The 56,839-nt window shown below is 34.3% G+C and overlaps 5 protein-coding genes and 1 long non-coding RNA gene across 20 annotated transcripts; 4 read left to right on the top strand and 2 right to left on the bottom strand.

Annotated features, from left to right (window-relative positions):
- The first annotated feature begins 5,390 nt into the window (after positions 1 to 5,390).
- On the top strand, positions 5,391 to 6,760 carry LOC148771444 (uncharacterized). Its single transcript, XR_016030461.1, has 2 exons — positions 5,391 to 5,854; positions 6,187 to 6,760. It is a non-coding gene; the product is annotated as an uncharacterized LOC148771444 (long non-coding RNA).
- A 5,222-nt stretch (positions 6,761 to 11,982) lies between these two features.
- Positions 11,983 to 15,182, top strand: LOC105953680 (uncharacterized). Of its 2 annotated transcripts, none has more exons than XM_012977363.2 (10): positions 11,983 to 12,566; positions 12,666 to 12,747; positions 12,910 to 13,002; positions 13,200 to 13,517; positions 13,603 to 13,976; positions 14,065 to 14,164; positions 14,239 to 14,292; positions 14,357 to 14,443; positions 14,529 to 14,660; positions 14,739 to 15,182. In XM_012977363.2, the coding sequence occupies exons 1-10, from the start codon at positions 12,514 to 12,516 to the stop codon at positions 15,057 to 15,059; spliced, it is 1,614 nt and encodes a 537-aa protein (XP_012832817.2). In that variant the 5' UTR covers positions 11,983 to 12,513; the 3' UTR covers positions 15,060 to 15,182. The 2 variants fall into 2 exon arrangements, with proteins under 2 accessions (XP_012832817.2, XP_012832816.2); XM_012977362.2 differs by having other exon boundaries at positions 12,419 to 12,566; positions 13,197 to 13,517.
- On the bottom strand, positions 15,131 to 17,555 carry LYK5 (Protein kinase superfamily protein). Its single transcript, XM_012977361.2, has one exon. It carries the CDS (start codon positions 17,334 to 17,336, stop codon positions 15,291 to 15,293), a length of 2,046 nt encoding a protein of 681 aa, XP_012832815.2. The 5' UTR covers positions 17,337 to 17,555; the 3' UTR covers positions 15,131 to 15,290.
- Positions 17,556 to 19,877: 2,322 nt separating this feature from the next.
- On the top strand, positions 19,878 to 25,517 carry HD1 (histone deacetylase 1). Of its 2 annotated transcripts, XM_012977365.2 has the most exons (8): positions 19,878 to 20,084; positions 20,338 to 20,935; positions 21,357 to 21,797; positions 22,476 to 22,706; positions 23,134 to 23,204; positions 23,298 to 23,355; positions 24,788 to 24,866; positions 25,147 to 25,517. In XM_012977365.2, exons 2-7 carry the CDS (start codon positions 20,408 to 20,410, stop codon positions 24,851 to 24,853), a joined length of 1,395 nt encoding a protein of 464 aa, XP_012832819.1. In that variant the 5' UTR covers positions 19,878 to 20,084; positions 20,338 to 20,407; the 3' UTR covers positions 24,854 to 24,866; positions 25,147 to 25,517. The 2 variants fall into 2 exon arrangements, with proteins under 2 accessions (XP_012832819.1, XP_088671456.1); XM_088815330.1 differs by lacking the exon at positions 23,298 to 23,355 and having other exon boundaries at positions 19,963 to 20,084.
- A 1,518-nt stretch (positions 25,518 to 27,035) lies between these two features.
- On the top strand, positions 27,036 to 38,689 carry LOC105953683 (tetratricopeptide repeat (TPR)-containing protein). Of its 2 annotated transcripts, none has more exons than XM_012977374.2 (19): positions 27,036 to 27,182; positions 27,463 to 27,855; positions 28,017 to 28,122; positions 28,537 to 28,644; positions 29,272 to 29,453; positions 31,089 to 31,284; positions 32,162 to 32,419; positions 33,758 to 33,904; positions 34,033 to 34,111; positions 34,305 to 34,418; positions 34,498 to 34,667; positions 35,481 to 35,599; positions 36,357 to 36,480; positions 36,575 to 36,643; positions 37,044 to 37,170; positions 37,317 to 37,431; positions 37,555 to 37,742; positions 37,938 to 38,050; positions 38,248 to 38,689. In XM_012977374.2, exons 2-19 carry the CDS (start codon positions 27,494 to 27,496, stop codon positions 38,512 to 38,514), a joined length of 2,844 nt encoding a protein of 947 aa, XP_012832828.2. In that variant the 5' UTR covers positions 27,036 to 27,182; positions 27,463 to 27,493; the 3' UTR covers positions 38,515 to 38,689. The 2 variants fall into 2 exon arrangements, with proteins under 2 accessions (XP_012832828.2, XP_088671455.1); XM_088815329.1 differs by having other exon boundaries at positions 27,046 to 27,182; positions 27,489 to 27,855.
- Positions 38,690 to 39,270: 581 nt separating this feature from the next.
- Positions 39,271 to 49,701, bottom strand: SDG25 (SET domain protein 25). 12 transcript variants are annotated; one of them, XM_088815320.1, is made up of 17 exons: positions 49,117 to 49,645; positions 48,917 to 49,033; positions 46,859 to 47,182; positions 46,428 to 46,775; positions 46,043 to 46,330; positions 45,293 to 45,895; positions 44,850 to 45,204; positions 44,062 to 44,480; positions 43,864 to 43,986; positions 43,350 to 43,430; positions 42,892 to 42,945; positions 42,657 to 42,808; positions 41,716 to 41,759; positions 41,557 to 41,623; positions 40,158 to 41,003; positions 39,583 to 39,703; positions 39,271 to 39,500 (listed from the first exon to the last, which is right to left on the bottom strand). In XM_088815320.1, exons 1-13 carry the CDS (start codon positions 49,450 to 49,452, stop codon positions 41,738 to 41,740), a joined length of 3,222 nt encoding a protein of 1,073 aa, XP_088671446.1. In that variant the 5' UTR covers positions 49,453 to 49,645; the 3' UTR covers positions 39,271 to 39,500; positions 39,583 to 39,703; positions 40,158 to 41,003; positions 41,557 to 41,623; positions 41,716 to 41,737. The 12 variants fall into 12 exon arrangements, with proteins under 12 accessions (XP_088671446.1, XP_012832825.2, XP_088671445.1 ...); XM_012977371.2 differs by lacking the exon at positions 39,583 to 39,703 and having other exon boundaries at positions 49,117 to 49,701; XM_088815319.1 differs by having other exon boundaries at positions 39,271 to 39,749.
- Between the last annotated feature and the right edge of the window lie 7,138 nt (positions 49,702 to 56,839).

Raw genomic sequence — 56,839 nt, 5'->3', positions numbered from 1 at the left:
GGCTTGAAAGGCTCAAACGGATCAAAGAAGGCCCAAATCATATCCCAAATCACTCACTACTCAATACTTCGTATCATAAATTTCCTAAGGTGAGGTCTAAAACCGAACATAGCATGATCTAACACAAATTAACTCCAAATTTAAAATACAAAACATTCAACCAAAACAATGCACAAAGTGTGATTCCTAGCAATAATTCGTTTATAAGTTTCGTTGAATCGAAAGCTAAACAAACATCTAATAATTATCACACAAAACAAGCTATCTCATCATCAAACATTGATCATCTCTCAAATTTATAACTCATCGATGCATTCGACTCAAGCAATTTTTTTTTTTAAGAAAACAATAAATAAACGAAAAAAAAAATCCTAAGGCATGCAAACTAAAAAATTAAAGCACATAAAAACAAGTAATTTTCCACCCCCAAACTTAAAATTTACATTGTCCTCAATGCAATTAGAACAAAGTTCAAGGATAGAATACACCTGATTAGTCGGAAGGTCCTTCTCCGGGATGCACTCTTTGATGTTCGTTTAATCCACATTTAACGTCCGATCCCTTAGTGTTTGATTTTCGACCTAAAAATTAAAACAATATTAAATTATTAGTTTGCGCATGCTAAAATCCTAAGAAAAATAAAAATAAATGAAAATACGAAAATCGATAAATGCTTGGGTTGCCTCCCGAGAAGCGCTAAGTTTTAAGTCTTCAGCCAGACTTTGCTTCTTAAAATTGTTATGTCCAATCCAAAGCCTTGTAGATTGTGCATCCATCCATGAGCTCTATCACTTCAATTGCAACCAAGGCATGGATAGCATTGCAATATATCAGGGTCCACCTTAGCTTGTAGTCTTTCTTGGTTGTAATCAATCGGTACGAAGCTAAGATGGGATCTTCATCACCCGCTCCCTCAAATCGGTACACAAATACCTCACGTCCGCGTACAACCTCCACTTCAAACACATTCGTCTTCTCATCAACCTCTATTGATGCCTTCAAATCTACATTTAGATCAACGACAGGGTCCGCAACTAGAAAATCTTCAATCATTACATCCATCTCCTTCTTCTCTTGTTCTGAGGCATCTTCGTGGTTTAGCTCGATTGCCTTCTCAGATTCATCATGCTCAAGTGTCTTCGTAATTTCTATTTCTCTCATATCGACACTATTTTCTGGACATGGAAGATTTTTCTCACCGCAGGCTTCACCTGAATTTTCTTTGATATAACCATTGCCGATTTCGTCTGGAATATTTTCAAGAGACTCAGATTTTAATTTGAGCGTCATATCTTCCAGTTGTATCTCCATGATTCGAAATGATGCTTGAGTGGACTTCATGAATTCGGCAATGAGGGATACCAAATCAACTTGTTCATCAGTGGTCTGCTGCTGCTGCATTGGATAATAATTTTGAAAATCATCAAATTGTGGCTCTCTATGTTGAAACTCGTTCAAATCTTGGTCTTGAAAGCTTTGCCCGTATGTGTTGTTGGTGTGAGTGTTCCAATAACCTCCGTCGGTAATTTCGTCGAAATTCGTCGCTGTTGGTGATCCCCAACATTGATCGGAATAATGATTTCCACCACATGCTGAACAAAACGGAGGCATATCATAGGTGTTTTGGAGGTATTCGTCAGATGGAAGCCATTCATATTCCGTTTGAGGTGCCCGAACCTTGTAACCAGACATGAAACAAAAACAACAAAAAATAAAAATTAAAAATAAAAATAAAAATAAAAATAAAAATAAAAATTAAATGGCTGAAGTAAGAAAAATTGCTCAAATTTGATATTAGAATAAATAGATAATTTAGCCGTATTCCCCGGCAACGGCGCCAAAAACTTGTTGGGTGCTAAATACCTAACACGCAAGTGCACGTATCGCAAACAAGTAGTAAAAGTGGACTCGTGAGAGTCAGATGTCGATCCCACAGGGAATACTCAAATTATCTAATCCTAAGTACCAAATTCTAACAATTATGATTTTTATCCAGCCTACGCAAAGTTGTCAAATTAAATCAACTAAATAATTAAAATAATTATGAAAGCAAATAAACACGAGAAAATATCAATAAAAACGGACCTAGGATTTTATCTTCCCCCTATGCAAGAATTGCTCACCCGAAACCCCTCAATTATGCAATATATGATTCATTATTATTAACCCGAGACACTAATTTACTCATAACCCGCTGTCGCGTGTATTATGAGTCTATTATTCATAAACGGTTCACTATATGTCTATGCAAACAAGTTATGAATAAAGCATTAACTAACAAGTTTCGTAAATGGCTACCTAAGGTGATATCTGTATGTCTACGACACCACATGCAATTGACACACTCATCCGGTGAAAACTACTCGAAGGTTCTTATACTTACCGTCTAATTATCAAAATAGCTCTGTCGAGTCAATCCCAATAATCACAGATAAAGCACATAAATTGATCAAGTTCATGCACTAACAATCATAACAAGTATAAGAAATAATCATAAAATCATAATTGCATAATCTCAAGAAAACGGGTTCACCATCCCCACATAGGGTTCCAACAAAATCCTAGATTAAAAACTTAGCTACTCGTAATTCTTATGATAAGCAAAATAGAATAAATAAAATAAATAAGAAAAACTATGCTCGAGTCTTCGTTGATCTTCGTTCTTCGCGTTTTGTGGTGTAAAATTTCGTCCTTATGGTGTAGAGACTTTTTGCTTTTATAGGCTTTCTTGATAAGGAAGTAGTGGAAACCTAATAGGAATCAATTTCCACCACTTTCCCCCATCAAGATTTGTTCGTCGATTTGTGCCATGTTGGAGTCCGAATTTTGGAATGTTGTGTAAATAAGAATTGTAGCCCTTGAAATTAGCTTTCCAATGCAGTCAAAATCACCTAATTCGGATTTTGTATGAGAGAGATATGCTCGAAATGGTGGACACTGTCAAAGCTGTGGCGAGATTCCTTCTTCCAATTTGATTTGTTTCCTTATTTGCAACTTTTTCCTTTCTTTTTGATATTTTTTTCTTCATGGACACCTAATTCTCGTTTTCACCTATAAAACACAAAATAAATCAATTAAAGCACAAATATAATTAAATCTAAACAAAAGATCCACGTAAAGTAATCGTATTGGGTGTAATATCTACACTCAACAATGGTAAGTGAGAATAGCTTTTTTTCTACTGTAGAACGCCTTGCAGTTTTTTCCTCTCTCTCTCTCTCTCTCTCTCTCTCTCTCTGTTACAATGCAAAAAAAAACAAAACAAAACAAAACAAAATCTACGTCAACAAAAACTTATCAAGAATTGGATTTTACGATATAAAATCGCTTCTTTTTATTCACAATGCATGCTTAAGGTTTGGGAAAGCTAGCATTTCTTGGAAAAAATAACCAATTTTTAGTTGGGAAAAAGTAGTACAGTATCCCCTATTGGAAAAAGTAGTATAATACCCTCATGCTTAGTTGGAAAATAACAATTTTTTGAAAGAAAAAAAAACCTTCGGGTTTGTCCAGACTTCATTTGAAATTTAGTTGCCCCTTTTGTATTGTTTTTTGTTTGAATGCAAAGTTTGGAATAGGTGCAGCTTTTTTGGAATACATATGAAATTTTTATTTCAGAAAAGTAGTAGATCATACATTTGTTGAATCCAAGGTTAATAAAAGCTGAAGTTTTTGGAGTAAAGATCAAATTTTATGCTTGAGGAAAAATTGTAAGATTTACAATTGTTGAATTCGAACAGGAAATGACTGAAAATAGATCCAATCGATTGATAATTTTGCAGGTTTATTGGTCATTATTCTATTATATATTGTTTTTTACAGTGAATATTGTTATATATTGTTATATACTGTTATATGTAAGAAGGTTTTGAGCACGATGTGGCCCACCGTATCGGTTTTGAGCATGATGCGTCCACTACAAGTCAGAAGGTGTTGGATGCCCTATCGCCGTTATTCTTAGGTGTCGAGGATAAGATCACCGTCGCTAAAGTCGTTTGCAATAGCCCAACCGACCTCGACATATTTTTCGGATTAAATGAGTCCAAAAAGGGGGTTATGGTTCGAATGATCCTCGAAGGTCGCTACTTCGGATAGGTATACTACCATCCACTCACAAGGCGACGAAGAAATTTTCCATATTTGGACCCCATCTTGCGGCGTTATTTGCATTTAAGACATTTTATTTTTTCTTTAATTTAATTTTGTAGTGGACATTATAGTAGTCCAGTGTGTGTCACAAATATAAATTTTCTGTAATATGGCAGATTATATTTCGTAAATTTTCTACAAGTATTTCGTGAAGTTTTTGTTAGTTTTGAGCTAAAATGTCTAATATGGCTTTTAAAAAATTCTGTTATTTTGGAGCTACTGCTCAATTTTATCTTCATATTTTCTAGAAAATAGAGATATAGATAATGACATCTAACTGTTATATTAATGTTCATTTTTTCACTAATAAACACAAATTATAAATTAGAATACAGTAGAAAAAAGCAAGAATGAAGTCACCCCATAACACAAATAAAGCAAATTCATCATAGCTTGGGTGTATTATATAATAATAAAAAATGCTTTCAAGGGGTGGAAATGTAATTATCCGAAAATTTTAGGGTTGATTTTATAATTACAGGAAAATTGAAGGAAAAAATGGGTGGTGCAACCAATATTTTACAAAGTGTCAGGTGTATTATATTATATATAATAATAAATGAGCTTGCAAGGGGTGTAAATGTAATTATCCGAAAATGTTAGGGCTGATTTTATAATTACAGGAAAATAGGAGGAAAGAATGGGCGGTGCAAGCAATATTTTAAATATTGTCATGTGTATATATAACAATTAATAGGGCTTGCATTGGGCGGTAATGTAATTATCCAAAAATGTTATGGCTGCTTTTAAATTAAAGGAAAATTGGAGAAAATAATGGGTGGTGCAACCAATATTTTAAAAATTGACAGGCGTGTAATATGATAATAAAAGGGCTTCCAAGGGGTGATAATGTAGTTATCCAAAAATGATAGGGCTGATTTTATAATTACATGAAAATGGGAGGAAAAAAAGGGTGCAACAAGCAATATTTAAAAAATTGACAGGTGAATAATATAATAATAAAAATGCTTGCAAGAGTGGTAATGTAATTAGCCAAATTATCCCACCCAATCCTGCCAACCATTCTTGAGTTTGGGTCATTCGGATTTAATCCCACATATCCGTATCCAACCAACCAAACCCGAGATACCATCCATATTTCACTAATCCATACATGTAATTTCAATATAAAACCCCAATCCCATCCCAACCCCTTCCCTCCAACCAAAAGGGGTCTTACTAATACCATAAGGGCATCTTTGGTTGGCCGTATTACGCGGGATGGGATGAGTGTTACCGATTTGTACAACGTTTGGTTTGGTTGATTTTACCATCCTTGACAGTGGGCCCCATCGATTTAATCCCTGAAACGAATATTTATTAGTCAAGCCGAAATTGGCTTGACTAATTGTCACATATGCAATCCCATATTGTGCCCATGTGAAATATCGAAAATATCCTTCAATAATACTACAATTACGAAATTAATAGATATAAATACTGAATAAACTTCATTTTCCCCATTTAAAGATCGTGCCCTAATTTTTAGCACGTAAAAATCATACCATTCATGGTCTTTCTAATATTCCATTCTTTACTTCCTTGTGGTGCTTAATTCCTTCAATTTCACCATTAAACCCTGAATAATTCTTTTATTTTCCCATATTCTAGAATATCGGAGAAGTCGTCGGCGTCGGAGCGTCGGAATTTCAATGGAAGGTTGACCAAACTGGTTCTGATAAGTGATAACTATTAATGGTAGAAGGTACAACTATATTTTTAATAATTTTCGGTGTTTATATGGTTTAATCCGTCTAATTTGATTGATGACCCAATGTTGATTATCATCTGAATTCCAATCTGTGTTTCTTCTATTATTGTTATTGATTTTGATCTATTGTATTTGGACAGTCAATTTCTACCCATTCTGTGTGTTGGGTTGGGGGTGGAATGGATTTTTTTGCATCGCAATGTGATTTTGTTAGCTGGTCTTGAATATTCATTTTGTTTGCTCTGCTTAATTGGTGAAGTCGTGTTTCAAACAATCGATTCGCTTTTTTTATGCATTCATACATATTAATTTGCTTGTTTATACAGATGGCTCATTTGAATTGAATCCCCAAGTGGCTTTGTTACTCGAATTCTTTCGCGAATTAGTGCTACTATAGCTCATTACGAGAAATGAACACCAACCGACACACAAGTTTCAAGAAAAAAAAATATATAAGAGAATTTAGAGTTTCAGTTGTATGCACGTATTGAAGAAGAGGGAGGACTTGGTCAATAAGAAGAGAGACCCGATGAATTAAAAAATGTATTTTAAGGGCAAATCAGTAATTTACCTAGAAAACCCACATAAAACAGTGTTGTCACTCAAACAAAATATGATATTATTAGTGCATGTATTAATAGTTTCTTCCCCATAACTCCAACCAAATGAGGGATTACTTATTGTGAATCAACAATGTAGTCCCAGTATAACATATCTTATCCATAGCTATCTATCCAAACTACCCAACCAAAAAGGCCCTAATTCCGTAAAGGTTTTGGCTTCATTTCATTTTCGGTCAATAAACCCAAAATGAAATTATATGTTGTGGGTAAATCGATTTGAAACTTTAATTCATATGATATAAATATGCTTCCTCTGTTTTTTGTACCCAAAATCCGTGCGCCACAAGTTTGTGTCACAAAACTCGAAACCCCATTTTTTAAATTTGTTATTATTATTATTATTATTATTATTATTATTATTATTATTATTATTATTATTATTATTATTATTATTATTATATGTGTTGTAGCCGTAATCCCATGAATACAATTAAAAGCACAAAAAAAAGATTGGAAGAAGAATTGAATAGAATTGAATTGAATTGGATGATCCTGTAAGAAATGGGGAATGAGAGAGTGTAGAATTGTAGTGGGCTGGAGCTGGACAAGTACAAATCAATGGGTTTATTTATTTAAAGAGCTGCTCAAATTTCAAATACAACTTTAAATGTATTCTTCCGCCCATTCCAAAACCAACCAAGATTTTATTTTATTTATCAATTCACCCAATAATTCATCAAATACATCTACAATCTCACTTTAATGTTCTATATATAATATCAATAAAGCTACATGGCCAGATTCTGGCCAGCCAGAAAATGGCAATTTTGTAATATGGAAAAAAAGTTATCACGTGTAATTACTATTTTGCCCCTATACAATTAATATTTTAATTTGAATACTTTGGTAAGGGTGGTGATATACGCAGGCCAAATTAAACATTCAGGCACTTTTTTACCATGGTTTTTTACCTTTTTACCATAACTATTTACCTTTTGTACTATTCCTACCAAATTAAAAATTAAAAAAAAAAAAAAAAAATAAATTAAATTTTGGTGCTCGTGCAAAAACACACGAGCATTTCAACAGTGCTCATCTGATTTCACACGAGCACTGTTGAAATGCTCGCATGTTTTTGCACGAGCATCTTATAATTCTATAAAAAAAATTATATAAAAAAAAAAAAAAATTTAATCTGCTCGTGTAAAAACACACGAGTGGTTGCAAAGTGCTCGTGTGATTTCACACGAGCACTTTGCAACCACTCGTGTGTTTTTACACGAGCAATTAAAAAAAAAAAAAAAAATTAACAAGGCCTGCTCGCGTGAATTTACGCGAGCACTTGGCAAGTGCTCGCGTAAATTCACACGAGCAGGCCAAAGTCCGATTTTTTTCGGTTTTTTTTTCGGATTCGTAATCTACATAACAAGAGGATCGTAAAAACGTAAAAATTACATCCGATCTGTTGACGATTTGCACGGGCTTTGCGAAAGAAAATCGACAGGGTAGAGAGAGTTTTTGAGTTTTTTACCTTTTGTTTTTTGAGAAATGGTAAAAAATGTGCCTGAATGTTTAATTTGTACCTGCACAAATCATTTCAGCTTTGGTAACCAGGGACTCGGATATTAAATGAGATTTTGTTACCAAAAACCGTTACATTCCTGATTCGAACTCGGGGTGTCCCAAATCTACCCAGCAGTACAAACCACCGGGACAGATCAAAGGCTTAGGACATTACTTCGAATATATATATTTTTTTAAACTGATTTATAATTGTTATTTAAATAATGTTTAATAAATTACTAATTTTCCAATTTATTACTATTCAGTAATATATTAATAAATGTCATATATAAATTTAAAAAATATAAGCAGTCGCTGTTCGACCTCCCCAAACATCTATTATTAATTATTATATTTAATATTATTATTATTAATAATCTTCACTATTGAAAAATACAAATAATTGAATTAACTAAATATATGCAAGTTCACTTATTATATTAAAATCGATAGTGTGATAATTTTTAATAAAAAATAATATCAGATGTTTATTTATAAAGTATATACGATAATTAGAATAATATTATATGTGATTTTTCGTTTAATATTTAGTTAATAAAATAGTAAGATTTGTATAATTATGCTCAAGTCTTACCAATTCTTAAAACTTTTTTCAAAAATTTTAATCGATTGACATCAATTATTGACAATAGCGTATTGAAATTATTGATTATTCTATATTGGACAAATATTGACAATAATATATTTAAAACAAAACTGTAGATGATGTTTATTTTAACAAAAATAGATCATAACTCATTCCAATTAATCTTTCTATTTTAAAATAAAATTATAGATGATTAGTAGTATTAAAATATTATGTTGTTATTTTTATTTTAAAACTTGGTATAATTGTATTTTAGAGGGAGAAAGTGTTGACAAGCACATATTAATGGAACTAACTAATTATAATTAAAGTATAATATATTTTTAATTGAATTATATTATAAAAAGTAATACAACATAATTAGTAAAAATAGTAAGAATCAAATTGTCAATTAAGCTTTCTCCATTGCAACCCATTTTCAAAATAGTGAAGTAGGTGAGAATATTTCTTCCTTTTTTGTTGTAATAATAATAATAATAATAATAATAATAATAATAATAATAATAATAATAATAATAATAATAATAATAATAATAATAATAATAATAATAATAATAATAATAATAATAATAATAATAATAATAATAATAATAATAATAATAATAATAATAATAATAATAATAATAATAATAGTTATTATTATTATTATTATTATTATTATTATTATTATTATTATAATGATAATAATAATAATAATAATAATTATTATTATTATTATTATTCGTCCTTTTTTTGTTTTTGTCATTATTATTATTATTACTAGCATGTTTTCCCCGTGCGATGCACGGGATATTATTTCAAAGGTGAAAAAAATAATCAATTTAATATATAATAAGAAAATATAGTATACTAACATAGTAAAATGTAATAATGTAGTATTATTCACATTTTAGATAATATTAGTTTTTTTAAATGTGACATATTAAGATTTATAATCCATATATATATATATATATATATATATATATATTAAAAATTTTAATTTCTATCTTTATCTCTTAAGATTTGAGATATATTGATGAAAAATAGGAGATTGATAATTGTTGAAAATTATATTAAAAAATTAGTAGACAAAAAATATGAAAAATAAATAATTATAGAAATACCATTAGAGTTTTTTAGGGTTGCCCAGCGTTTCTTTCTTTTATATATAAGATAAAATAGATAAAAATTTGATAAAAATCGAAAATAATATTTAGGAACAATAATCTGATAAAAAACGAAAATAATATTTAAGAGATAAAAAACTAATAAAAACATGATAAAACTCGAAAAAAATATTTAAAATATTATTTAGGAGATATAAATTTGATAAAATTCGAAAATAATATTTAGGAGATAAAAATCTGCTAAAAGTTGAAAATTATATTTAAAATTATAGTTAGGAGATATAAATTTGATAAAATTAAAAAATATTATTTATAATAATATTTAAGAGATAAAAAATTGATAAAAATAAAAAATAATATTTAGGAGACAAAAATCTGATAAAAATAAAAAATAATATTTAAAATAATATTTAGGGGATACAAATATGATAAAATTTGAAAATAATATTTAAAATAATATTAAGGAGATAAAAAGTTGATAAAAATTGAAAAAAATTACAAATATGACATTAGGGTTTCTCAGGGTTGCCCTAGCGTTTCTTTCTTTTATATATAAGATAATATTTAGGAGACAATAATCTGATAAAAAACGAAAATAATATTTAAGAGATAAAAAACTAATAAAAACATGATAAAACTCGAAAAAAATATTTAAAATATTATTTAGGAGATATAAATTTGATAAAATTCGAAAATAATATTTAGGAGATAAAAATCTGCTAAAAGTTGAAAATTATATTTAAAATTATAGTTAGGAGATATAAATTTGATAAAATTAAAAAATATTATTTATAATAATATTTAGGAGATAAAAAATTTATAAAAATAAAAAATAATATTTAGGAGACAAAAATGTGATAAAAATAAAAAATAATATTTAACATAATATTTAGGGGATACTAAAAAATAATATTTAACATAATATTTAGGGGATACAAATATGATAAAATTCGAAAATAATATTTAAAATAATATTAAGGAGATAAAAATTTGATAAAAATTGAAAAAAAATTACAAATATGACATTAGGGTTTCTTAGGGTTGCCCTAGCGTTTCTTTCTTTTATATATAAGATTATTATTATTATTATTATTATTGAAACTCGTAGAATTGTAGAATTGATATAATTTATTCTCTTTTACCGTGTAAAAACAAAAAATGTAGAATTGAGTGGTTCTATTTTTTAGGAGGGAAAATAGGGAGAGAAATTATGAAGAGATTTGGGAGCCAAAATAATTAAGGGGCATAAATGGTATTAGATATATAAAGAAAATAAAAAAAGTGTAATAAATGCTATTTTGGCCAGCCAGATTCTGGCCATTTAGCAAAGTCCATATAATATATAAACGATAGCAGATGTGTTTGCAAATGCTTTTAGGAATAGACTATAAGTTTTTCCCTGTACATAATCTGTTTTTAGGTATTTGTAAAATAAACTTTTGCTTTTGTTTATCTTAAAATAAGTTACGGAAGCTATAATTAAAAAAAAACATATATTCATATTTTTTTATATTTTAATTAATTTTCTAGCTAATTTATAAACCACACCTAAAGCTGATTGATTTAGTTAATGGGGCTGTAGTTAATTGGGGTCCTATCAGACCGAGGGTGGTGGTCAATTCCAAGTTCTAACTACAACCCTCCACCTACTCTATTTTTATTTTTCCATTTTTTTTTTATTTATATTATACTCTATTTTTCCACAATAACTGTCTCTTTTTTAAATTATTTATGTTCCATATTATCTGTTGCTTTGCATTTTCAATACTGCATTAATTGTGTAATTATTAATTTTACCCTTATTAACTATCTCCAACACTCTCTCACATTAAGTATTGGCAAGGGCATTTTAGTATAAGAACATATATTTTTCTAAAATTAAGCAACATTTATTGAGATTCTTAATCCTTATGCATAAGCTACAAATGACAATTATATAGAAACGGAGGGAGTACTAATGTGGAAAGCATTAATTAATACAAGTAAGTACTGGGTAGTGGTAGTATTAACTCACTCACTTGTAGGCAGATAGATTTTATTACTAGTGTGAGTAATGTCCTACTTGAGTTCAATTCATTTTTTTTTTTTCCTTTTATTCTTCCAAAGCATTTATTTATTTATTTATTATTAGTACTATTATATTTCAATTCATGATCGACCCCATTATCCCTACCACCATGCCCCTCATCCATAATTATGACTACACTACTCTCTCTCTCTCTCTCTCTCTCTCTCTCTACATTTATTTAATTAAATTAATCTTTTATTTCTAATTTTATTGTGTTGCCTTGAATGGCATTGACCTACCTTCTCCTTCCCTCTCTCTCTCTTCTCTCTCTCTCTCTCTCTCTCTCTCTAATTTTATTATTGTGTTTTGTAGCGCTTTGTTTATTGATGATTGCTGGTATCAGTATCACTTACTGAATCTGTGATCATTTATTGCATTTGGCCACCCACTCTAACTCTATTATTTTTTTTATTTTTTTTTTGCCTTTTCTGATATTTAATATTTCTTTCCCCTCCAATCCATAGATTTTTTTTCTATTTCTTTATTATTAAATAATAATAGGAGCAGATTTTTCTGATTTCAGTTAGCTGCCTACTTTTAGTTCTTGTTCAACCATTTTTTTTTGCTTTCCTTGTTGATAATCATTAATCATTCCTTCTTTGCAGCAATAATAATAATAATAATAATTATAATAATATTAATAATAATAATAATATCCTGCCTGAGAAAATATCATGTGTTTGCCGCCGAATAACAAAAGGCTGTTTCCCATAATCCCCCATTGCTAAATATATATTAACACAATGCCACCAGTTCCTCCTCCTCTTGCCTCCTCCTCCTCCTCCACTTTGCACAGGTTTAATTAATATTTTTCTGATTTATTTATTTATTTATTTAATTATTTATATTTCTGTTTTTTCAATTCTTGAATATCAATTTATATATTTCAATGTAGTTCGACCTCGACCGATCATCATCATCATCATCATCTTGTGCTTAATATGTCTCCGACGACACCTTCCCTCAATCAATTTCCTGTAAGTTATTATATTCCTCTCTCACTTCTTTTTCTTCGATTTTTTTTTTTCTTTCTTTCAATTAATTACATACTTAATTAGCTTGGCTATGTTTCTTTCTAATTACCATTTATTAATGTCTAAATGAATGATTTAATTTAATGTAAATTTCTGAAATTAAAGGAGGTTGTACACGTGAACAAAACATCGACATTTTCCGATAGCGAATCGAACGCTTGTCTTGTTTCAGATGGCAATACACCATTATTGTCTAAGGTACTCAATAATCACTTACCCTTCATTCTTATCAACCAAATTTCAATTGATCTAGTTAAGCAATTATATATCCAGTCTTGAAATTGTTATAATTTTCGACTCTTCGCTTATTGTCGTGTTTTTTTTCTATCTTAAAAGAGAAAAGTCTGTCGAAATTTGAGTGATGTAATCAATAATGTTTTGTTTGGGTGCAGCAGTCTTCAGCTGAATTGGTGAATGAAATTGCTACACTCGAGATTCAAATATTGCATCTAGAGCGATACCTTCTATCTCTCTATCGGACCAATTTTCAGCACAATCTCCCTAAATTACAGAATAACCACATCGAACAAATAAACGCGACACCTCAAGAAGCTACATCTGATCAACCATCTCATAAAATGAAATTATTGGGCATGTCAATAAAGGATTCCAAAGATTATCAAGATCGAAGCTCTCCCACGAGTTCTTTAGCTGGCCCAAATGATTCGGTTCAACTCTCGATTCCAAACTCTTCATCGTCTTCTAGAAGAAAGGTTTTTTGACATTGCCATTTCTTTTTTTCTAAATTAAAAGGCATAAATAGAAAATGACAAGAAATGTGTAATTAATTAATTGCAGGAAAAACAGAGCCGTAGTCTTGCAGATCATCTTGGAAATTGTTGCATTGACGATGCAAGAATTTGTCCCGATAGACTATCTGGAGACATTATAAGATGTATATGTTCGATCTACTGCAAACTGGTCAACCCCGCATTGACTTTCAAAGGGTGTTCTGTTTCTTCAACTTCGTCTTTTTGCTCATCCAGCACTTTCTCTCCGAGGAATTTATCCGGAAGTTGGAGCCCTCAATGTAACGAAGAGGTTACTGAGATTTATGATATGGAAGGCGTAAAACAAGGAAAAGGACCGTACGCTTCAATGGTTGAAATAGTGAAGATATGCTTAGATGATGAAAGTTATAGTTATGCTGCTATGATGCTTCAGAAATTCAGGTTTTCCATATATCTTTTACCCCTTATATCAGCTTCTCTAATATAATTCAATCTTGTGTTATGCAAAATATAATTTAATATTGTGCAGGTCTCTTGTGAAGTGTCTTGAGATTGTTGACCCGACGAAAATGAGGCGCGAAGAGAAGCTTGCGTTCTGGATCAATATTCACAATGCTTTAGTAATGCATGTATGTCTTGCAATCCATTTTCGATTTCGACTAATAAAAACCGAATATATATCATATGCTTTAGTTGTTTGCAGGCTTATTTAGCATATGGGACTCAACACTATTTAAAAAGCACTTCTGTTTTGAAGGTAATTTCTTTAATCTTCATTACAAACCTTTATTTATTTAATTATATTGAGATTATTATCTCAGGCTGCTTATAACGTTGGCGGACATCGCGTAAATGCATATGACATGCAAAGCTCCATTTTACGAATCAGATCCCACTATTCTGCTCCGGTATTATACCCCTTTCACTAATTGATTAATTGTATTCAATTACGTAAAGTGTAGCAATTGATGCTCATGTCAAAAAATGATGCAGTGGCTTCAGACGCTTCTATCTCCGGGGAAGAAGTACAACAAGAGTGTGAATACTAAACATGCATACGCCATAGAATACCCTGAGCCACTTGTTCATTTTGCACTTTGCTCGGGGGCATACTCAGACCCCGCGGTACGTAATAAGTCATTCTTTCTTTTTTACTTTGGATCGTAAAATGTTTTCAAATTTATAGAATGAGTGGAATTGCAGATTCGAGTTTACACGTCAAATAATGTATTTAATGATCTGAGAATTGCAAAGGAAGAGTTTGTACAAGCTACAGTTTATATTCACAAGGAAAAAAGAATATACCTGCCAAAAATATTGAGTTACTACGCCAAGGATATGTCGATGGGCATGGCGGTACTGTTGGAAGTGGTTAGCAGATGCCTATCCGGAATTCAACAGAAATCTGTAATAAAGACTTGTGCGAAAGGTAGACCGGAAAAGTATGTGTCTTGGTTAGAGCAGAGTTCGTCTTTTCGATATTTAATCCATAAGGAAATTGCTGAAACCACATGGGGTTCTTGATCGGATTTATTTATTTATTTTTGTGTGGGTATTTGTAGGTTAGCATTGTTACTTGTAATTATAAGCAAATATACTGAGTGAATAAATTTATTGTGGATAGATAGAATATCATTTCATTTCTTACACCATCTTTATTATTTTCTTGTTCTTGTAGACAAGAAGAAGATCATATAAAAAACTTAACCATTTAATATTATTACCTACATTTTATTTATACACGATAATTACTTACTAGGATTCTCGGTCGCTGAAGCTGAGGGATGTGTCGTGAGAAGGATCCCAATCCAGCGAGGAAGATAAGAGCTTAGACAGTGCCACAAACACATCAGTCACATTGGGACGAGCATCTATATTGTGGGCCACGCACCTCCTAGCTAGCTCCCCCAACGAGTACGCCACTTCTAGCGGATACTCGTCCCCTAGCCACGGATCTACAAACTCCTTCAACTTCTCTCTCACACTCTCCCCACTCAACACCCTTTCTATTCTTTCAGACAATAACAACATCTGATGACTACCTTCTTTATTCTTGTCCTTGCCAACATCATCATCATCCACAATTGGCTCCCGCCCCGATAAGAGCTCCAGCATCACCACCCCCAATGCAAACACGTCGAGTTTTGGAGTGATTAGTCCACTCTCTATATACTCGGGGGCCATATAACCGTAGGTTCCCACAACGTGCCTAGTCATCACGTTTTGATCATCGGCTTCCAAAGTTCTCGAGAGGGCGAAATCGGCAATCTTCGCTCTTAAGTTTCCATCTAGAAGAATGTTACTGCTCTTCAAGTTCTTGTGGATGTAAGGCGGATTTGTGAAGTTGTGGAGGTAGTTTAATGCATCCGCCACGTCGTACGCAATCTGAAGTCTCTGCTTCCAGTCGAGGCGCCTCTCGGTTATTGAAATGATATTCATGTGTTTGTCGTTAGAATCTAATTTCTTCTGTAGTAAACTGGAATTGGGGCGTAGCCATTCGGGGAGGGAACCTTTCTCTGCGTACTCGTAGATGAGGTAGGTGATGTCATGGTGGAGGCAGAAACCGGATAGACGGATTATGTGGGAATGGTTTATCTGCCTCAGGGCGTTGATTTCACGAGAAACATCGCCTCCTTTCATTATCTTGATTACAGCATTGTCGCCCTTGAATGAGCCCAGGTATACCGAGGATGATCCGTTGATTCTGTTCGATTCTGAGAATGATGATGTTGCCTTATCCAAATCTTCGAACTTGTATACTGTTAGGGTTTCGATGGCGCTCCGGATGCTTTGGGATGAAACGGACCAGTCGGAAAATGGTGGTCCGGCTGACGTCGGATCTCCAGATTTATCTGTTCGGAGCTTCGGAGGCGGCGGTGGGGACTTGATGCTTTGGCGGCGGTGGCGGTAGCAGAGGAGATACAGTAAGACTGAGGAGAGCAGGAACAATACGGCAGCTCCGATTCCAACACCGATGAAGATCCACTTGCGGGAGTTGGAACCGCCGTTGTGGTTAGGGGGAAAATTGGAAGGCGGCGGCGGCGGCGGAGCGGGGAGTGTGTTGGTAAATGCTTTAGTGGGCTGAATTTTGAGGGGAACGAGAATTGGAGTGAAGAAGAAGATGAGATCATTGACGGAGAGGCGATTGGCATCGAGGATGCCTTGGACGTCGGCTCCGGAGGCGGAGAAAGCGGCGGCGATAGAATTGTAGTTGTCGCCTTGACGGATGAGGTAGGTGAGAAGGTAATTGAAGCCGGAGGAGGTCTGATTGAGGGTGGGGCAGGCGCAGCGGAGGGGAACGGTGAGCCTGAAGCCAGGGTAGAGGTGGCGGTAATCGTAAGGGTTTTGGGATTCCATGGATTGGCAGGTGGTGAGGGCTTGGTAGGTGCCGTTGGAGACGGTGAAGTAGGTTTCGGTCTCCGTCGTGCCGTCCTGGTTTTTGAGGATGTAGGAGGCGTTGTGCTGGTAGTAATTGTGAGAGCAGGAACATTTGACGGGGACGATGACGAGGGTGTCGGCGGGGAGGAATTCGACGTCGGAGATGTTGTTGGCGGAGGCGATCTGAGAAGCGTCGGCGGAGAGGAGATAAGCGATGGAGATGGGGGTGTTGTAGGTGGGGGTGGATCGGAAAGTGAGGTAAGAGGTGCAGGTGGGGGAGGCGCCGTTGCAGACGAAGCCGAGAGTGGTGGTGTCGTTGTTGTTGGTGTTGCAGGCGAGCTGCTTGTTGTTGACGTAGCTCTGTTGGGCAGTAGTACTTGAATACACCAACATCAACACCACTACCAAAAGCAGAAACGCCATGGATTACTACTGGTCGGTCTGAGAGCTCTCAGATATATGTTTCAAAGAGAAAATCAAATTATCAATTAATAATAATTATTCTAAATTGTCTAAGATTTATTATTTTTTTTTAATGGAAGAAGAAGAAGAAGTAAAAGAAAATAGTTGCAGCAAGTGGGGACAGATATAAATTAAAAACGTAATGGTGGACTTGACCATTGACTCCCAACCAATACAACTAACTATGCCTTAATTAAGTTTTTTTATTTTTTTCATATTTCCAACCGTGTAGACCTGCCCATGTTTTACTTCATTATTTTCCACAATTTTTCATATTTTATTTCTTTTATAATATAATAATATACATGTTAGGCATAAAAATTAAGGCAAATGGCAAAAAGGCCCATCACATGGGACTTAAATGCATTTTAGTCCAAAAAAAAAACAGTCTCTCAATTAAGCCCATCCCCATGTCTTTAGTCTAAAATACCCTCAATAATATAATTCTTAACAATTCCACCCATTATGCTCTAACTTCCTTAATATTACACATTGACCCCGGATTTAAACAAATATATCACATTAACCCCCAAAACTTTTTTTTTTTCAGAAAATAATTTTTTTTCTGAAATGTTTTTTTTCCGGCCAGATTCCGGCTTTGACTTTTTTTTTTTTTCTTTTTTTGAATTTTTTTTTCCTGAAATTTTTTTCCGGCCGGTCAACCACCGTTGACCGCCCGTCTCCGACGTTGACTTTTTTTTTTTTTGAATTGTTTTTCTTAGAAAAAAAATATTTTAATTAATATTACTGTCTCGACTACTAAATTACTGTCTCAGACAGTAATATTACTGTTTGGGACAGTAATATTATGAATATTATTTTTAGAACAGTAATATTATTAATATTATTGTCTAAGACAGTTAAATTACTGTTGGAGATAGTAATTTAACATCCAAGGCAGTAATATTAATTAAAATAATTTTTTTTGAGGAAAATTTTTTTTTAAAAAAAAAGTTAATTAACAGTTAGATTACTGTCTCCGACAGTTAAATAACTGCCGGAGACAGTAATTTAGCAACGAATACAGTAATATTAATTAAAAATATATTTTTTAAGAATAAAAAAGTCAATTAACAGTTAAATTACTGTCTCCGACAGGTAAATAACTGCTGGAGACAGTAATTTAGCAATGAATACAGTAATATTAATTAAAATATTTTTGAAGAAAAAAAAAATGTCAATTAACAGTTAAATTACTGTCTCCGACAGTTAAATAGCTGCCGGAGACAGTAATTTAGCAGCCAAGACAGTAAAATTAATTAAAATATTTTTTTAAGAAAAAAAAAATTATAAAAAAAAAAAAAAAAGTCAACGCCGGAGACCGGCGGTCTCCGGTGGTGGCGAGTCAAAATTGAAATTAGGGTTAAAATTGGTTAATTGATGAAATTGAGCTAAATTGAGGTGTAAATCATGAAGTTGGAGTTAAATTGGGTTATAATGAATGGGGGGTAATTTTGGTATATATAAAAGGATTTTCCTTATTTGCAAATAAGTTTTAATGGGCTGGATTTATTTGAAAGACAAAAAAATTGGATCTCCCTCTTTTAATTAAGTGCCCTTGTCATGGGCCTATTTGCCATTACCCCAAAAATTATTCTATAGTTAAATGCCAAAATTACCTTTTGATCCCTAAAAAAGACATATGTTAGGCATAAAAGTCTGACACGGTTTGGTGCGTGCACCTTGGTGCCGAAGGCCATATATAGGTGCTATGCAACAGTGCAAGAAATAAGTGTCGAACACGCGTTGTAACTCAAGTGTACAACGGTGCCCATTGACTAAGCCTATTGTTCAACATCGTCAAACTTAATTTTGAATGTGTTCCCGTTCGAATCTCGCATAACTCAAAACAGAAAATGCCCATGGAGTTAAATGTCGAATGCAACTTGAATAATGTCGGTTGGGAGATTAGATGAAAGAGTTGTAATTAAAGTTGATATTACCAAAAAATAACTTGATTTGCGAACTAGTATTTTCAGCAATTAGTCATACATGTACGTATGTTTTCCTATAAAAGTACAAAGACCAAAAAACATCATAAAAATGATAAAACTATCTAAAATAAAAGACAAAAATCAAGGTCTCATAGTATGGCCCACAATGTATGGTCTAGTTGGGCTCTCAAGAGAGTATTGTATGATTTGTTCGGCGGTGATAAACACTGGGTGGGTCTTCTGCTGCCACGTGTCTCTTTTTTATATTTTATAATATATTTTCCGCTAGGGTTTAACTCTAGGGGTTTTAGAAAAATAAAAAAAAAAAGGATACGTGGCAGTAGAAGACCCACCCAGTTTTTATCACCGGGTGTAGGGTCGAAGGAACCGTATTGTATCTATAGCGGAAGTTCGAAATGGAGTTGAATTAGTTTTCATTACGGAAGAAAAAAAAATAAAAGATTTTTCTTAACGCTAAATTGAATGGATCCCAATGCATTAAACTTTTAAGTTTTAACCACAAAAGCAATGCATGTAAATAGTAGTAAAATTGAGTTCCTAATTGGTTAATCTAACTATTAGTAATTTAGTATTACCTTTTGTTGCGAATAAGAATGTAGAAGAGTCCCCCGCCCTAATTATAAGAAGTGCACAATTAATAAATCAATAGTATATTTTGTTTAGAGAGAGTTAATACACAAGTCCAAAGCCCTCTGGAAAGTTCTGAATCCCGTCTCTTCCTCTTCTCTTCGCCATCTCTCTCTCTCTCTCTCAGGTAAACTTCTCTCTCTCTCTCTCTGGTTTCTAGTATTTTTGAAGTATTACTTTTTAGATTATCCTTTTATTCTTTTTTCCTCAATTGGAATTCCTTCCGGTATCCAAATGTTTCAATTTATCTTGTTTTCACCAAATTAATTTCATAATTTACTCGTTCAAGGAAGTATTCATTATATTGTGCTAATTGTGCTTGCTAGTTGCTACTATACTTACTAATGATGCCTTTATTTGCTGCTGTATTTATTTTCTAGTTTCACTTCAGAGGTCAGATTTGATAATAAAAAAAAAGAGAGGGTATTCTGTTCTATTCTATTCTTCTTGATGGAAGCTGGAGGGAATTCCTTACCTTCTGGTACTGATGGAGTGAAGAGGAAAGTTAGTTACTTTTATGACCCCGAGGTTGGCAATTACTACTACGGCCAAGGTCACCCAATGAAGCCACATAGAATTCGTATGACTCATGCACTTCTTGCACATTACGGCTTGTTGCAACATATGCATGTTCTCAAGCCCAATCCTGCTAGAGACAAAGATCTTTGCAGATTTCATGCCGATGATTATGTTGGCTTTTTGAGGAGCATTACACCCGAAACACAGCAGGAACAGCTCAGGCAACTCAAGAGATTTAATGTTGGCGAAGATTGTCCTGTTTTTGATGGTCTCTACTCTTTTTGTCAGACTTATGCTGGTGGTTCTGTTGGTGGTGCTGTCAAGTTAAATCATGGCCATTGTGATATTGCTGTAAATTGGGCTGGTGGCTTACATCATGCTAAGAAGTGTGAGGCTTCTGGTTTTTGCTATGTCAATGATATAGTGCTGGCTATTCTGGAACTTCTCAAAGTGCACGAGGTCAGTTGTCCTACTGTATTCCCCTGTTTCCTTTTAAACTTTCAGCTTTTAGGATTGTCGACAAGTCTAAAGCATCATATAATGTGTTTGTTGAGTTTTGCCATTTCTTGATTTCATGCTCATGCCTGTGTTCACTGCAAGTCATGGTTGACACTCGTTCTATGCATCACGTTTTGCTGTCCTGAATATCATGTTTAACAGTAGTGTATCTATTTGCTTGATAACTTAACAAATAACGAGTTTTGGCACTCTATTGTGATCCCAGTGCGTGCTATGTAAATTCATCCATGTTGCTTATCAGGAGGCATGATTTCATTGTTTGCTATTTAGTGGCATTCGAATTAGACAAAGTTAATGCTACTATAGTGTTTACTTGAGCTCAGATTTTAATCTTGTTGACTATTTTATTCCGTTTTTGCAGCGTGTTTTATATGTAGACATTGACATTCATCATGGTGATGGTGTTGAGGAAGCGTTTTACACTACAGACAGGGTGATGACTGTCTCTTTTCATAAATTTGGAGATTATTTTCCTGGTACGGGTGATGTACGTGACATTGGATATGGAAAGGGGAAATATTACTCTCTGAATGTCCCTTTAGATGATGGAATTGATGATGATAGCTACCAGTCTCTGTTTAAGCCAATAATGGGCAAAGTGATGGAAATATTTAGACCTGGTGCTGTTGTATTACAATGTGGTGCAGACTCTCTTTCTGGAGATCGGCTAGGCTGTTTTAATCTCTCAATTAAAGGTCATGCAGAGTGCGTTAAATTTATGAGATCTTTTAATGTGCCCTTACTGTTACTGGGTGGTGGTGGTTATACAATACGTAATGTTGCTCGGTGCTGGTGTTATGAGGTAAGCCAATAATATTCTTAGCCAACTGTCCCTTGTGTCAAGTGAGACAGTTCTCATTTTTATGATATTTTCATGTAATCATTGATCTGCTTATTTGTGTACAACTTATAAAACATTAAAATATTGCTTGTTCAAAGCTTAATGCATGTAGTAATTCAGTATATAACTTCAAGATACTCAGGAGACATGGACATGCTATTAAGCCAAGTTATAGCATATATAACTTGTATGCTATAACATATAGCACGTCAAGTTATTAAGCCAGATGAGCCTGTATTCAGAGTAGTTGCTTTTTAAACCTCTAGTAATAGTAGGTAAACGCAATGGGGTCTTGTTTGGTGCTAATCTGGGCGGCATTTCCTCGATTCTGAAGCAATTGATATTGAAATGTATCAGATATGATATACGACATTGCTCAGTTATTTCAAATATTCACCCTAACTGTACTTTGATAGACAGCCTTCGTATTATATTGGAAATATAGGATATCTTTGTGTCGTATAAAATTTGGATAGAATGTTGGAAAAAGACTCATTCTTCCTATGAAAAGACTGGCTTTACATTTATTTTGTCATCTATTTCTTTCTCATCTTTGTAAAATATTTATTGATACAAATTTGTCTATCTTTATGATTGTAACCTCCACTACTATTTATTGATGGGAGTTTGATTCAACAGACAGGCGTAGCACTTGGAATTGAACTTGATGACAAGATGCCACAACATGAATATTACGAGTACTTTGGCCCAGATTATACTCTGCATGTTGCTCCAAGTAACATGGAAAATAAGAATTCTCGTATTTTATTGGAAGAGATCAGATCAAAGCTTCTTGATAATCTTTCAAGGCTTCAACATGCACCAAGCGTCCAGTTCCAGGAGCGACCACCAGATACTGACCTCCCACAGGTTTGTTTCCCATACTTAGTTTTCATGTTTATGTCCTGCCTAATCCTTTCTTATGGGATATATCTACATGGACCTGATTTCTCCAGATTCAACTAAGCACATGGCAATTGTCCTCATATAAGATTCTAAACATAATCCAACACACAGACACGCATACTGTTGGTCTTTAAGCTCTCTGCTGTCTTGTTAGGTTTCATTTTGAATATGCTGCAACTATTTGCATAGCAGGATAATTTATAAAACTTGGTAGAAGTACTTTATCTGAACTTCGAGAATCATTCTAAGTGACATTTCAAGCTTATCTATTGCAGATTATGAAGACATTTTTCATCTGTAGCTTAAAACAGAGCATCACATCTTATAAGAATAATAGTAGAGTAATAGACATAGAACTATTTTAAATATTATTTACTTGATTGGTATACAGATGGATGAAGATCACGATGGTGAGGATGAAAGATCCGATCCCGGCTCTGATATAGAAGTTGATGAAGAACGGTACTTTTTCAATTCACTAACTTTCTAATTTTTCCGACTTTTTTTTTTGTGTGTAACTTTTCTGAAGTCATATAAATTGCTACGTCCATACAGCAAGCCATTACCTAGCAGAGTGAAGAGCGAATTCGTTGAACCTGAAGCAAAAGACATGGTACTTGTTACTAGGACTCCTTTTTAGACTTTTTTCCTAATTAATGAGAAATTTAGAGCTTCAAATTTGCAAAGATTTAGTAATGCTCTCGTTCTTTGCCTTAGCATGTCGACATTTGCACACACACACACACACCCTCCTGCCTGATCTTACATTCCATGTCAATGTTTTTCCATAATATTTTTTCATACTCATTATCATGGTAACATCATCATTAACTTGTTTATGTTTCAAATCGTTAACCTTGTGGTATTTCTGCCTTATGGTTTCATTGAGGATCAAACTGCGTGAAAGAAAAACACGTAAGGAATAGATAGGGATGACCTTCCTTGGTTGGGGAGTTTGGGTTAATAATTATTCATCTAGGCTCCATTTAATTGGTCTTCCAACCTCAAATGATGTGTAAAAGGCTGTTAAAACCTCCACTAATCTTTTAGGGGGTATCCACTATATAACCAGATATTTTCATCTAGCATTTGACAATTTTATATTTGGATCAACAATGGATCCTTGTATGTATCTTGTAGTGTTTATTTTCGTCATCCAGTCGTCTCGAAGGTGATTTTACAATTGAAATAGAACAGGATCCTGCAATTACACTAGAATTGTTGTAGCAACATAAATCGAAAGGTAAGCCAAGGTGTTTTAACACTAATAATCATTAGGCAATGTTTCATGCTATTTTGTAACATCTAAGTTCCTTGGCAACAACAAACACTTAACACCTGCACATGCAAAGTAGAAGCTGACATTCAATGTCAATATGAGTCCCTATACTAAGTTACTGACAACCAGCTGTTTCATTTTTCAAGGCATCCGAGAGTAAGCACAGTTAGTATGGTTTGTAATAGTGACTGCTAACTCCTTATAATCTGGTTAAGTTTAGCTCTTGTAGAGCTTTGTATACCTAACTTGTAAACCTAATCTGTGCTTGTATAATCCTTCCTCATGCTAAATGTACAAGATGCGTAATCTGAGAAATAGGATTATTAAGGGTATCGTAGTTTTTCCATCTAACGAGTGAATGCTTCTATCTATTATTGACTTGAAATTTGTCGCCTAGAGATTGTGTTAGTGCTGACTGTTATGTTACATATTCAGAAAAGAAACCCCATGAAGCATATAGGAATAGTAACTAGTAAGTGAAGGTTATTAGTTTTCTAGATTTTACATTTATTTGACCTAATGGAACAAATATATTTTCATTCATTATGCTTGACTCCGGGGAAGGTGGGGAATAGGTGAAGCATTATGTTATCCTCATTGCAATCTAGAATTATTTGCCGACATGTTTAAGAAGAATCATCATAGCGAAAGAGATTGTATGGTTTTCCAACTTGTTGAGAAATGTTACAAGTAGTATGTATCTTGATGAATTAAAAGTTTATGAGCAGCACTTTGGTAACATTGTTTCTCCCTCCTGTTATTGCAGGATATCGTTAAAGAAGATGCCCACAGTAAGGAAGTCGATCTCAAATGCTCTGAACCTCTTGCCTAACAATCAACTTGAAGTAAGACATAATTATGAAGTAGTCATTTAAAATTCGTGAAATGTGATTGGAACATGGATTTTGCATGGTAAAGTCTGTAAACCAGAATTGCTCGTAAATTATGCAAAATCATAGCCACACTTGGTTTTCTGTGCAGACATTTTTTTATCTGAAACACCAATCAAACATGTTTTAGTTGAATATGATAAATTAATTATGTTATGATGCACAGAATTAATTAGTGAAGAAGTTCTAGGACTGGAAATTAATCTATTTACTGATTAAAACAAACTGTATTTAGGATGCTCGTTTGCTGCTGATTAAAAGAGTTACAAGAGTATTATGAATGTACAGACATGGATGGGTCTCCCACTGCAGTTTCCAAGTTCCGAGATTCAATTTAGTTAACGGAGACAAGAACTCACAGGAAAGAATGGCCAGCATATTTAGACATTTGAAGATTTTATTTATTTATTTCTGTTTTGGATTTTCGGGGCTGATGGTTTTGCAGCGAGTGTTATATCTAATCTGTGCTCCGTAGAGTCGATATCTATTTTTTAGGATGCAAATCTATCTTATCCGCCTGTTATTTACGTCGAGATTACCCTTTCTCTACTATAAAAAGGTAAAACAAATATGGACAACTTATATTAGTATTTTTCTTATCATAAATATCTATTTATTGGGCATAAACAACATAAAAGAAACCACCTTTACAAATATAATATATTCCTCCCTTTTTTTCCATCAATTTTACCTGTATTTCACAATTTCCATTGTTAATAACAATCTATATAGAGATACGAAAATGGACTATTGTTAATAAAAGAAGTTTTAACAATGGAGTTCATTTTAAATTGACAAAACTGTCAACTTTCACCTAATTTCGTTAAGATATCTTATTAAATCAACTGAACTATCCTTTATTAAAAAGTAATTTGCAATAACTTAATTTTGATATTATAAAATATCACTTTACCTGGTAAAAGACCAATATAAATTAGTAAAAAGAACGAACTAGTAAAAAATATTAAAACCTCATGATATTTTGGAAAAAGCAAATGCAAATTTTAGGAGTATTTTAATTTCTTTTAATAACTAATACAAATCGAATCCTTATTCAAGGCACATTATAATTGGAATTTGAGTAGGATTACATAGGAAAATATTAAAATTTCCGTGGTTGTAACTATAACTATCATGCTAAAAAGTTGGGGTCAATTTTTAATTTCCCACAAAACAGCACCTCTTTCATTGTTGCTCTGAGACCGATTTTCCTTCGAAACGTACACAACTTTCTGTCCAAACTAGCATTTTCATTGTGCAATGCACGGTACTGAAATTAAGAAATAATAGAGAATCTCAATAATCTACAGAGAAATATTACAAGATAATAGACTAATCTAGATAATTGAATCATACTAATCTAGATAACAATATGTGAATATCATAATAGAATCATCATATTATAAGAGTTCTATAATAGATAACAGTAAAGTTCCATAATCTAATATACCGTAACATACGTGATAACATTTCATAATTAAAAATAATGATTAATTTAATACATGACAACAACAGTTATAATAAATTATATTAGCGATATCGGTAACAACATCAGCATTTATACAAATTTACTAATATAAAATTAAAATCATTCCAAAAAAATATATATAAACTTAAATTACAAAAAACTCCTGAACTTAGGCTAGATAACGAAAAACACCCCGAGTATTCGTAATAATCAAAATCCCCCACATATTATACCTTCTGTTAAATATGTGAGAAATAAAAGAAAATATCTGAATTGTGTAAAGTCTATTTCCTAGAATAAAAAAAAAATCCGTGAAAATTCACACTGTCAGGGGTTAGCGTAAGACAAAAACAAACTTTAGGGGGTTTCTCATAATTATGAATAGGTTGGTGCGTTTTTTGTTATTTAGCCTAAGTTTAGAGTTTTCGTAATTTATAAGTAGTATATTTTAAATTTCTAATTATTTTCAGCTCCAAAAGAATTTAAAATTTCAATATTTGCCCAAAAATAGTGTTTTCCTTTGCTTGCTAACGGAATGTAACGGTTTATATCAAAAGTGTTTTGAATTAATAGAGACCAAAAGTATAATTATGCCAAACATAAGGTACCAAATTGTAATTGTCCCTAATTTACCCTATATAAAGATTATCTTCCTTGCGCGCTCGCATCCTTTCGCTGGTTTACAAAGTCCGGGCAAAATTCTGTTGCCAACGCCTTCATTCGCCGCCACCCAGCCAGCGTCTCCCCTCCGCCGGCGTCACGCTGCCTTTCTCACAACTAACTATTGTATTATTTTATATCTGGTACATCCTATTCTCTCTAATCACGTATTCAATGTAATCAATTTTCTTAGGCTCTTTGCTAGTTGTGTTTAGTATGAATGTATGAAATAGTTGATGTTGCAGTTAAATAGCCCATGGACCCAGCTTCTATAATTAATAAATCTAGGCAATCTTCTATTCACTCAGTAACCGAATTTTTTTTTTTTATTCGTTGGTAAGTTATATAAAGAGAAAATATGACAAGTGCCAGTATATGGGTATATGAGTGGTGGATACTAATTTCCATTATCTGCTCGTTCAGGTAGACTAGGGTTGTGGTGAGCTTAGGTATCATGGTCGAGCATGGTGGTGGCAATCCCCCAATAGATGGGAGTACTAATAATAATAATAATAATTGTTCAATTCCTGGAGAAACAATAGTATTTGATGCAGTTGAACACCCTATGGAATTAGAACTTGAATCAGAACTCAATTTGCAAGAGGATGAAGAAGATGGAGATAATAGCGACGTTTCTGAAGAGGGGGAAGCAGTTTACGAATTCCAATTCGAAGGGGAAATGGACCCTTTGTCTTTTGCGGAAGAAGAAGATTCCTCTGGACTGCAGCCTTATGAACGATTTGAGCAGATTCAGCACCATTACGAATTCTTGGCTGCTACTGCTAAGAAACGCCCTACTCTTCAGAAGTGCCAGAGGTATGTTTTCATCTTCTCTTGATTTTTTGTATTGTTCAGTATGTTATTAGATTTTTTCCATCTGCTATAACCTACCTGCTTGTTAGATTTGTTTCTTCAGCATTCATATGTTGGCATGATTTTCCTCATAATGCATTCTCCATTTGGTTGAGGGATTGCAGTGAAAGGCCTGCTAAGAGGTTGAGACAGGAGGAAATGCTTGGAGCAAGCTTCGAAGAAATGATGGAGACCATGAATTACGGCGGTAGGAGGAGAAAGTCGAGGAAGGTTTGAACTTGTTTTCCCTTTTATTATAAGTGCTTACATCTCTTGATTCTAAGATCCTTAGACTTTGATGTTATGCGGTTATATATCCTTACAAGTTTTCAGATGGAACTTTTCACTATCCTCGTCGATTACCTTAGTTCTGGTGATTTTAGAATTTCAGTCCATGCATTTAAATTCTTAATGGTAAAAATAAATAATCAAGGGGCTAGTAGATATACAAAGAGTCCTTCATCCATTGGAAACAAGCACACATGGACTGGTCATTGCATTATGATTGATGATTAAATTTCTGATAAGAATGTGATTTGGCGCAGTTTTTCTTTTTCTTCAATTTGTTAAATTTCTGATAAGAATGTGATTTGGCTTTAATTATCTGTGTTATTTTATTAACACTTGTTGTTGACATCAAATCAGGCTAAACGAAATGGAAGGAGGAAGGGATCAAGAAATAAAGCTAACCCTGAAATGACTCGAAAACTTGGTGATGCTACACTTTGTTATGCACACGGTCGTTTTGAAGAGGTATATAATGGCAGTCATGTCTGTAATCTATATTTTACATCTCATATTTGAGAAAACTCTGTTTCTTATCTACCAAACCGTTCTCTTCCAATCAATCTAGAGTGTTCTCTTTACTGTTTATTTTTCTTCAAGTAGCTTCTGCCAGTAAAAAGAATGGAACAAGAGCAACAGTCTCTCTTTCTAACAGATGGAATATGAGATTTCCATAGTTGGGATTCATTAGGAAAGGTGACATGTCTTTTAGATCTCGAATTTATGTAGTTCTAAGGCAATGAATCAGGGATTGGGACGCATGTGCTGTTCACTGAGTCCAAACATCAATCACTTGTTTTTTTTTTTTTTCTCATTTGCTTAATGCAAGTAATTGGTGGTGCTCGTTTGCTCTAAGTGTTTGTTGACTATCATTGGCTGAGTAACTATATTTGCTTCATTATGTTTTAGTGGTATCTTTGTAGGAAACATACCGTATTATGCTGCATCTTTATCAATGTGTTTTCATTGTTTGAATTAATAGTGCAAAACTATGGCCTTCCTCCTTCATTGGAAAACTTTTATCTTTTTAATAACATTTTGATCTTTTATCTCTATTGATCCATTTCCTTTTTCTGTTCATCTTCTGAATTACAGGCCATCCGTGTGTTGAAGGAAGTAATTCGTCTTGCCCCAAATCTATCTGATTCATATCATACACTTGGTCTTATTTATACTGCAATGGGCGATAAGAAGAGAGCCTTAAATTTCTACATGATTGCGGCACATTTGAATCCGAAGGATGCTTCCTTGTGGAAACTTCTTGTCACCCGGTCAATGTAAGATGCCATTACGTATTTACACCTCTCTTCTTTTTTATGTATAATTTGCTAAATTTGTATCTTCTGTAGCTTAATTGTGAGTGTCATAGAAGCAGGAAATGGGACAAAAACTAGAATGCAGAATACACAAAGGTAGATTTAATTTAAGAGTCTTAAATATGAAATCCACCAAATACGATGTCCTTATGGAGGCGCCAAAAGTTACTAATCCAAGCGTGTCCAGACACTGAACAAGTACTATCTATTTATACTAAACCTAAATAACACTAATTTCTGAAGAAAATGGGAATAACTGAGCAACAAATAACTCCCATTTTCTCCTGAAATTAGTCCGCAGAGGTGGAGTTTTATCATGGTTTCCCCGCTGGAGTTTCATAACTTTCCCAGCTAGCTTACTCAAGTGGGTGCCCTTTCGAATTGAATCAGGAAATTCCAGCTCGTACGCCTCTTGTCCAAATACACTGTCTATATGGAGAGGTTATGGCTCCAGAAGTTAATATAAAATCTGTCCAAAAACTGAACAAGTACGAACTATATATACTAAACTAAAAAAAACACTAATTTCCTAAAAACAGCGAATAACTGAACATCAAATAACTAGCTTGAGAAGAGGCGGTTATTGAGAGGCCTTATCGACATCAAAGACTCGCTTCATGTAATTTTGGCGGGACTGCATAGACCCACGCACTTGTTGCTGTCTACTAGTTTATTGCAACATTTAAATGTTCTTATAAGTATATACTTGAAGTATATGTCTTGTATTTTTAAGGTTTATTTCTTTTTAATATGACATATTACATGTTTGGAATGGAAAATTTTGTTGAGTTTTAACTTTTTCGTCATAACAGATTTCCAGGAACTCAGAATAACTTCAACCCTTGTAGTTATTTGGGTAGTCGCATTGTGACGTGATAAAGAACACAGGACATTAACCTAATCAGAAGATCTTAATTCTTTAGCTGATTCAGAACAAGATAAATACGTACATTAGATATGCTTTTACATTCTTTGTCAAGACTGGAGGTGTTTATTTTTTTCTATGGAACGTTTAGTTGGGGATTGATGCGGTGGCATTTTGTACTTCATAACATTAGATCCAAATTGTTAATTCCCTTAGAGGAATAAGAAGAGCGAAAAAAAGAGATACTTTTAAGCACGTAGTTTCCGAAGTGTCAACAATACAAAATCATGTAAAAACCAAAGAAAAAAATAACGGCTGGTAACGGCACAAACTGGTCGATTTGGGCTGAGTAAGACCTTGTCTCTGTTAACTAGCTCAACTTCTATGATTTTGCAATATTAGTGTTGGTACCTATGTCAACTTTCAGCCATCTGGTTTATGGAACCCATGAAATGTGATCTTTAGCATAAGGCTTCTGAAGCTGATAAAACGAGCTTGTGGCGCTCTAATTGATAAGTTTGCTGACACATACATCTGTGCTTATATTCATATCTAGTGGAGTATCTCTCATTACGAAACATTAATGTTTGCACAAATATAATGCAGTAAGATCCTGTTACTGGTTATACATCTGTGCCATACATTACTTGCACCTTTTCTTCTCGGCTGCTGTTAAGCTTGTTAATCATAGAGTTTGAACTGGCTTCTGAATGATGTTTTATTCTCTTCAGAGAGGAAGGGAACACAAGGCAGGCAAATTATTGTCTTAGTAAAGCAATAATAGCAGATCCAGAAGATATTGGACTTCGTTTTCATCGAGCTTCATTATATATTGAGCTCAGAGAGTATCAAAAAGCCGCTGACTCGTATGAGCAAATCTCTCACCTCCGTCCTGATAACATTGAAGTGCTGGGAAAAGCGATACAGGTATAGTTGTGTCCTTAATATATTTCGACCATCACTTCAAGTGCATATATGATTAGTTGATATAAGCATAGACTATTAACTGTCAGTTATTAGTTCGCAATTGACTGCTTGTGGTGATTATATATGATTTTCAATTTCTTAATAAGCATTTCGTTATTGCATGCAATTTCTTGGCAAAAAAAGGCAAACAGTAGTTAAACCTCTCCAAGTAAAGACATAAATGGTAAGGGTCAATTAAGGATGATCACCGCTGACTCAAGTTTCCCTTCCCCCAGCAGTACTCTTTTCAGATCCATCAACTTATCCTGTTACCGTTCTAAGTGAGTTAATACAGAATGATTTAAAAAACTTATGGTTTGGTTTGGCTTTGGTATTTGGCAATTAATTAAATGGAAAATAGAGGATCGATAATATTTGTGGTTTGGGTTTGGCCTTTGGCTAAATCAGGAATAGAAGTTCGATTTAACTTTGTACCCCCTTATGCAAAGAAAATGTAGCTGACCCTTAAAAAGTATTTCAGGCTCCATTCAGATCAATTTCTTCCTTTGGGAAAACTGGCATGTATAATTTAAATCAAATGTTTTTCCATAAATGCAACACATTTGCTGCTCACTTAGTGCTAGAGGCTAGAAGTTGTTACCTTCCTTAAACCGCTGCCAAAGATAATTAAGATGGCCAACATGATTTGCAATTCAAAGGCTGAAACACAAACAAATTCAGACAAAGAAATATATTAGATATTCATCATGCACTATGCTAGTTGCTACATGTGGCAGATGTTGCACTCTCCCTATGTGCACTCATCTCCATTTTGTAAATTATTTTTCCTTCTTCAGTATAAATACTATGAGCTTAATTTCTCACTCTTGTTTTCCAGCTCTATAAAAGATGTGGACAACATGAGCGAGCTATCTGTATGCTGGAGGACAGTATCAAGAATCATGGAAATATTACTAATTTAAGTGTGGTTGATCTCTTAACTTCAACACTCATGGAGAGAAATGAATACGCGAGAGCTCTTGAACATATTGAGTGCACACAGCATGTTTTTGGTACTGGAAAAAAAATTCCGCTATATTTAACTATAAAAGCTGGAATATGCCACGTCCATCTTGGACACCTGGAGAAAGCTGAGGTTTGTTTTTTATTACCCTCTTAAATTTTAAGACAAACTTAATTATCTTTATGAGTCATTAGAAGAAGGTACAGTTTGTGTTAAAATTTTATGTATCTGAGCAGTTGTTGATAGGTCAAAATGTGCCTATGCCTCTGTTTCATGTTGTCAATACGCGTGCATATATGTCTTGACATATTTGTGAGACATGTGTTGAACTTATTTTTGTCTTGCTTTTAGGGTTTAGTAGTTCCATGGAATCTCGGATATCTATAAATAATTAAACAAATGCAAGCGGATGACGGAAATCTTAACTTGCCGGAAATAGATGTAAGAGGGAAAATATATTTGTGGTGCCAATAACTCGTGTAGGTTCTTCCATTTTGAGTTTACTTTTGCATCCATATAAAACCAGATTTCTATCCACAAAGTCTTTGCATTAATCTTGAACTGGGACTTTACTTTGCAAGTATTTTGGTTGAAGTGTTTACATCGACTCTTATTATTCTGATGTCTAAGGTGAGACGCACGAGCTTAAGAAAAATTCACGACTGAATCTTCAATAACTATCTTGATTTTAGTACTAAATAACTAAGTATTAACTACACAATCTTTTGTGAGACATGAGTGTCTTATGGTCTTTTAATGCGAATTCCTGTAATAAGCTAGTAACTGTTTTGACATGCGGAAAAGAATTTATTGAGAATTTCTGGGTACAGTGTTAAGTTTGTCTTAACTAACATTGGGAGGTAGCGTAATTTGGTTCCTGACTTAAATATACATCCAGTAGGGTGGTATTTGTGGAACTGATTGAGCGCGTCTTTCATACATTTTAATTTCAAACTATCCATCTTAAGTAATCCCTTCTTCTTTGACTAATGTGAGATGCCAATTTTCTCGTTTTTCTTGTCCTTCTCTGGTTTTCTACGAAGCTACACGTTCATATGCTATTTGTGCTTGGGATGTCATCCAGATAGAACTCTCTTTCTTTCTATCTTTAGCTTCATCTTCGTTGCAATTAAAACCAATGTTACTGTTCACTTGTTTGGTGAATTGTATTTTTGCATGAACTAGTTCAGAACCTATTTGATATTATTCAGATAGTTTATTTTCAACATTTTTCATCTGGAAAATGAGTATTGGCTGTATAATGAGTTCGTGAATATTATCGATCACAATTCTGGACTATGTTGGAGCATCGAATTCCCTTAGAGTTCATTATACCATTTTAAGTTATAACCTTATGTTTCTTATTTAGTTGTCTTTATCTGCCGAAGTTATATTTTCATCTCTAACAGTTTTGGCATTTGGTTTAAACACATTTGCACTTTACTGATTGTTTGTGGAATTGTTTCACAGGCTTACTTCAATGTTTTAAAACCAGAGGATACATCTGCTCATCCTGCATTAATTCTTGATTTTGCTGCCTCGTTGATGACTGTTGGGCATCATGAATCAGCATTAAAGTATTATAAGATATTGGAAGAAGATGCAGATAAGTACAATGTAAGGACAGTTAAATATAGTGATAATTAGTTTTTTTTCCTAAATGATTTCGGTACATCATAATATTTTCTAGGACTAGAACACTACTAACGGTTGACCTTTCATATTCAATTTCAATATATATTTAGGGCTACATCTATTTGAATATTGCGAGGTGTTATGTTTTCCTGAGGAAAGGGGTGCAGGCGATTGATTATTATTACAAAGGTAATCCAAGGATTGAAAATCTTATGACTACTTAATATGTAGTGCAAAAATTCGTCTTTTCTGAATGCTGATATCTGGAATTTTCAATTTAGCTAGAACTTATATGTGCTTCATTTTGTAAACCCTTTTCGCCTCAGTGTACAATAATTTACTAATAATTTACTGGCGTATCTGACCATCTTATTTTTTGTAGCTGTTAAAAAACATAACAACAATATTGACGCTCGGTTGATGTTATCATCTCTTCTTCTTGAAGAAGGTAGAGATGATGAAGCCATTTGTGTGCTCTCGCCTCCACTAGAACCAGGTATTTATACTATAATCAACATTCTTATATCCTTGCGCTGTTTGTGATTTGCTTAATAAATGCTGTTTTGCATCGTCAGAATCAGCTCTTGACACAAAATCAGGTACATCTGAATTGTGGTGGCAAAGTGGGATGATAAAGTTAAAGCTTTCCCAAATTTATAAAGCCAAAGGGTCATTGGAGGCGTTTGCAGATGTATTGTTTCCTGTAATTCGTGAGACATTGTTTCTCGAAACAGTCCAGCAAAAGGTAATATCATATATATCCTCTCTTTATCTTTCTCACTTTTTCTTCATCCTCAAATTCCCTATCTCGCCCTGATCTACTTACTTCAACATTACGTAACTTTATGAAACTTGTAAGAAAGAAAAGTTTAAAAAGTAACTACTAATTACACGAGCAATTCTCTCTATATATGTTGCTTATATGCTCAGTTGTTGATCATTAAATCATTCTACTTCTTTGTTGCTTTAATAGTGCATAGTATGGCACCCTGTTGCAGAACACTGCAGTTATGCATTGTGGTTCTCCAAAGAAGTTGTACTCGTGACCGAGGCTCTATTGTAGGCCGAAGGATAGAAGATACATCAGATTTATATGAAAAAACAAGCTTTCATGGGTTATATATTTCTGGTTTGATACCATTTAGAGTTCCTTAATATGTGACTTGTAAAGTTAAAACCTGACCTATTATCTGTTTTGCGGAGCCTTATTCTAAACAAGTTTATAATATGTACTGTTCTTACATAAATCTCTTAAGTCGTCGTACTCATGCAACTTTTAGTTTTGTTGACCTCCGTAAACCAGGCGTTTGTTTCGTGTGTCTGGCTATATATATTTGGTGACATCTTCATTTTAGTTTCTATCGTTTCATACATTCATTCTTCCCTCTAATGTTCATGATGAAGATCAAATTGTCAGATTTCTTTTCATGATATGTAATAAATACTCCTTAAAATTATATACATGTGGATCAATGTGTCAAACACATTAATTTGTGTCACTTTTGGTTACACGCAGCAACAAAATTTGTGACAACAAGTTTCTCCATTATGGAATTAGGTTAAATCTCGTAAACGGCTGTCTACAAGTGTTCTTTCAGAAAGGACGAAAGTGCTAGATGATCATCAAACTGACAACGTGTTTCGTGGATTCAGGCCTATAGCTTCATCTGCAGATCTGTGAGTATTCGATTAATGTTTTCTTTTGCATTCAGATTACTGAAATATTAAATAGGTTTTCATTTGGCAAGTAATCTTCTCATCAGATACAAGTAAGTGTTGTTTGTTTGACAGGGAATGACATCTATAGGAAAATCTAACACCTGCAACTGACCTTAGAAGTATATATTTCCAATTCAACTAAACTGAATCCCTCGTATGGAATCTTCGATATATTGTTTTCACCATGGTGTTTTGATTACTTCCCTTTGGATTTTGAAAGAAAAAATCCACATGATATTCTCAACCTATGTAGAGTCGCATAAGCACGTATCGTGTATGTATACTTATAGCTTACGATACAGGTGATGGATAATCTGATGCCTTTTGTTTTTCTCAATTAACGTAATATATACAAATATATACATGCATTTTTTGTGTATTTACATCTAAATCTTGTATCTATTATTGTCATAGATAGGTAGATGCCGGACACTACTTTCTTATCAGTTTGCGAAAAGTTTCATTGAGTTACCATAGTATCCAACTTGGCATGCCATTCACATTACAGATGATTCAGAAATACAACAGGAATTGTTATACTACCCAATACACCATTATAAATGTGCTACCCCACCATAAGCTGCTGTTATGGAACTTAGTTTCAGCTTTAGGAAATGCTTTATTTATTATACATATAATGTGATGCTTTCCATGATTAAGAAAAAGATTTATAATGATGGAATGTGTGTTTGACCTGACTCGTATCTTGGAATAGGTCTAAAGCTGCCAGAGCAAAGAAGTTACTCCAAAAGAAGGCTGCAGTGAAGGAAGCGAAAAGAGCTGCAACATTGGCTGCTGGTTATGATTGGATGAGTGATGATTCAGATAATGAATCTCCAGTAAGGAATAGACTCAATCTGATTTTGTAGTTATCACATGTTCTTAATGGAATATCCTTTTTTTCAACTTTAAGGGTTCTCATAACTCATGCAGAAAGTGTTCCGGAAGCCTCCTTTGCCCGACTTTCTAAAAGAAGAGGAAAATCTTCTTTTGATTGTGGAGGTAAGTTATTTTATTGCAGATCCTAACGTTTCCCTCTCATTATTTGTGAGTCCATGCACGTGTCTTTCTGTTTGAGATCAACTGAGTTCATTTTGTGAAGAACTAAGAAAGAACTATGATAGATGTACAAGAGGTTTAGCAAAGGTTATCTTTGTAGTTAAGTTACGTATAATTTTCTAATATATGATTATGATTAATTTTACTGTATTGTGTCTGAAAAAACAATAATTTTATTATATTTATGTTCAGATTTTTTAATGGTGTAAAGCACACCTAAGACTGTTTTTATTTTTTCCTTCTGATACAATCTTCTATTTTCTTTTGCCTTTGTTGATTTATGATTTATTTATGAAATTATCTCTTACTGATAAAATTCCATATACCATTTCCATCTCCGTAGTTATGCAAGTCATTATCCTCGTTGAAGAGGTATTGGGATGCACTAGAGATAATCAATCTCAGTCTGAAACTGGAATGCAACACATTGTCTCTGCAGATGAAAGAAGAGCTTCGAACGCTTGGTGCTCGTAAGTTTGATATTTTGAAATATAGTTTCTCTTTTATACTTTTCTTCCACCGTTCAATGCAAATCGTAATAATCCCCACCTTGTTATTTCTGTGGGATAGACCGTTTGATGAGATTTGAAGATTTTGTCATCTTTTTAAATTGTAGATATAGGATATAAAATTGCTGATCCTGCACATGGCTGGGATTACGTGCGTTACATTGTTAGTCGGCATCCTCACAGTTTTTCTGCCTGGAATTGCTACTATAAAGGAATATTGAGGTACTCATCTCCCTCATTATGTTGTTAATGTTTCTCTGCATTCATTAGCATTCCTCTGCACTACGGAGCATCTTAAAAGTTAATAATTGCATAATAAACTAAACAGTTCCTTATGTACTGCAGAAATAATCGACTCTTGAGGAACAACAAGTTCCTTCTCAGCATGAAAACGAAGCACAAAGATTCTGTACCACCCATTCTTATTTCTGGACACAAGTATACCATGATGAATCAGCATCAAGCAGCTGCTCGTGAATATTTGGAAGCTCATAAATTGATGCCTGACAATCCCTTGATAAATCTTTGTGCAGGTACGTACGTATTAGATGAAACCTGGAAAAAAAATTCTTGATTTTTCTTTTTAATTATTTTGAGAAAAAAAACCCTCTACCTGATAAATCAACAATCAAATACATCAATGTTTGCGAGGACGACGAAAACGTGAATATAGCCCAATTACTCAAAATCTTGATATTCCTTGTGCCTGCATTCCTATAATTTTTCAGGAACGGCTTTGATAAATTTGGCCCTTGGCCTCAGGCTTCAAAACAAGCACCAGACTGTGTTACAAGGGCTTTCATTTCTCTTTAAAAACGCCCAGATTTGTGGAAACAGCCAGGTCTGATTCTGTTCTTAAATTATGTAATTAAATGAAGTCATATTCTTATTCGATTTGCATAACTCAAATAATTTGTCAGTAGTATATTCAGACACACGATACATATTTTGGTCACATGCAATTAATTTCCTCTTCATTTTCTCAGCAACACATGTAATCGAGTATCGATTATTTAATCTCGAAAATTGTTAATGCAGGAGTCGTTATACAACATCGCTCGAGCATATCACCACATTGGTCTCGTTGATTTGGCTGTCAAGTATTATGAGAAGGTATTGGCTATTAGAGAGAAGGATTATCCAATCCCAATCCTACCAAATGATAATCCGTGTGATTCGGGTATCAAAAGGCCAGGATATTGTGATCTTCGTAGAGAAGCTGCTTACAATCTCCATTTAATTTATAAGAAAAGTGGGGCTTTTGATCTTGCTAGGCAAGTCTTGAAAGATCATCTCGTCTTGTGATACACTTAGTCACATATATGTATATATACAAATTCCACTGTACATATAGGTTTTCAAGTATATTTATGTATTTAAAAATAAACTATTTTTGCCATCATTATTTCTTGTAGCTGTTAAAAAACCTAATGACAGTATCGGAGGTGGGTTAATGCTAACGTGTCTTCTTCTTGACAAAGCCATTTATGCGCTCTCGCCTACAGTAGAACCATGTATTTATGCTTTAATCAAACTTGTGATAATATTCTTGCGCTGTTTTGTATCGTTAGAATCAGCTCCAAACGCAAAATCAGTTACATATAAATTGTGGTGGCACGTGAGAAGATAAAGTTAAAGGTTTCCCAAATTGTTCGTTTCTGATGTCTTGTGATGGATGTTATATGTAAAATTTGCTTCATCGAGTTGGCATCTTTTTTTTTTAATGACGCAAATCTATCAGTTCCGACTGTTGTTTACGTCGAGATTCCCATTTCTACTATAAAAATTAAAACATAGATAGACTTATGTTAGCCATTTTCTTTTAATAAATAATTAATGTGGAATGGTAGAGCTTCAATATTTTATTGGCCATAAATAAAAACACAATCAGAAGACTCTAATATCGCCCTTTCATCCAGAGAGGTGAACTTTTTATGCAATTTCCAGGTTTCCTCTTAGAACCAAATTGTTCATCAAAAACAAACTCTTAGTAATGAGATTTTCTTCACGGGTTCAGTTATATATTGTTTAATCTATCATCATCTCATGATTCTTCTATACTTGTTGCAATTTTAACAAACTATATCGAACGAATATGGCAGTTTGTCAATGAAAACGCTACAACTGAAACCGACATGGAAAAAAAGAACAAAAGTTAGGAAAACAATACAATATTAGAAAGAAAGAAAAAAATCATAAATCATAAGAAGACAAATTAAGTTCCGAACATCTTTCTCCAATCATCGATCAGCCTCTCTTGTTTTACTAAGTAGCCTTCCTTGTGGTAAAAGCTTGACAAGTAGACAGCAAAACAGTGATAATAAGAAAATGGAAATAGGGTATTAAGTAATAATGAATAAAATATGCTCCGACCTGCCGGATTCGAACCGACAACCAAAGGATGTGGCAATTTCAGGTGCAAAAAATCCTGGTTTCACCCAATCCTTTTACTCTTCCATTTGAGCTAAGGTCGGTCGGTCCAAAAACTCTTCAACTATTTTTCAAGGAGAATTAAACTTCAAAGGGTATTATTTGTAGCCCTACAAATTGATTGGCATTATTCTGGAACTTGAAACATCATACATAGTGATGATGTTTGATTCATCATTTTTGTGTATGTGAAAATATTTGTTGCCGCTCAATTGTGTGTGCTCTATAGTTATAAAAATAAGTCAGCATCAACTAATTTGTTGGAATGGAAGGAATAATAAACAAATGTTGTTCGCACCAACATAATTGATTTATATCTGTAATATATTATATATATATAACCCACAATACTAATAATAATATAATAATTATATAGTACCTAGTACCTACACTACACATTAATATATCTCTTACTTTTTCTCCATTCATTTGAGCGTAAGTATATGTTGATAACTTCATTAAAATCAATTCCAACTTTCATTATTGTTTGGTAGATAAAGGAAGTAGAAAACACATACCAGAGAAGCCTTTTGACATACAATCAGTCCATTAAGCATTTGGCACATCTACAGAAGACTAGTTGTTTCTCCCTGCGCAATATGAAATTGAATTATCCATGTACCCTCATAAAAAAACTAGCTGACATATATTTAAATTAATTCAGCACCAAGTAAATGGCTATGTGTAATTTTTTGAGAACACTGGATTATCTAGGATCGATCAGCATTTGCAATCAAAATAGTATTAAAAAGCCACATAATTTTGCGAGAGTTGATGTTACCAAACGAGCGACTTATTATAAAATAAATAAGGCAATAGTAATTGCAGACATTGTTGTATGTTTCTTCAGCCATGACCCAAATCATACCCCAAACACAGACAGACAGGTGAGATGAAAATTGAGCAAATAGGTTTATAGTCATCGTAATAAATTCAAACTGCCTATTCTTTTTCTGCATTTCTTCACACACTCTTTGCAGTCTGGGAACTACGTATACAACTGCCCCATATGGCAGAATATTCTTTTACTCCTTTCAATTAACAAGTGTTGTATATGTTATGAAATATTCCAAAATTGACAGTATGTCTGTCTGTACATGTCATCGAATACCCAAAACTTTGCCTAGAACAGCGAAGAAAAATAACTAATTCTCAGTTCTTAAGAGGAGAAACTCATCTGCAACTGAGAGATATCTACAAGAATATGTTGGGTAAATGTCATCTGTTGTTGACCACTGACATGGAAAGGAGATCCTGCTCTGCCATAAAGTCAACTCAACCACATACTTAAGCAGTTCATAACCTGAAAGTGAGTACAAGGGGGATCAACCTTCGGTGATATTTTGACCATTCATTCAACAAATCTGTTCAGAAGAATATCAACGTATCTGTGTATCAGTAAATGTCAACTAGGAAGAAAATAATATACAACTACAATTCCACGTGTAAACAACATATACAAGAATAACAATAGCACGCAAGAGAAAGAACGAGTAATGGAAAATTCCCTATTACAATCAAAACATTTCAGCTCGAGGAGGCATAAAAGATCTTATTTCATTCCTAACAGAACATCAAACTCCAAGGAGATTAAAGCAATCATCAAACAAACCCAATCTAGAACAATTTCAAACCTCACAGTTTCCATCATACAAAATTCTGATCAATTTCATTGTGCTGTAAATACGAGGAGTCATGCTACATCTTGCAGACAATTTTATCACCGATATAAATCAACTTTACATGCATTCTTATTATTAAACAGGCATCAGTCTTGCTGTTGACATATAAAACTATAGGAGGAAAGAAGTAAAATGGCAATCATCAGTACATTCCGGGCCTTACAAGAATTCACATTAAAAAAGAACATGAAGCTAGCTAGCAAATTGGAAATGGAAATAGAGAAACTGGACGTACCAGGCAAGGAGCCATGACCAAGTGGACTTCTAGTTACAATTACCCCGTTACAGTATCCCTATCAAAACTGAGTAAAAATGAAGATCAACTTAAAAAAAAATATTAATAATAATAGTAAGAAGAAGACTATTTTACTTGAAAAGAATATTCGGACATTACCAGCAAACAAACTACTCTAGCTTCAGTTCAACGACCCACGGCACCTAATAAAGAAAGTCCATCAGGAGTGTCAGTATTGTAATCACAACAAGGAAAAAGTACATCTTATAGGTAGCCAGCGGTATTGGTTTCACCCTTCAGGAAAAGAACCATTTTTTGAATGAGAAAAATTATGCATCATGTTTATCCTCGGAATGTAACAATGAATCTGTTGAACTGAAAGTTGACAAGGCCAAAATTGCATTCTAAGTATGTCTTAACTTTGGTGACTCTCATCGACATAACCATCTATAAAGATAATCAGCTTAATCAATAATGAAATATGTTAATCGAGAAGCAAATTTGGTAAAGTAACACAAAGGCATAGAAAATAAAAGTTAACAGAATTTTATGACTTCAACAAATTCAACCTTTGCAGATCAATGAATTGGGAACTCAGAGCATATTATTAGTTTATTACTGGTCGGTCTAGTGAAGGTTTACCTGGTTAGTCTCTTACTTAGAGAAACTATCTACTAAAAGTTGATACAAAGATATTATTGTTCTTGACAAGGCCAACTATAAGAATTGCATAAAGGCACGATAGGGGCCCCAAATGATCTCACCACAAATATTCTACAAAATAATAATAATAAATAAATAAACTTGAAAGTTGAAACTTATTCGGCAACTTGTCTTTCCATAGAACAATCCACATCAAAATTCTGTGACAACCATGAAAAGAACTCCAATTTCGTGTAATATGGTTATCGATAACAAAAGATAACATGACCATGTCAGTATCAGATATTAAAAGACATTCTATTCTGTCTATATCTTCAAGCAAAACTTTAGGGATGAAATCGTCAAGTAATTTTCAATCGAGGGGAAGACGTGAGGTAATATTCCCCACAGTACCAGGTATAAGCTGACTGACAATGTACTAATATAAATTGCCTTACCTCCTTGAACCGCAGTTGCAAGGTATCTTATTCTCTTCTAACGGGAACTTGTAATTGTAAGTGAGTTCTTCGCCAGAAGCAATATGCCGCTTTGCATAAATGAAAATCTTTTTCTGCCCCTCAACACTTATGACCTTTGTGTAGCAATTAGGCTGAAATCAAATCAGTAACTAATCACATTTTTAGAAGGAAATCACCTCATGCAACATATTCATAACACTTCTGTAATAGTTACCTCACATGAATGATTTATAAATCTAGCAATCCCTCCGCGCTTCGTAGCATCAACCTGCAGATAAATGCATCAGATGTTGTTGCTTTCTGGCAACTATGGTCTTACCATATCAGCGAAACATATTGTCATATATTTTTGTTATACATCTTCCAGATACAGCTTATGAACGACCATTGAACCAGTAATGTAAAAAGGAAAAGACAATCAATTGACAAAAAGGAAGTGACGAAAAAAATAAGGGGGGGGGGGGGGGGGGCAGAAGTGGTTTAACACAACTTACGAAAAAACCTGGTAGCAATATAATAATGTAGTAACTGAATGCAAGAAAATAGAAGGTAACTCTGCAGAATGATGCATGATAACCAAAGAATATAACTGCATAGACATTCAAGTCACTGTTTGCCACAAGGGTAAGTTTGTTAGGCTCAGTAAATTCAAATACCCTCTCCTTTACTTACCACATAACCGTCATCTAATCTGAAAAGATAACTGCTCCCAATTCCCATCTTCTCATACTGGCGCTCGCGGATGTCAGATATCTGAAGAATTCAAGTGAAATTGTTACATTAATAGGAAAAAATGATGAGCTGAATTGAAATGACAAAAGAAGATACCAACAGTTAAGAATTTCCAATAATCTAAAGAGTAACATTCTAAGGGTTTCTACTGTGTTTCAAAATCTTTGGTCCTCGATCAGTCAGTATGCCATCAAGGTCCCTACTTTATGTGCAAATGCTTATAAAAGAATTTTCTCCAAGAATATAATGGGCGTTATGAGGTTCTTCCACATTTTCAATATCAAAAAAAAAAAAATTGGTGGGTATGCATGTGTCAGAAATTTATGCGCAAAAAGGAACAAAAGCTAACATAATAACATATAAGACAAGAAACATTCATGGACTTCTTAAGCTATTTGGAAAGCCCCTCCTCCAACTAATACATACTAACAAAAAAAAGGAAGTAGCTGCTCACACTAGGGCGAATGAGTTCTCCAACATATTCGATAACAAAGTCCTCTGCCTCAATTGGTTCCAGCGCAAGAAGACCCCAATCATGTATCTTGCTCCGCTGGAAACGCAATCGTTTTTTCCTTGCCTGGTCAAGGAAAAGTTGTTAAAAATTAATATTAAACGAGCCAGTAAATGGCATGAAGATCAATCCTCCAATTACCTTTAATTGTGTAGATTTAAGCAGATCAGCACCATCTGCAGCAGCTAGAAGGTTACGCAACTTGACTCTGTTTGTTCTTGCAGAAAGTCCTTTAAAATTTGATGAATGAGATCCATTGCATTCAGAATTAATAGGTCCAGAGTAAATGTGAGTGCCCCTGACACGAGCTCTTTCAGTGGGACTAGCAGTCGAAGCCCATTTACGCCATTCCCAGCCATCCATAGACGACCTAGCACAACCATCAGACTTGGGACAAGCTCTAACCGCCCTAGACTTACTTCTCTTGATCTTGTGCGTGTCAATTTGTTTACATAGTGCGTGTTCTACAATGCCATTTGCTAGCTTTGGGACTTTCCCAGATCGGGAATGCGGTGTATCATCGACCAGTTGCTTCCTTTTGAGTTTTGAGACCTTACTCGCTGCACAAAAATAAACAAGAGCGGAATTTGAACATACTAATCTCACAAGTGAAAAATTGCTCAAGGAATCGATTTAGAAGATGGATGAATGTGAAATACTAAAAGAAAGAAAGGATGCCAACATTTTGGGACTTTTATGGGGTTACCAGCTTGAAATTCCAAATAATTTGATTGAAATCTTTAGGCACTAGTACTACCCTCCAAATTGTATGGAGCTTGGTAGAAAAATGAAGGATTCCTTGTTTTAGTGAATTCTGCTAAAATCATCTTCAAACAAATGACTTCTAAAATCTCATACAATGATTTAATCATAAGGAACATCTAGTGTAAGCTCTTAGACTGCAGAACTAATATTGAAGAATAGAATACCTTGGACAGCAGGAGCTACTTCCTCTGATTTCTGATCACAGATGTGCATGGATGATCTTTTTTTCCCAGGTGTAGCAGCATTTGCAGGCGGTTGACAACTGTCATGTTCTAGAATCTTTTTATCTAAATTAGAAACTATTTTGCCAACTGCAGTAGCCTCGGGTATATTTCTTCTCCTTCCCCTTTTAGATGCTTTTTTAGTGTTTTCTGCAGCCAGAGACTGAAAAAATGAAGCTGAACTTTTGCTACCCAACTTTCTTCTCCGAGAGTATACATATGTTCCTATTAGGACAGATGTTTCGGAAGATCTCTCTACACCTTCATGCTTTTTCTTATTCATCCAATTCATAGTTCCCTAAAAAGAAAATTAAAGTTATGAACCAAAAGACAACGTTATTCATTTGAGTACTCAGAGGTAAACCTTTAGAAGATCTAAAAATTACCTTCTTGCCTGATTCATTTTTCCTCATAGACTGCATCATTGTTACAGCTTTCTCAATGGCATCATCCAAACATATAGATTTAATTTTTCTCATTACACAGTCATATATCCTCACCCGACTTATCATCAATGCAACCTGGAAAGTGGTTTTCCACGCATGGCCACCTAGTTTAAATAACGGTAGTCGACAAATTTGTGATAATGCATAGTGTTCAGTAACTTCTTTATATTGAGGTGGGCGCAATTCATCAATAACTGGAATAGTACTAGCATCATCTAAATGCATAGGCAAGTTCCGGAATTTCTCACTGGAGAAATGTGATGAAACATTTTGTTCCATACTTTCTTCACATGCAGCTGGCCACAGTTCTTCTAAATCAACAGTAGCATCATCTAAATGCATGGGCAATTTCTGAAAAGCACCCTTCGATAAATTTGTCAAAGAAACGTTAGGAAGATGAAGAACTCTCTGATGCAGTGGATCTTTTGGGTATTGAGCTGGGCATCGGTCATCATCTACTTCTATAAGGGCTGAAACATGAAACGCTTCTTGAGAATCATATTCAGTTGTCTGGTTGAGTAGATCAGAAGAGTACAGCATGACCTGCCAAAGATTTGGTACTGTTATATCGACAGATGATAACATGTTCAAGAAAACACAAGGTATATATTACCACAAGAGATCGTTGTCCTAGTGGGAAAGAATTTGAACATAGAACAATACATAGTGAAGAGAGTTTTACATGGTTACCTCTTTCATATGACTACTTTGTGGAAAATCAACTATCTTCTTCACTTCCTCGTCCACAAGTTTTTTAAAGTAATGAACTAATGACAACTTTGAAGATGAATGAAGATCATTCAGTACATATTCCAGAATGAACTCCATTTCATCGCAAGAGGTATCTGAGCTCGACATATTTCGTCTCTTTTTTATCTCAAAAGGTGAAGATACTGATGGTGCATGTGATTGTACGTCCATTACACTTCTCTGTGGTTCAAAACCAGGAGGGCAGTCTACATCGGAACTGGAGGAATCCTGTTCATGTACTAGGTGTCAAGCAATTGGAATGGACTTCAAAACAATATATACCAGAACTTAGATCAGAGAAAAATGACAAAACACCAATACATACATAGTCAGCTGGTAGCTTTTCAATCTGCACAGAGGACTCTTTGTATGCAATGCATTCATCAACAACATAACTAGGAGACGTCCAACGTTTTGTCTTTCTCCATGCAGATGAACACTCAAGTACAGAATCATAAAAGACAGCATTCCATATGACTTGCAAACAAGAATCAAAGAGGGTCCTGCTAACAACCATGTATGCAGCACAAAAGTTCTCAAAGTTTCCAATTGATTTCATGCTAGGAGGAGATCTCACTGTTTCACCACTAAAACATCTTTCATCAACAGTACTACAGACTTCAACTTCATCCACGACAGTCACATTGTCCTTCCTCACATCACTTCTTTCAGACTGAACAAAAGATAATACAGTCTTTTTACAAGGTTAAAAAAATAAAAAATATAATCATATTTTTTTATTGTATGAGTACCTACCATTTTGCCATGTGAAGGAAAGGATTTGGCAGACTCAATGATTGGTTCAATCTTATGATTCTTGTGAATTTTCTTGGAGGCAAGGGAATCAGAAATTATGCAGCTAACAATCTCATCAAGTACAACTTTACGGGCTGTTTTCATGATCCCGAAATGAAGCTGCGAACAAACTTCTTCAGAAACCTCTGATATAAAGTTCAATGCTGAGCCAGTGCCTTGGTCGTTGACATCATGCACAACCTCAGGTCCAAGACTAGCAGTTCTCCACTTGTTTAACAGTGATTCCAAGTGTAAAGGTTTATACTTATTATCGGTGTGATATATCTACAAAAACACACCATGACAGCATTGAGGAATGGCTCAAGGGCAAAAAGAGGACTCGCAAAAGAAACACTAACACGATGAGTAGAATGTCTTAGATAAAATTCAACCTCGACAAAAAGGGAAAGTGAATTGAAGCATAGGCTTAAAAGGAGACAAAAGCGGATAAAAGATGCTTGTCTCAGGGAAGGGCATAGACCCACAAATAGTTTGCCTGCTTTTGCTTATATTTTCATCTATAAACTTCTCTCCCCACGTCTTGTTTGACTGCTAATTTCTACTTAATACAGAAAGTATTATTTCATTTCGAGAAATATTTCTACATACAAACATCAGATCAATAAGAAAAACATACTATTTCCAAAATATTTCACATCCTAAAACATTTTAAAAAAGACGTAACATGTCACACCAACTCTAATGGATACACTACAACTCACATCCGAACACAATCTAAAAACCCATTTTTTTCTCAAAATGTACTGTTTTTACTGTTCTTTCTATAATAAAATTCTTTGAGCGTCAAGAAATTACACCCTTGATATTTGAAAAATACAAAATAATGTAAAAAAAAAAACGTAATCCAACACACTACAATATTCTGTGCCTTCCAGAATCAACATTAACTTTCAATGTCAAGGACCTTCAGGACATATGCCGAGAACTGGAGAAACATGTGCCTTCAAACCTTACCATACACCCGGCATATAAGATCCTAGTATCTGTTCAAGGCAATTATTACTACACATCCTATGTGAGACTGCTACAACTCTTGCAACCACATAAGGATAATAGAGGAAAATAACAAACATGCAAATGTTAAATGCACCATCTAATGATATCTGGTAATATCATGATAACTGTTTCCTATAAATTCAGCGAAAATCAAGTTTAGAATTCCATTTTCATGCAAAAATTTTATGAACTATCATCAAACAAATGAGACAACATTCAAGGAATAAAAATGGTAAACTAGTATACAGTAATGTCCTAATTGAAGGTCCTTGTAATGAACTAAAGTGAGCCATTTCATGAAGAGTAACACTATGATAGATCCTTTAAGAGCACAACATATACTAATCTTTTTTTTTTTTCCCTGGTTTAGCTAACTAGAGGAAATTATACATCAACCAGTCTATATGCATTGTTTAACTTTTGGAATCAATAATCATTAATTTGCAAGAAAGGAACATAAGGAGATGGGAAATGTGAAATACTTCCACACAATGCAAAATCTTTTAAATGCTTTCACATGATCACAATCGACTCAACGTGATACAATCTTTTCTAATCAACATGATCCCAAAAGATGGTACAGTGGGACCATCCACCACTCTTCCAGCTGAAACTGGAATGGCCAATATAGTATTAATTGAAAAGGTACTACTATATATACCAGCCAAACCGACTCAACGTGATACCACTAGTTTCTAATTATTTGGCCAAGTAATTATTCAATTAGTCAAATCTCTATACCAACTATATATACCAGCCAAACCGAAGATACACCAACAGATATATTTACATTCTAATTCTATTTCACTGCCTGGAACTATTTTACATACACAGATACATGCATAAATACTTTTTTTACATGCATAAATACTTATATATCCATAAACATGAGACATAAAACTTTATCTCAAAGTGGTATTCGTCCCGATCAAATGACAGAAACACTCTTCATTACTTGCAAAGATAGAGATCTTTCCAATTTAAAAATACATAGTTAATCACCATTAGTGAGTTGTGGATATATCCGTAGTGACACCATGAGTGGAGCTCAGTAAGAGAGTGTGGTCCATGTTTTCTCCCCTCACCATCCTCAAACATCCAACAAGATTCATCTCCAACCTGTCAATTCAAAAAAAAATGACAATTAATACAAACAAATTGAAGAAGGGTGATAAACCCATTATTCAAGCAATCCTCCATACCAGTGGAAAGTTATCATCTTTATCACTGTTCTCATCAGCTGTAGGATCTTTGACGGGAGGGAGGGAAGAATTTAAATAAACAAAGCCGGTGGGAACATGGTCGGGGAATTGCTTGAAATAGGTGAGGGGGACAGAATTGAGGAGATTCCCATTCAAGATGGGATAAACGTGAAGCTCCCCAGGCAAAAAACCAGTGTGTAAACCTTCGTACAATTGCTGATGAATGTAAGGGCCACACATCTGACCATTTTGATTGATGTACATCCATCCGGACACATATCCAATGTTCGACGATACTTCAGCATCATTCACACTCACGCTCACCTCGCTGCTCATCGATTATCAACAGAGAGACAAAGATGGTGGTGCAAATTTTGACCTGGGTCATCCAGCCCGAGCCCTAATCTAGGCGAAATTTGGGGGTTTATCTTCTAGCATAGATTATTGAATGTTTTTTAAATCAAATCGGACGGGTCATCCATCGAACCAAACACATAACTGGGTCACGCTTGTTGGATCATTTCAACCTTCAACTTGGTTTTTCTTTTTCTTTTTTCTTTTTTGTTATTTATATAATAAAAATACATTTATGAAAGATAATTTATCATTGCTAAATACCAAATTTACAATTATAATTCAACTCACTAACTTTCCATCATAAATTTGAAAAAAATAATATAACCTTACCTCACATAATCAAATTATCAAATAAACGAATTTAATTAGGAGGCCAAAATTAATTGATATAATTAGCAAATTATTTTCTACTTCTAAGTACCTAAATTATCACTACTTATTTTTATCCAAGCAACAAAATTAAATTTGATGTATTATTTTCCGGAACTAATTCCAATTTAAAAAAATTTGAAATCTAAAATTGCATTCCGATTCTAAAAGTTACAAAAATTTCGAAAATCGCATTAGTTTAGAATTTCAAAAAAAATTATAAATTTTCAAAAATAAGAAAAACCACTTTGATAAAAGGGGAAACTACAGATAAATCCCTAATCCAAAACTCAAAACACAGATCAGTCCCTAGGTAGTTTCCCCAAGCAATTCAGTCCCTACTCACGCGCCTAACATGCAGATCAGTCCCTAATAAAATGTGCAAATACTAAAATACCCTTTACTTTATACTAATTTTACATAACTTCTTTTCAACTTCCAACGCGCCGTTTGTGTTACACGCTCTTTGCCCGTTACATTTCAAAAATCAAACAACAAAAAGAAGCTAAAAAGGCGCAGAAAAAAAACCACCGTTCAGTTTATACATATTTTCAGACCAAGAAGAAACAGAGAAGAAACGAAGAACAAAGAAACGAAGAACAAAGAAACAACAAAGAACGAAGAAATTACGAAGCACGAAGAATCAACAAAACGCAGAAAAATAATAAAGCGAAAGGAAAAATAAAAATAAACAAACTCATTTATAGACAATGGTGAAGCAGGGTAAACAACAAGGTTTGATTTTCTATTTTTTTTCTCATTTTCTTGGAAACATACCCATTTGGGTGTTGCTTGAGCTTGCAAAAGGTTTATTTGTTATAGAATTGCATGATTTTGATCATATCCACTCATGGGTATTATGCCTCGACTTTATTCGGTGTTTCCCCTAATCATTAAATCGGTTCCAATATCTGTTGTTCTGTTGTTTGGGTTTGCAAAGATCATTTATTTGTTGTCGAATTTCATGATTTTGTAACAGTTTTCTCATGGGTATTATTCTTCGGTGACATTAGCATGTCCCCAAAGCATTTTGAGTCCTAACAAGGGTTTCATATAGGATATGGGAAATATGCTTATTGTATTTTTCGTACTGGTTCTATAGTATGTGTCATGCGCAGTAATGGTATTAATAGTGCATTTAGATGGTATTGACACATGGTACTCGAAGTACTGTCCCGAAAGCATTTAGTCCCAACAAGGGATATGACATATGTAATAATGGTATTGCTCTTGACTTCGGACGGTATTAACACAGGGTACTGAAAGTATAATCTTTGATGGTTCTGTAGTATGTGCCATATGCTACAATAGTATTGTTAGTGCCTTTGAATGGCATTGCTAGTGACTTTGGATGGTATTGACACATGGTACTGGAAGTATAAGTTTGATGGTTCTGTAGTATGTGTCATATGCCACAATAGTATTACTAGTGCATTTGAATGGCATTGCTAGTGACTTTGGATGGTATTGACACATGGTACTGGAAGTATAGTGTTTGATGGTTCTGTAGTATGTCTCATATGCCACAATAGTATTACTAGTGCCTTTGAATGGTATTGCTAGTGACTTTGGACGGTATTGACATATGGTACTAGAAGTATAATGTTTGATGGTCCTGTAGTATAAGTCATAAGCCACAATAGTATTGCTAGTGCCGTTGAGTGGTATTGCTAGTGCATTCGAATAGTATAATGTTTGATTGTAATGTAGTATGTGTCATATGCAACAATGGTATTGCTAGTGCATTTGGATGGTATTGAACGAAATTACTGGAAGTACTAGTAGTGGAACTTTATAGTACGTTGTATTTGTTATAATTGTAGTTTTATGTGTATGTAATGCAGGAATTGATGTAAAAGAAGATTGCAGCAAGCTATCAATAGGCTGCAGGTGCTCACCGATCGCTTTTCAAACAGATGAATGTGTTTTTGTGCCATAAACAATCTGTCCTTTTGTGGTAGAGCTACTAATACTATTGATTAGCTCTACTCATACTTTTCCATTGTATACATTGTACCATATATTTCGATGAAATGTACTTACCTTTTGAACACATGGTACTTTATTTTGCGATTAATTAGTTTGTATAAAGAATATAAGCGTACCATAAAAATGAGCAACAAATACTTTCTAGTCTATTCGAAGATACCTTGTCAACACTAGACTTGTACTTACTTGATGAACAAAGCGTACTTCACATGTGTATTCACGAAAAACTTACCATAATCGATGTTGATCGACTCCCACATTGTTCCTATTCATTCTTAATAGTCTTAAACTGAAGAGTTGTGTCTTAAAATGCGATCATATGGATGCATTGGCCCGACAATAATATATAGAGTGTAACAATACTATAGTCACGAATCACTTGTACTTCACATGTGTATTCATTGTACTTACTTGATGAACAAAACGTACCATATTTTTTGATGAATTGAATTGTACCAATTTCATTGACGCTTTAATGATCAATAAGTACGGGAGATGCATAAATTATGTTTTAGATGATTATTTTAAGGTAGGTGAGCATTATTGTTGCGTTTGGAATACAAGATCCCATAAATATGTTGAATTTCACACATGATACTCATATACTATACAATATACTCATACAAGCCTACAATGCTCAAGTGTAAAACTAATATTTTCCTCAATTGTTACCATAATCGATATTGATCAACTCCCACATTGTCTCCATTCATTCTTAATAGTCTTAAACTGAAGAGTTGTGTCTTCAAATGCGATCTTATGGATGCATTGGCCCGACAATAATATATAGAGTGTAACAATACTATATGAATGGCAAACATATACTTTATCAGTGAACAAAGCGTACTATAGTCACGAATCACTTGTACTTCACATGTGTATTCATTGTACTTACTTGATGAACAAAGCGTACTATATTCACGAATAACCCAAACTTTACCAGCTTATACATTGTACTTATTTGGTGAATAAAGCGTACTATATTCACGAATAACCCAAACTTTACCAGCTTATACATTGTACTTATTTGGTGAATAAAGCGTACTATATTCACGAATAACCCAAACTTTACCAGCTTATACATTGTACTTATTTGGTGAATAAAGCGTACTATATTCACGAATAACCCGAACTTTACCAGCTTATACATTGTACTTATTTGGTGAACAAAGCGTACTATATTCACGAATAACCCGAACTTTACCAGCTTATACATTGTACTTATTTGGTGAACAAAGCGTACTATATTCACGAATAATCCTAACTTTACCAGCTTATACATTGTACTTATTTGGTGAACAAAGCGTACTATATTCACGAATAATCCTAACTTTACCAGCTTATACATTGTACTCTTATGTTCACTAATTAAACAACAGTACATAGGTTTTACATAGCATGTAGACTGCAAATATTACTAGATTCAACACTATCAAACTATGAACTACTCCACCTTCAGAATTGCAATTCTTCACTTCACTTTCTCGATGGACTTGGTTCATCGACGCACTTGTAGCTTCATTTTCTTCACGATTTGAGTTGGAAAAATTTTGCCCAACTTCAAATGGTTCACACCAATGGGAGTAGCCATGGTGTAGGCAACAGTAAAATAACCTTCCGGGATTCGAAATAGTTTCTGAAACCATGAATTAGAAACAAATGAGCGTATTATGACTTGACTACTTCTAACAATAAGCAACGGCTATATTAGTTTGTAACGGTCATAAATTGAGTAAGTCATACCATCTATCTCATAGATAATACCATGGGTAAATAAAATCAGTACCTTTATACCGACAATGATAAACCATCAACCAACATAAGACATACCATCATATCCCGTAGATAATACAATGCGTAAATCAAATCAGTACCTTTATACTGAAAATGATAAATCATCAAGCAACAACAAGCATACCATCATATCGCAAATCTAATACCATGTGTAAATAAAAATAGTACCATTAGACTGAAAATGATAAACCCTCAACCAACAATAGGCATACCATCCTATCTCATATCCAATACCATGTGTAAATAAAAATAGTACCATTAGACTGAAAATGATAAACCATCAATGAACAGAGTACATAATACATAGTACAAACTATAAATAGCAAAAGCATAGTGCAAATTGAAACATAGTACAAAGTTTAAATCAACATAGTACAAATCACATAATAATAAAGTACAAACAGCCAGTTTTCATTCACTTCAATCACTTGAATAACATAATGGGCAATCATGTGTGCTCTCCTCCATCTTGTCCTCCCTGATGAAAAAAATAAAATTTATATTAGAAACAAAACTAGTTAGTTTAAATAACACAAATGCAAACAATATTTACATTAAAAAAATTGCTAGTCAGATTGGTTGTGTGCAAGTACGACGATTGTGTCCAGGCTTCCCACACCGAGTACACTTCAGTTTACGAGTTTGCACTTGTGAAGGAATTCTTTTTGTCTTTCTACGTCCCGGTCGAGTTCTCAATCAGCTGCATTAACAAAGACATCGGGTGGAGCATTACACGCATCGTACAAGTCAAAGTCCTCATCAAACGAGGGAATTGGGTTAATCGTGAATTGATATACCTGTTTGTACGTATCCGAATAATGGTTAAGTACTGTCTTCCCCATTATATTATACTATGTTTTCCCACCAACAGTACCAAATTTACCTATCACCCATACTATTCAGATGAAGGTTACGTACTTGTTAGAGTAGGTGACCAACAAGCCAACCTGTGGCTGTGGTCTTTCGTATTTATTATTGTAATAAACGAACCTTTATTCGTATTAATGATAAAACACATTGGCATTCTATATCTTTGTCCCTTTGTCACAAGCATAGATATAGTCCTTACAGTTATTACAAATACTAGTAATTGATCGTTAGGATCGTGAGATATTTACTTAAGTATTATAACTGTTAAACATGTTCCTAGTCGAAGGGTTACGCCACTAATGAGGATATCGGCCTTTCCCATTAAGACTAGCACTTAGTGTATGTGTACTGCATCTCATCAGTAAACGGTATTGTGATATCGGCATGCATAAGTGGGTGCTCGTAAGTTGACGAGTTCACTGAACTCCCTCACCCTAGAAATCTCTAAGTGGTTCCCAATAATCGAGTAGAGATATCTTTGGTATAGTTGTACACCATTAGTCCTTATGACCTAGACATCACCGAGACTTCACTAGAGGACCAGCTGTATCGTGACATGTCCCTGAGTTCCACCGAGGACCATCCCAAGGGCCAGTGTTCGTGCAGTCCGAAATCTAGTGGGAGGTCTGTGCATTGTAGTCGGGGATTCGATCGCTAGAATAGTCTTGGATGTCCTGTGTGTTCTGAAAGTTTGTAATCAATATAAGTCTCTGGCCAGAGCTGACTAAGTGATGATTAGAGGATTCGATTCTCTAAGTCATGCACGTAAGGATTACAATACTTGGAACGATCGCACCGTCATCGAACATATAAAGAGGTCTCGATGAACCAATGCCTCTTGTTCGATCGGGACATATGAATCGAAGGGACCGTACTGTACGTTAACTATATCTGAAGGTTCTTGCAGGCACTTCATTTGTATCTAGGGAATCATGACGCGTAGTTGCTAGACGCCAATCTTGATTCGTTGGGTGATTAAGGTGAAACGAGTTTCATCTTAATCGTAACTCTAAGGGACGAGTTTTGACCACAAAGAGTTGTGGGCCCACGGCTAGCTTACACCTGAACCATCGAGGGTCACACTGCTCGTGCACATGAGATCTTTGAATAAACGGTCAAAGATAAAATAGTTTATCTTTGCATGATTGGAAGTCAGTATGATTGGATCCAACATTCGTAATTTGGAATTACGAATGAGAATAAGAAAAGGAAAAGAATAGGCAAACGTGTTAGTGAACTTTCTAAATCGGGAAGTTTCCAAATTTAGAAAGTGCACTGAACTAGGGTTTCCACTTTTGGAAAGTTGGAAAATGAAAGATGCCACTCGTAATGACGAGGATATTATAATGATTCCGAAAATGTAATTGTTGCAATTTTCCGATCATTGAATTAAGAGAGACGAGCAATTAAAGGAACTAACGAACTTAAGCTGTTGGGCCCGGTCCAACTTAAGCCCGCTAGGGTTTTATGCAAGACACTATAAATACAAGATGTATAGGTCTTGCACATACAAGTGAAACCCTAACCCTAGCAGCCGTCCGCCCCTCTCTCTCTCGGCCTCTCTTTCCGCGGCCACCACCGGCCGTCCTCCCCGCCGTTTTCGCCGGAATCGGTCCATCGGCCGATTGGTTTGGTAGCTTCTTTCCTTCTCTTTTTCTTCCGTTTTTCTAACTATTACGTGTCTAGTGCCACGTGTTTAGTAGATCTAAGTATACGAGGTGAAATCCGAGAGGAGGAAGATCGAAGATCGAGGAATCGAAGAGCAGCGCACGAGCAGAAGCCGCACGCTGCCCCACGCGCCGCCCCGGAAGACCGCTCCTGTACCTCACGTGCCGCCGTGGCTGATTCGCCGCTGCTGCCGCTGCACCGCTGCTGCCCCGATTGTACGGATTGGTTTCCGTAGCAATCTCGACTTGCTAAACGCTCATACCTCACGCTTCAAGAGGTAAATTCACGAAACCCTAGTTTCGATTCATTTACGTTTAAACTATGAATTCATGTTTGCTATCATATGATTTTATGTGATTATGTGTAATCGTTTTAATCTTTGCAAGCATGATTGTTGGTTTAAACGCGAGCATGTTACTGTTGGGTTTCGGGCACGTGTACGCAGCGGAAAACAAAAGTTTAATGTGATTTAAACGACTTTAAATTATTTAGCATCTATGTTGTTTTAATTTCGCTGGAAGCGCAAAGGTACGCAATTAATTGATTTTAATTTGTCGGGTATGTGCTTGTGTGCTTTAAAGTCGTTTAAATCACATTAAACTTTTGTTTTCCGCTGCGTACACGTGCCTGAAACCCAACAGTGGTATCAGAGCTCGTTGCGCAATTAATTGCGTTT

This window comes from Erythranthe guttata, chromosome 3 (assembly GCF_056151865.1).
Source record: "Erythranthe guttata isolate IM_541 chromosome 3, IM_541, whole genome shotgun sequence".
NCBI classification, from domain to species: Eukaryota; Viridiplantae; Streptophyta; class Magnoliopsida; order Lamiales; family Phrymaceae; genus Erythranthe; species Erythranthe guttata.
Note: the sequence above shows the minus strand (reverse complement) of the source record. Positions and strands in the feature narration are given on the sequence as shown.

Excerpts from the sequence above, each read along its gene's own strand:
- LOC105953680 (XM_012977362.2), top strand. The coding sequence starts at position 12,514 with ATGCCACCAGTTCCTCCTCCTCTTGCCTCCTCCTCCTCCTCCACTTTG. Across the intron at positions 14,293-14,356 it reads AAAGCACTTCTGTTTTGAAG|GCTGCTTATAACGTTGGCGG; the intron begins GTAATTTCTTTA and ends TTATTATCTCAG. Across the intron at positions 14,444-14,528 it reads GATCCCACTATTCTGCTCCG|TGGCTTCAGACGCTTCTATC; the intron begins GTATTATACCCC and ends AAAATGATGCAG.
- LYK5 (XM_012977361.2), bottom strand. The coding sequence starts at position 17,336 with ATGGCGTTTCTGCTTTTGGTAGTGGTGTTGATGTTGGTGTATTCAAGT.
- HD1 (XM_012977365.2), top strand. The coding sequence starts at position 20,408 with ATGGAAGCTGGAGGGAATTCCTTACCTTCTGGTACTGATGGAGTGAAG. Across the intron at positions 20,936-21,356 it reads AACTTCTCAAAGTGCACGAG|CGTGTTTTATATGTAGACAT; the intron begins GTCAGTTGTCCT and ends CCGTTTTTGCAG. Across the intron at positions 22,707-23,133 it reads CAGATACTGACCTCCCACAG|ATGGATGAAGATCACGATGG; the intron begins GTTTGTTTCCCA and ends ATTGGTATACAG.
- LOC105953683 (XM_012977374.2), top strand. The coding sequence starts at position 27,494 with ATGGTCGAGCATGGTGGTGGCAATCCCCCAATAGATGGGAGTACTAAT. Across the intron at positions 28,123-28,536 it reads GGAGGAGAAAGTCGAGGAAG|GCTAAACGAAATGGAAGGAG; the intron begins GTTTGAACTTGT and ends ACATCAAATCAG. Across the intron at positions 29,454-31,088 it reads CTTCTTGTCACCCGGTCAAT|AGAGGAAGGGAACACAAGGC; the intron begins GTAAGATGCCAT and ends TATTCTCTTCAG.
- SDG25 (XM_012977371.2), bottom strand. The coding sequence starts at position 49,452 with ATGAGCAGCGAGGTGAGCGTGAGTGTGAATGATGCTGAAGTATCGTCG. Across the intron at positions 46,776-46,858 it reads TTCCTTCACATGGCAAAATG|TCTGAAAGAAGTGATGTGAG; the intron begins GTAGGTACTCAT and ends TCTTTTGTTCAG. Across the intron at positions 41,760-42,656 it reads TGCAACTGCGGTTCAAGGAG|GTGCCGTGGGTCGTTGAACT; the intron begins GTAAGGCAATTT and ends TTTCTTTATTAG.